Source organism: Microtus oregoni, unplaced genomic scaffold (genome assembly GCF_018167655.1).
Source record: "Microtus oregoni isolate MIOR12 unplaced genomic scaffold, Mior012 000012F_ref0000307, whole genome shotgun sequence".
Taxonomy (NCBI): domain Eukaryota; kingdom Metazoa; phylum Chordata; class Mammalia; order Rodentia; family Cricetidae; genus Microtus; species Microtus oregoni.
This window is the reverse complement of record NW_024543071.1, coordinates 52650358-52711305: the sequence shown is the minus strand read 5'-3', so window position 1 is coordinate 52711305 and position 60948 is coordinate 52650358. Positions and strand designations below refer to the sequence as shown.

Sequence of the window (60948 nt, the reverse complement as noted above, 5' to 3'; positions counted from 1 at the left end):
TTGTCACTGAGACCTCAGTTCCCATAATCCTGAACAGTGGCAATAAATGGTTTCCAGTTTGTTTGGTGGTCAGCTAATTCCTATCCCATAATCAACTTTAATGTCCCTGTTGAAGTCTCCATAATGACCGTTATGTACACGTTGGCCTCTTTCTTCCTGAACATCCATATATTCTGACCTCTGGGGACAGAAGTCTATGTCCTCTCTTGACTCCATTGCTTGAAGGAAGAGTGAGGTGGGTTTTTCTCATTTTGTTTGTAGTCCTGACTGGCCTGGAACTCCCTTGTTGAACAGGCTGGCTTTGAACTCTCACAAATTTGTCTGCCTCTGCCTCCCCCGAGTGCTGGGATTAAAGGTGTAGCAATCCAACACAAGTGACTGATTTTTTTAAAAAAGAAAATCATAACTACCCTGAATAACAGTTCGCAGTGAGCTATTCCAGAGAAGGCTAAATTCCAGTTTAACGGTAGAATCTCAGTCTTCAACAAAACTCCCGAATCCCTCTCCCCACTCATTTTACACCTGAGGAAAACCAAGGCCAGACAGACGCAGCTGTTCAGTGGTGGCTGGATTGGGTTTCACCTTGCAGATTTTTAAAAGTACATTTAACACAATGATTTCGTTTTGTGAAAAGCATACGTGTAGCTGTCTTAGTTATGCATACACTTCCGGAAAAAAACAAAATTGCTAAAATTTGGCTAACAATAAAGCCATTATTAAACCTTAAGTCCAATAATTCACTTAAAGAGCATTCTTTTTGTTGCCCTTACTTGTCCATTTCAGACATTTCCCAGGTTTGAAGGGGCCTACCTCTCCTCTGGAGTATATAACCCAAAGCCTCTGCAAAATCCATCCTGGTTTTTTTCGTGTTTTTTTTTTTGTGGTTTTTTTTTTTTTTCTTTTCCTCCTTCTGGTTCCTCCCTGAGCTTAGCTCTCCAATCTGGAAGAACAGTACTTTCAGAGCTGGAGTGGGGGTGGGAGTGTCACATGACATAACGCACTTTTAGCACCCACTGCGTGCACCCACTCTGTGCATTTGCTCTGATTTGGGCATATTTCCTTCCTCTCCTAAGCAGATAGCAGCTCACCTTGGTGAATGCCATTAAACCGTAGACCACTCCGCTGCTAATAAACCAAGAAGAAACCCGTGCCAGGCCTAGAAATGCCCATCCCTGCCCCCAACCCCCTTAAGACAGGGACTCGGGCAGAATTCTCCTGGTTGATAAATGAGAGGAGCTGAGGAGCCGCTGTGATGACGGTTCCGAGAATCTGATTTGTGAGAAGGCAAATCTCCAGGAGCACCATGGAGATGCTTTTGGAAAGCGGGCCAGCCTACCTGCCGGAAGGAGGACGAGAGAAAGGGGGCAAGGCAGAGAGAAACGCTTAAGCGAGATGGCCTGGAGGTGCCCAAAAAGGGACATTTGAAAAGGAAACGGAGGCCGCATCTCGGGGAAACCTCGGAGGTGAGTGACATTAAAAAGGGCTGTGCACCCTGGCAAAGGGGCATCAGAAACAAAGGTGCAATGTCCAAACTGGAAAGAATGAGCCCCGTTAACTGTGGGTGGTACCCAGACGCCCAAGGGCGTCGCGGGGTAGGCGAAGACCGGAAGGTGGGGGTCAAGCAGGGCATCCACGCGGAAGATCGTGGGGGGTCGGGAGCCGGCAGAGGAGCGGCCGTCCTGAATTTGCCCCGGGGAAGGTCAGCGACCCCCGGCCGGGGAACCACAGTAGGAACAGAGAGGGGCCGCGGTTGCCATGGCGCCGGGCGGGGAGGGGGTGCCTCGCGCCCCGCCCCAAGCCCCGCGGGGCCCGCGAGCTCCAGATGGTCCCGGGCCTCCCGCGGGAGCCGGCGGCCTGTGGCAGGGGGAGGCTATTGTCCTCCTTCCGCGGCGCCGCAGTCCCGCCGCTCGCGCCCGCGCGCAGCCGCCACGCGCCCCGCGGCCGCCGGCCCCGCGCGCCCCCCGCGCCGCTCGCGCCCTGTGACAGCGCCCGCCTGCCGTGCGCCCCGCCGCCGCCGCCGCCGCCCGTGACCGCCTGCAGCCACCCCTCGCGACCCGGCTGTGGGCGCGGCGCCGACCAGTGCGCCCCGGCCAGCCGCGCTCCCGCTACCCGGCAGGCGCTCTGCACCCAGGTAGGTGCCTCCGGCGCCCCGGCCCGCTTTGTCCCGGCCGGCAAGGAGGCGCGCTTTGTGCGACCGCATGTAGGCACTAGGGTCGGTCCTGGGAACCCCAGGAGGGAGGATGCGACGCCGAGTGCCCGGGTTCTTTGCGGGCCAGCCAGGTACCACTGAAGACAGTGGGGGTGGAGGCTTGGGGCACGCGGACATCTATTGAGCGCAGAGAAGAGTCTGGAAGAGTTGAGCTGACAGGCGCGCTGATGGATCGGGGTCGCCTGGGCTCGAAGCGCGTCTGGCAGCGCAGGCTTTTTCTGGTGCGGTGGTTCCTGCGGGGACCATCCAGCGCCGGTCGGGGGACTGGGGTCGTGCTCAGATTTGTCTGTCCGGGGCCTGTGAATACCCAGCTTCCTCCAGCTCCGCAGCTTGTTGGCAACTGGCTATGAGGCTTCGTGGGCTTCTCCTCACCTCTGTGGTAGCTAGCTCCATGCTGCCCTTTAGGTCTCGCATGGGTATGAGAGGTGGACACGGTTTGGTGGAGATGACTGTTGTTGCTAGAGGGGATGAAACCTTCAGGCCGTGAGGAAGCGTTGTGTAAGGTATTTCTGGGGCTCTACATTTACAGGGCAGTGAAGTCTGCCTATGGCAGCTGCCTGACTGGGGTTTCAGTTCCAGCTCCACCATCCGTTTATACCATCCACTCTGACTCCAGCCTACTGCACCCCAGAATCCTCATGACACTGCATGCTTGTCTGAGATGGAGGCTTGCCCCTGTTCTAACGTGATTCTCTGTGGGCTGTTTCTCAGCTGCTGTCCCCATTACAATTCCAGTCTTCAGAGCCTGGGTTTGTAGGCATTGCCGGTCGGTATCCACAACCCGGTTTCTCTTGAAGGTGAAGAGAGCAGAGCGAGTTCCAGATGTGTTTGTGTGTATCTCAGTTTGAGCGTGGGGTAACCTCTTGGCATGTTGAGAAAAGTAGGACGGGATCAGTGGTGAGGGAAGAGCTAAAATGGAGCATAGACTTTTCTGGTTAAGAAACTGATGTAAGCTCAAGCGTAGGAAAGGGGGTGGTAGGAGGGGAAATGAGTCTGAATAATTATGCCCGGGTGGAGGATTTTTTATTTATTTGGGTTTTAGGCCAGGTGATCTTCCTGCCAGTTTCTGGGTGCTGGGATTACAGGTGTGCAGCACCAAGCTCAGCCTAAACAGCAGATTCCAAAGGAGAAAATGAAAACATCCCCGCGTCTTCAGCCTGGCTCCCCATTCCCTCCTAGCAGAGCCCTGTTCATCAGGAACACTGCCTGGGAAAGATCAGGGTTTATTTTTCTTTCTTCTCTTCTCTTTCTTTCTCCTGCTTTCTTAAGCACCCCACATCTCACTGTGACTCTTTCCCCCTTTCTCTCCCTGCCAATCCACCCATTTATACTTTGAGTCAGATGAGATTTTTATTTCGCTCAAGTCCCTATCTGTCCTAATGTTCAGCCTCTGGTCATGTATTCGGCCACGGCTCCCCAAGGCTGTCCAGCCCTGCCCTCCTTCCTCTCGGAATCCGTTCAGTTTGATTAGTTCTAGAGCTCACTTCCGCTTTGCTTTTGCTCTGTCGCGGCTGGGGCCGGGGTTGCTGCCCTGAGAGGGAAGAGGTATTTTAGTTTAGCTCTGGATAAGACCTGCACGTACTTAGAAGTCATCCACAGTCATACTCACCCCCGGAACTCTGTGCTTTTCAGTCCTCGGAGCTGCCCGAAGGAGTTGCAGCTGCGGGCTTGGTCAGTGGCCCTCTGAGTGAGCACCTTTAGTCAGCATCTTTTGGGCCACCTGGGAATGAGTTAGATATGCAAAGTCCCAGCCCATTCCAGATCTGCCAAACCAGAAATAGGTATTGAGGGAGGCAGTGATCTGTTCCAGTGGCCCAGCACTCAGGTCATGTGATCTGTATTTATGACTCCTTAGTCCCATGCTAGTGCTTACCTTGAAAGTCCTCCAGCTAAGAAACAGGTCTTTTCTCCTCCCATCTCCATTCTTTGCATGAGTGTTTTCTTCATCCCTAAGAAAGACATTGATTCATTGGCCAAAATAGGAATTATGATGAATTCATGTGATGTCTCTTTAATACATATTCTGCTGGGCCCAGAGAGAAGTGAGAGACAGACAGACAGACACACACACACACACACACACACACACAGAGAAAGAGAGAGAGACCCCTGCTCTCAAGGAGTTAAAGAGGAACAAGCAGAGACACACACACAACTGACGTCGTGAATGTGATAAGCACTGTAATGTGTAATAGCTGTATCCACAGGGCTGAGTGAAGCGCAGAGGAGGAAGGATCACTAAGGGGGTAGAGAAGTAATCGGAGCAGGATGTGGAGAGAAGAGGAATCGGAGGACGAGGCAGGGCAGGAAATAGGGTTTCTAGCTTTTCAAACCAGTGCCAGTGGAGGAAAGTGAGAGGGGACCCCGCTGACTCGGGACCAGCCCACGGCTGAGCAGAGCCTGTGTCCTGCAGCGCTTGGGTGGGCACCAGCCCCTGGCTAAGCAGAGCCTGTGTTGTAGCAAAGCTCCAGCCTGAAGCTAATGGGAGGTACTGCTAGCCTGATGCTAACCACATAAGCCTCTTGGGCCTGGCTGAGGTCAGTGGCTAAGAATGAGGGAATGCAGAACTGTAATCTGGATTAATGGTGGCACCTTCCTTCCGCTGGAGTTCAGGAATCCTTGGAGAAGAAAATTGAGGATTCTCCACAGTCATGTGGCTGGAGGTTTGCTGGAAGACTGAGCACAGAGACCCAGGTCCTATGTAAGGGATGGTCTGGGTAGGGAAATCTCAGGCAGAAAACTTTAAGACCCTGGAGCTGGCAGCTGTTGGAGCTCAGAAAACATATTGTACAAGACGACGGGGGTCCAGAGCTAGAGAAACTGACTGTCAAGGCACAGGGATGGGGATTGTAGTGAGGTTTTTCCTATAAAAGGAAAATAGTATAATAAAATAATGAGGGGAAGCTGGGTGTCATATGGGGGTGCTTTTGCTGGGGTCTGTGGAGAGATTGTTTGGGTTCTAATGCCCTTCCTTCAGCTGAACTGACAAGGACTGCTGGTGAGGAGATTTTAACTCCACACACAGAGCAGGGCCAAGGCCAGTGCTTCTAGTCAGATTCTGTTTTCTTGTTCAGAAGCTAAAACTGTTAACTGACTGGCGCAGGTCGTGCCTGGCTTACAGTGTTCTTTGCTCAGTGTGACTCAACTCTGCCCTACAGTTTAGTTTCATATAAATATTTACAGAGCAAATCCAGTGGCTCTTGGTGGAAATGGTGGGAAAGGAGCCCTAGACCAGTGGAAATCAAACCCCTTGCTCATCTATAGGGTAAGGAACGACCAAATCTAGGGACTAGAGGCCTGAAAGTCCTCCACCTGAGAAACAGGTCTTCTCTCCTGTCTCCATTCTTTGCATGAGTGTTTTCTTCATCCCTAAGAAAGACATTGATTCAGTGGCCAAAATAGGAATTATGACGAATTCATATGATATCTCTTTATTGAATACCTATTCTTCTGGACCCAGAAAGGAGAGGGAGGGAGGGAGGGAGAGAGAAAGAGCGTGCGCTACCCCTGCTCTCAAGGAGTTAAAGAGGAACAAGCAGAGAGACACACATAACTGACGTCGTGAATGTGATAAGCACTGTAATGTGTAATAGCTGTATCCACAGGGCTGAGTGAAGTGCAGAGGAGGAAGGATCACTAAGGGATAGAGATGTAATCGGAGCAGGACGGGAGTCTTCACTGCTTGGCCTAGTCAGTTTAAACTGTCAGTGTGATAAAGCCTAGAGTCATCTGAGAGGAGAGTCTCCCTTAACAAGTTGTCTGGAGGAGATGGGCCTGTGGCCATGCCTGTGGGAAATGTCTGGATTGTTAGTTGATGTAAGAGGCTCCAGTCCACTGTGGGCAGCACCATTCCCTGAGCAGGGGGCCCTGGGGTGTATTAAAACAACAACAACAACAACAACAACTAAGCATGTTCCTAAAAGGAAGCCAGCTAGCAGGGCATCCCTCTGTGGTTTCTGCTTCTCCTGCTTCCATTGCTGCCCTGCCTTCCCTCGGTGATGGACTGCGACTGGAGAGTATAAGCCAAATAAATCCTCAGAAGATCTTAGGACAACAACTGAAAGGAAACTAGAACACACCTCCTTCGTGTCACTCCCAGAAAAGCCCTGGTGTGGGGCGCTACCCAACCCCGCCCTCGAGGAGGGCACGCTCAGTCCTTCGGGACCAGCTAACCATAGTAGCTCAGTTCTGCCTTTGTGTGCTCATGTGCACACACACTTCTACCCACCTAGAGCCTCGCCATCCAGCCTTCAAACCACAGAAGTTTTCCTCACCTCCTTCCTTCCCAGGTCAGGTATTTTTTTCTGAAACAGGGTTTCTCTGTATAATAGCGTTGACTGTCCTGGAACTCACTATGTAGACTGGACTGGCCTCGAACTCACAGAGATCCACCTGTCACAGCCTCCTGAGTGTAGCATGATTAATGAAAACTCAGAGACAGATATTGGGGTTCAACCTGAAGGTCAGAAAAGCAAAACAGCCAGCCACTGGCTCTTAGCTCTTGCTGAAAGAAATAGCGATCCTGCCTCCAGGAATCTCAGAATGAGACCGAGCCTGAGAGCTGTCTCCTCCCGTCTTATATTCCTCTCTAGCACTGGGATTAAAGGCATGTACCACTAACACCTGGTTTCTATGGCAAACTAGTGTGGCCACTGGGATTAAAGGTGTTTATCACCACTACCTGGTCTGTAAGGCTGATCAGGGCAACTGTTTTATTTATTTATTTGGTTTTTTTCAAGACAGGGTTTCTCTGGCTTTGGAGCCTGTCCTGGAACTAGCTCTGTAGACCAGGCTGGTCTCGAACTCACAGAGATCCGCCTGCCTCTGCCTCCCGAGTGCTGGGATTAAAGGCATGCGCCACCATCGCCTGGCTAGGGCAGCTGTTTCACTCTCTGATCTTCAGGCAGGCTTTATTAAAATACAAATGAAGCATCTCTATACCTGAGTGCTGGGATTAAAGGCATGGGCCACCACCACCAGATGAAGTAGTTCATGAGTTTTAACTGTCTTGTGGTGAAGAGGTATTAGGAAAATGAAAAATGTGGGATTTAAGAGTTCTGTTAAACTACCCCCCATTCCCTTGAGTGGCTAGTAAATGTTGTTTTACACCAGAACTTTGGACCTTACAGACTTTCAAAAAAAAAAAAATCCCCAGCAGCTAATCTGAAGCTCATTTGAGGACAGAGTGTGTTTGCTTAAGTTAAGGTCATAAATAGTACTGGCAAGTATACATGATCCAGATACCATAGCCTAGACCACTGAGGCTGGGTTGAGTGCTGATCCCTCAGGCCACTGCTAAAGGGCCCCAGGATGTCTGGGAGATGTTAATAATGTTCTCTGTACCAGATGCTGTGAAGAAGAGTTAGAGGGGCTGGAAAGATGGCTTACTGGTTAAAAGCAGTGGTGTTTTTTTCAGAGGACCCAGGTTCAATTCCCAGCACCCACATGGCACCCACATGGCGGTTTATAACTATCTGTAATTTCAATTCCGCATCCTTTTCTGGCCTCTCTGGGTACCAGCCAAACATCTGGTACACGAATTATATATATTATATATACATGCATCAAAACATCCATGCCATAAAACAAAATTTACAAAGTCTTTTTCAAGACAGGGTTTCTCCAAGTAGCTCTGGCTGTCCTGGAACTTGCTATGTAGAGCAAGCTGGCCTCAAACTCAGAGATCTGCCTGCCTCTGCCTCCTGAGTGCTGGCTTTATTTATTTATTTATTTATTGAGGGGAGCAAGATTCTCTTTTTTAAAAATTTAGGAAGAACCTTACTTCAAAACCTAGTACTTGCCTGGTGGTGGTAGCAGACACCTTTAATCCCAGCACTTGGGAGGCAGAGACAGGTAGATCTCCGAGTTTGAGGCCAGCCTGGTCTACAAAGCAAGTTCCAGGACAGCCAGTACTGTTATACAGAGAAACCCTGTCTGAAAAAAAAAAAAAAGAAGAAGAAGGAAAGAAGGAAGGAAGGAAGGAAAAAAAGAAAGAGAAGGGCAGGTGAGTGGCAGGCTCAGCATCCCCAGCGCTCTTCACAAGCCGCGTCTTCTTGTAGGAACAGGAAGCCACCCACCACCATGAGCAGCACTCTGTCACCCACAGACTTCGACAGCTTGGAGATCCAGGGCCAGTATAGTGACATCAACAACCGCTGGGACCTGCCCGACTCAGATTGGGACAATGACAGCAGTTCAGCCCGCCTCTTTGAGAGGTCCAGAATCAAGGCCCTGGCAGGTAAGGAAAGGCAGGGAGGGGCAGGGAGGTGATGAGATGGGTGGAGGTGGGTTTATGAGCTCGGAAGGGAGAATCTTCTGTCTTTATGGGATGACTGATTTCGTTTTCTAAGTTGCTGCTCAGAAGCAACAGATACGGACGCCTGGTCCCCAAGTCCAACCTCAAGGTCAAACTTCATGCACTGAACAGTATTGCTTAGCTCCCTTCTCCCCTAACTTGGAGATGCCACTCACATTAACCCTGGGAGTGCCCAGCTGCGTGGATGAGCTTCCTTTCATGACCTAAGCCCTGAGTCAGGTCTCTGTCCCCACAGTGCTTTGCTTTTTATTCTGCTTGTCATTCTGTCCCACCCACCTCTCCCTCACCTTCCCTCCCAATGTGCCTTCCCTTATTTCGACTGTCACTTCCCACACCTGTTCCCTGTCCGGGCCCCATTATCTTCCTGGCTCCCTCCCCACCTGTTCCTTCTACCTGCTGCCTGTCACTCCTATTTATTTACATGTTCCCTGGAGCAGTTCTCTCAGCTGCCACCCTCCCATTCTCCCAGGGTTTGCTCTCCGCCCACCCCACCTCAACCCCTGCCCTCCCTATGGCCAGAACTCTCCCCTTGGCTGTGCTGGGCACAAACAAACCTGTCTGACAGGCCTCCCTGCATTGAGGGTGGGGGGGTGGTCATGGCAACAAGAGTACAGCTGCCACCTGACACCACCAGCCAGTGGCTGTTTTGGGATTGAGTCACCCACACACCCTAAGGCCACCCACCCAATCTGCCTTCCATGTTCATCCCACCCTCTTCTTAGCTCCTGACCTGCCCGTGGCCCAGCCAGTTCCCATATGAGAGATTAATTCCACTTACGGGGTGATCTTCCGGCGGGGTGGCTCCCAGCAGAAGAGATTTGGAGGCCTTGATGATTTTTACAAGTGCAGGTTCTCAAGAAGGATGAACTTGAGAGCCTTTAGACAGAGGGTCCAGAACTTAGGGTTCTCAGAAGCTTTCCCAGGAAATCCTACTCTGCCCTCCCAGCGCCAGAAAATGGCTACAGCTTGTGGGGTTCATGGGTCACTCTCTCCTGGCATCTTCCTGACTGGGACTGAAAACTGATGAAACACTCATATGGGCACTTTAGTAGTTCAGGGAAGACAAGAAATGTGGGGTATGGGGAAGTGTGCCTGGCTCCCTGGTTGTAGATTTGTGTACCCTCTGGTACTATCATTGTGCACATACTACCCAAAACTCTCATGATATCTGCAATGATACATACCTTCCAGAACTGTCACTGTGTCTGTACAGGTCACACGTCAACTAATGTGGTCATTATATCTATGCGCACATGCTACATGCCACCTAGTAAAGTTTCCAAGTCTAGCTCATATGACAGCTGCCATTCAGAGCTCTCACCATGTCTGTAAGCATGCCACATGCCACCCAGTACTGCTACAATGCCTGAGCATTTAACACATACTTCCCAATATGGTCAAACTGTGCACACAAGACAGGCGCCAATCAGAACTGTCACCATATGCACACACACACACACCACTCGGTGCTCATGTGGAGTGTTTATCCCCCGCTCAAGGCTGGGCTCCTCTCAAGAGGCATCTCTGAATGGGCTCTGCTCTGCACAGTGCCACTCACTCAGTAGGTGCCAAATAAATCCTAAATGACTAGGCGGAACAAGTGTAGGCTGCCAGTGACAAAAGCAGAGGCCCAGGAAGAGGTAGGAAGGGCATCTGATAGATGTGCCCAGTGTTCGGTGTATGGGGGCTGGGATGTTGACTGAGGAGGCTGGTGGGCAAAGGAAAAGGGCTGACAGTGGAGGACAGTCACAATACTTACTCCCCAGAGGCCATAGAAGTCAACACCAGCACACCTGGCTCCTCTTCCAGGATCTCCTTGTTCCTGTGTTTCTCTGCTCTCTGGGGCTGAGATCAAAGTTCAGGCGTCCTGAAGCAAGCCCACCCAGCAATGTCCAGAGAGGTCTACCCATTGCAGACCTTCTGAAAACAGGGGTTTGCTGGGGCCCCCTCTGGCAGGTTTTCCCTAGTCTTGAGCAACTAGTGACCTGACGAGCAGGTCTCTGGGTGCTGGCAACTCCCCCCTCCGCCCCTGCAGGGCCTGGCCAAGCCCCAACTGGCTCCTCCTCCAGAGCAGCCTGCCCCTCCCCCGCCACTGTCCGACCTGTTTGTCTGGAGCTGCTCTGTCTCCTCTCCCCACAACCAGGTGTGCCCTACTGTCTCAGAAGCTCAGGCATCCCATAACTTTCCCCCACTCCTTGAAACTCCCGGCATCCTTGAAACAACTCCACCCCACCAGGTACGGAAGCCTTTTTCTGGACCCCACCAGCACAGGCTCAGGGGACACACTCTTGGCCCTGCCCTGGCAGGGGAGCATGGACTCTGGGCCACAGGCTGAGTAGGAGGCAGCAGGCACCATGAGTGCGAACGGAGTGGGCAGGGTACATGGAAACGGCCTGAACGGGGCTGACGAGTTTTACTATGAGGCTGTGGAGGGGTCCCAGAACCCTGGGGGCGTCCTGCTCTCGCCAGCTGCCTTCATCAATCCTGCTCTGTATGCCAGTGTGCTGGAAGGACGCTTCAAACAGCTTCAAGGTGAGTTTCCCTGGGCAGAGGGGAGCCTGCTGTGCCAAGGGGGACCTGGGATACGGAGAGCTAGCATGCCCAGAAACCCATGCCTAACGCTTTCGGTGACTCAGATGTTTGTGCTGAGCAACAACGTGGTGGAACTTAGAGGGAATCATCGCAGGTAGCCAGAGAATCCAGGCTCGTGGAGAACTGGAATCCCACTGAATGAGACTGGAGGATGGGGTGGGGTGGCACACGGGGTGTGACCTTGAGGTGCCCTGCTGGGTGCAAAGGTGATGAGGATGAAGGGAGCTTTTGGGTTCCTGTCATCCACTAGAGAGGCCATAACAGTCTCCCCTGGTGGCTCACCCTCATAGTTTTGCCATGCTGGAGAGAAGAGTGGTCTAGAGGCCTAGGACCTAGAACTTTTATGTGTTTTCCTGGGCTTCTGGATGGCTGTGGAGGGGAGATGTGGAGAAAATGGGGAGTGTGTCTAAGGAGAGGTTTGCACACAGGTCCCATAGATCTGAACAGAAATATTCATCTTGGCTCAGATAAGCTTATTTCACAGTATGTGTGTTTAGGGATGTTGTAGGTGTCTTGTGATGCTACACTTTGGTGCCTGGTTTTACCAGGTTTTCTAGGTACTATTTTCACTTTTAATCTACCTGTGTGCCTCACACCAGCATGCCCAGTGTCAGGGAAGTCTCCCTGGATTCTGCCCTCAACTATTCTAGGACCTGGGACCCTAAGAGGTCCAGAGTCACCATAGGCACCACAAGGGCTAGGGGTGTCCCATATGGTGATTAGGACCCTGTGTTTGGCATAGGCACAGGAATTGGAGGTGAGAAAGTCAGGAATAGACTTGGGTGTGCTGTGGGACAATGGTCTTTGGGAACTGAACGTCTGGGGGACCTGGTGGGACAGAAACCTCTGTCAACATGGGGGAGTGGCTGTTTTACGGAGGAGGTGCACAGGAATGTGAAATTGGCTTTCTGAGGCGCTGGATGTGACGTACACACTTAACACTGGGGCTGAGACCCACATGGGGCTTCCTATGGGCGACTGGCACAACTCCTGACCTCCAGAGTGGCTCACAGTGCAGAGCGTACTCTCTCCCTTTCTGTTTATGAAGCTTTTAATCATCAGTTTCCTGTGCAACTTGACAGCATCCCTTGTTAGGAGTCCCCTGGGGACCTGGGGACCTGGCCTCGCCTGCCTTCTTTTTTTTTTTTTGATTTTTCGAGACAGGGTTTCTCCGTAGCTTTTGGTTCCTGTCCTGGAACTAGCTCTTGTAGACCAGGCTGGCCTCGAACTCACAGAGATCCGCCTGCCTCTGCCTCCCGAGTGCTGGGATTAAAGGCGTGCGCCACCACCGCCCGGCTCGCCTGCCTTCTTGAAGGCTGGCGGCACTCAACTCCACCTGCCTTGCTCCTTTGAACTTGCAAGTTCTTATTTCTTTGTTTGTTTGTTTGTTTGTTTGTTTAATCCCAAGATTAAAGGCATGCACCACCATGCCCGACCTAAATTTTTATAAATTCTTCCTGAATCTTGGGGTATTGGTGTTCTAGGCCTGGATCCGCTACAGCCAACTGTGCAACCCTGCCTCTGGTTAGAGTCACCTACCTTTTCTGTACATGACCCGGAACAGGGAGCTGCTTTAAAAGACCCACACAATCCCTCCCTTGTCCACATCTGAAGGAGAAGGAGGGCTTGCCCTTAGCAAAGCTCCCCAGGAGGGAGCCACATAGCACTGGACACCCACTAGGTGTATCATCCCAGTACCTCATTTAGTTGCTATAGTGACTCAATAAAATAGGAAGTAATATGCTCATCCTACAAGTGGAGAAACTGAGGCACTGAGTAAGTTGTCCAGTATTTGTTCACTGTTACAGCATAAAGCCTAACCCCATCTCCTTCCTGGGCAGTTTCTTCTATCCTTTTTTTTTTAAGGCCTTTTTGTCTGTCTTGTTCTACACTCCCCACCCCCACCCAGTCCAGAGACAGGGTTTCTCCGTGTAGCCTTGGCTGTCCTGGAACTCTCTCCCTGTAGACTAGGCTGGTCTCCAACTCACAGAGATCCACCTGGCTTAAAGGTGTGCGCCACCACACCCAGCTCAAGCATTACTGTCCTTGAAGGACAGAAATGACGCCTTCTTGCCACTGCAGATGAACGCGAAGCCGTGCAGAAGAAAACCTTCACCAAGTGGGTGAACTCCCACCTGGCCCGGGTGACATGCCGGGTGGGAGACCTGTACAGCGACCTGCGGGACGGGCGCAACCTCCTGAGGCTCCTGGAGGTGCTCTCGGGAGAGACCCTGGTGAGCTGGGGTAACAGACAGAAGGGAACCTCAGAGACTGGCAAGGGAGCAAACCACAGAGAGAGCTGAGCAAATCCATAGCTCCTGTGCCTAGAGGATGGTCTCATTCCAAGAGGCTTTGCTGCATGAATTACATGGGAGCCATGCTTTGCAAAGACAGGAACAGTGGCCCCATTGAAAGCATTTCTTCTCCCACCCTCTCTGGGTGCAATTAATTCCCCTGGGAATCTTAATCTGCCAGGCCTCATCTGTAACCGTGCTTGGGCTCCATGGCCTCTGGCCTGGCCCTAGGAGATCATGGGAGGTATGGGGCAGGCTGCTGAGAAAGCTAGGAAGGAGGAGAACCATGGCCCCATGTCACTGTACCCTCCATCCACCCACAGCCAAAGCCCACAAAGGGCCGAATGCGGATCCACTGCCTGGAGAATGTGGATAAAGCACTGCAGTTCCTGAAGGAGCAGAAAGTACACTTGGAAAACATGGGCTCCCATGACATTGTGGATGGAAACCACCGTCTGACTCTGGGGCTGGTGTGGACCATCATCCTTCGATTCCAGGTATCCTCCAGGTGTTATCTAAGGTGTGAGCTGTGTACCAGCCAGCTTTATACCCCCACACTGTTACTGATGGTCCATGACAAGATAAATACAAAAATTAAGGGGCTGGAGAGATAGGCCAGGAATTCAAAGCACTGTAATGGCTGCTCTTCCAGAGGACCTGGGTTCAATTCCTAGCACCCATATGGCAGCTCACAACCACTTCTAACTCCAGTTCTAGGGGGTCTGATGCCCTCTTCTGGCCTCTGAAAGCACTGGATACACATATGATACACAGACAAACATACAGGCAAAATACCCCTATACATAAAAGTAAAATAATAATTAAATCTAAAAATTGAGCATATAGAACTTTCTGGAGCAGTTTGCCATTGAAGCACATCCATGCAGTCGCTTGCGGGGGGGGGGGGGGGGGCTTGTCACTTTCCATGCTACACGCTATCTCAGTGTCTCTCAACTCCTCTGACATTCCCTCTTTCCCCCAGAGCAGAGCTCTTTCAGCTCTGTCTTTGGAAACGAGCTCTCAGAAAACATCCATTCACCTGTTCATATTCTCCGCCTGGAAGAACCAGCGCCCTTCACTTGTGGGCACTTCCGCTGCACTGATATCCTGCTTCAAATCCCCTGGACCTGAAAGTGTGTGTCACTAGCCGAGAAAATAAGGGCCCAGGTTCTGTTCCATCACTCAGCGTTCCTAAAGATCAGTTTTCTGTGATTTTTCCCTGAGTGTCTTTGGTATCACCAAGACACCACTTGGGAAGTGAAAGTCCTGTTTGCTGCTTTCTCAGATCCAAGACATCAGTGTGGAGACAGAAGACAACAAAGAGAAGAAGTCAGCTAAGGACGCTCTGTTGCTGTGGTGCCAGATGAAGACCGCAGGGTGAGGAGGCCCAGGAGCATGGCCGTAGGGGTGGGCCACACTGAGATGGCCTCTCAGGTTCACAACCTGCCCAATGTCCTTATATCACAGACCAGGGCTCTGAAGCACTCACTGTTTTCTCTTTATAGGTATCCCAATGTCAATGTGCACAACTTTACCACCAGTTGGAGAGATGGGCTGGCATTTAATGCCATCGTGCATAAACACCGGTGAGAAGACAGGTTTAGTGAACACGTGGGTCAATGACCCAGGAGCACACAGCAGAGGCTGGGAGAGTGGCTGAGTTACAGCATAGCTATAGAGGGGGAAAATGAAGGGAAATCCCAGTCTTTTGGGGGCAGAAGCAGAATAGCAAATCCAAGGCCAGTCTGGTCTCAGAGTGAGTTCCAAGCCAGCCGAGGCTACCTAAGAAGAAACCCTGACTTAAAAAGAAGGAAGGCCAAAGAATGTGGGAGAGGAGTCAGGAAGTAGGATGGTATACCAGGAGTGGGCTTGGGGTATTTACATCTTTTTCTTTAGGCTCTGACATGCTTTTGGTGTGCTCTGTCCCCCCACCCCAACCCCAGGCCAGACCTACTGGATTTTGAGTCCCTGAAGAAATGTAATGCGCACTACAACCTGCAGAATGCTTTCAACCTGGCGGAAAAGGAACTCGGTCTGACCAAGCTCCTGGATCCTGAAGGTGGGTCAGCGCTCTGCAGTCAGGTGTGGGAAGACAGGGGCAAATTGGAGGCTGCCGGGGAGGACCAGCCAATGTTCTGGAATTAGGCAGTAGCAATGACTGTCACAACCTTGTGGTATGAAAGTTGTGTCTTTAAAAAAAAAAGAAAGTTGTGTCTTGAAAAAAGAAAGTACCTGTATGTTAGCTCATGTCTGCAATCCCAGTACTCAGCAGCCAAAGGGAGAAGGGTTAAGAATTTAAGGCCAGCCTTCCTTAAATTTGAGGACAACCTGGACTACATGAGACTCTATCTCAAAACAAACAAAGTTTGTATGAATAAAGGAAGCCCCAACTCAGAGAGAGCTCTGGGCTGTAGGTTCTGTCTCAGCTCAGAGCGCTAGTATGATTTAAAGTCATTTAGCCTGGTTTAGTTTCCTCATCTCCAAAATGAGAAGACCAGAGCGGGGAATGAAACTCAGAGGTAGAGTGGTCTTTGTGCACACTCTAGCACCACAAAAATAAAAATTTAAAAAATAAGATGAGAGAACTATGGTTCCTATGATCTCTGAATTATTCTAAAATTCTAGGGTTTTGGTTAAGCTGTACAACCTTTGGTTCTCACTAAGAAGTGGCCCGTGGTCAATTGTCCCTGAGGTGCAATGGCCTGTTACGGCCACTTACCTTACTTGTCCTAACGACAGCCCTCTGCCATTATCCTCCTCAGTTTACAGAAGAGGTGGAGCCTTTAAAGGTCAGGTCATTGACCTGGTAAAGCTGAGATTCAGGTTCAAACCAGCCCTAGAGCCCGTTTCCTCGCTGCTCCTGCAGGGCGCAGGGCAGAGCGATCTGAGTGCAGCCAGAAAAGGGAGGAGAGCCAACTGCGAGCCCCTGTTGGAAGCTTTCCTTCTTAGCTCTTCTGGCTGGTTAGATTCTTTCTCCCTGATTTCACCCACCCATAGCTCTCTTGGTTCAGAATCACAAGCATGTCATCCAGCTGTCATTCAGAGTATCTTGGTTACTTAGAGACAGAAGCAGACTAAATGCAAAGTTCTTTGGAGAACATTTGCAAAGCATGGCTGATCTGCAGGACAAGGAGTAAAGGGAAGGCCCTCGTGACTTGACTGACGTGACTTTAGGAGTTCCAGCTTGCGTGGGTGTGTCCTGAAGGCTGTGAAGGGCTTCCAGTCTCCTCGTCTGGCCTTTGAGAGGAGTAATGTGGCCCAAGTCAGATGGCACAGGGATCCCATGTCATCGTCAGCTTTGGTTGTGTGGAGGGAATGCTTGGTCTGAAAGGATATTTACCTCCTTGGGAATCCCCATGGCTGAACCTGGGAACCAGACTGGGAACAACAGCAGTGACCATGCCCCAAGATGAAACTAAAAGAGGCTTAGCTTATAGTTCTTGCCCCACTGTCTCTCAGTCAGGAATGCTTGCTTTAATGTACATCACATGCACTGTGTAGAAAGTTTCCTGGGCCTCTGGATTTCTCCCCTCTGCTTCTCAGGCCCTTCCCATATCGAAGAGAAAGTTGGAATAATTGACTAGGCTCTAAAGCAGTGGTTCTCGACCTGTGGGTTGTGTGTCCTGTGGGGAGTGGGTCCTGTGGGGAGTGTATCCTGTGGGGAGTGTGTCCCGTGGGGAGTGTGTCCTGTGGGGAGTGTGTCCTGTGGGTTGTGTGTCCTGTGGGGAGTGTATCCTGTGGGGAGTGTGTCCTGTGGGGAGTGTGTCCTGTGGGGAGTGGGGCCTGTGGGGAGTGGGGCCTGTGGGGAGTGTATCCTGTGGGGAGTGGGGCCTGTGGGGAGTGGGGCCTGTGGGGAGTGGGTCCTGTGGGGAGTGTATCCTGTGGGGAGTGGGGCCTGTGGGGAGTGGGGCCTGTGGGGAGTGGGGCCTGTGGGGAGTGGGGCCTGTGGGGAGTGGGGCCTGTGGGGAGTGGGGCCTGTGGGGAGTGGGGCCTGTGGGGAGTGGGGCCTGTGGGGAGTGGGGCCTGTGGGGAGTGGGGCCTGTGGGGAGTGGGGCCTGTGGGGAGTGGGTCCTGTGAGGAGTGGGTTCTGTGAGGAGTGGGTCAGATAACCCTTTCACTGGGGCTACATAGCAGATATTTACAGCATGATTCACAACAGCAAAATTACAGTTATGAAGTAGCAACGAAACTAACTTTATGGTTGGCAGTCACCAGAGCACGAGGAACCGTGTGAAAGGATCACAGCATTGGGCGGGTTGAGAGTCCCTGATCTGAAGGGATCTGAAAAGATGTGCTAGCCTTGGAGGGCTGGGGGCCCTAGCATGAGGTGGGTCAGTCAGGTTTTAGGTCTGCTTCTGGAAGAAAGGCAGGTTTCTGATGTCTACCTCACCTAGATGGTCCTTTTCCTCAGATGTGAATGTGGATCAGCCTGATGAGAAATCAATCATCACCTACGTGGCCACTTACTACCACTACTTCTCTAAGATGAAGGCCCTGGCTGTGGAAGGCAAAAGAATTGGCAAGGTACTCTCACTGTGAGACACTAGGTTTAAGGGTCAGAGGAGGCCTGCTGTCTGTCTTATTCCCGTAAAAGGGGGCAGGGTAGAGCCATAGCACTGGGCGAGACACGCACTTACCTGTCTCCTGTCCCACAGGTCCTGGACCATGCCATGGAGGCAGAACACCTGGTGGAGAAATATGAGTCCCTGGCCTCTGAACTGCTGCAGTGGATTGAACAAACTATTGTAACCCTCAATGACCGGCAGCTGGCCAACTCCCTGAGTGGAGTCCAGAACCAGCTGCAGTCTTTCAACTCCTATCGCACTGTGGAGAAGCCACCTAAGTACGTGTCCTCTGGGCCCCACCCTGCCAGAGCATGCCTGCCCAGAGCTGTGCTCTCTTGAGAGAAAGCCTAAATGAGGGTGGTCTTTTGGGAGGGACATTTAGCAGTACAGAAATGCAGCCAAGGCTCGTTTCCCTTAGCTCAAAGTGCTGGAAGCATCCAAACAGCAGAGCTGTTCCAAAACACATTTTCCAATGACTAGCCATTTTTAAAACGCATGCCATGGAAGAATGATTGCCATGGCATGTCAAGTCGGTGCAGTCCATCAGATAAAATGACTGGTTGCCAGCCAGCTGTGGTGGCTCACACCTGCAAATCCCAGCACTTGGGAGTCTGAGGCAGGAAGACTGCTGTGAGTTCTAAGACCAGCCATATTGAGTTCCAGCCTGGGCATGAAGTAAGACCTGCCTGAGAAAAGAAAAAAATACTGGTTGTGGTCACACTGTAGTCTCAGTGTAAGAGCAGACAGAACTGGACCTGACAGGTCAGCCTGCATGATGGTGTGGCCAGTGGCATGAGCATCACAAAGGTATTTCGCATTCATTTCTTCACATGTAGGATCACCATTAGCAATTCCATTAGCACAGTTTGGGAATTCCATTAGCACAGTTTGGGGAGGAAGGGAGGAAGGGAGGGAGGGAGGATAATCATAATCATCAGGCTCTTTTGGAGTTAATATGTTAGCTCCAAACCTAACACTCATCTAGGAAACAACTCTTCTGTACAGCCGAGGGAATGGTTTGAGGTGCCCTTTGCCTGGAAAATCCTTTTCTTGGCATTCCAACAAAGATGTAAGCTCAAGGACACTCCTCAACATGACCTTTGTAAAATAATAATAATAATTCATGAAGCAACCGCTGAAAATAGTATCCCCCCAAATGAATTTTGACATGAAAAAATTGCCATAGTTGAAGAAGTGGGCTACAAGGGTCTTCATAAGCCACAGCAAACAAAGTGGTAAGCACCCAAGTTTAAAGTACCTGGTTCAAATCCTGGCTCTGCCACTCAGCAGCTCTATTGGACAATTTATATAGCTTGTTGAGTGTTCTTATCTGGAAAACAAGGATGAGGGGGATGTAGACAGCGCTGAGAAGGTACCGTGCGCCACATGCTGAGAAGCGTCCAGAGCCAAGGTCTTGGTCACAGCTGTTGAGTTGTTCATCACTGAGCTCTGGTTATACTGGTTCGTCACTGCTTAAGGAAGAAACCAGCACTTCATGGGTAGCAACATTTTTGTGGAGATTTTGGTTTCTGCTGGGCCTGGAGTTGCAGGTGTATAATCCAGGCTGTTCAAGAAGCTGTGACAGGGTGGGTGATCAGAAGCTCAAGTTCAAAGCTAGCCTGGGTAACTTGGTGAGACCCGTCTTTTTCTTTTTTTCATTTTTGAGACAGGGTTTCTCTGTAGCCCTGACTGTCCTAGAGCTTGCTCTGTAGACCAAGCTGGCCTGGAACTCACAGAGATCCATCTGCCTTCCAAGTGCTGAGATTAAAGGCGTGCACTACCACTGCTTGGCAGAAAGTTTTCTTAAAGAGATGAAGATGTACTTAAGTGGTAGAGGCTTTGCTTAGCATGTATGAAGGCCTGGATCCCACCCCCAGTGCTATAGTCAGTAAATAAATAAATAGAAAAATAAATAAATGATGTTCTTGGGCCAAGCATACACACCTGTAACCCCAGGTCTCTTAAGCTGAGGCAGGAGGATTATGAGTTCAAGGCTAGCTACACAGCAAGACCCAGTATCAAAAAAAAAAAAAAAAAAGAAGGAGGAGGAGGAGGAGGAAGGTAGGAAAGGAAAGAAAGAGAAGCATCAGGCGTGGTGGTGAACACTTTTAATCGCAGCTGCCAGAGGCAGAGACAAGCAGATCTGTGAGTTCAAGGCTAGCCCAGTCAACATACTGAGTGTCTCCCCCCCCCCAAAAAAAAGGAAGAAGAAAACCAAAGTCCATTCTTTTGGCTTACTTGCTAGTGATTTTTGGCTTTCACACATACAAAAAGTATTACTCTTGTGAGAAGAAAAGCAGCATGAGTGTTCTGTGGTGTAAAGTAAAGGCTTTGAGTCCCTTGTGGTCTTTACCTCTGATCTGGACTTGGTCTCTGCTTCAGATTCACAGAGAAAGGGAATCTGGAGGTGCTGCTCTTCACTGTCCAGAGCAAGCTGCGGGCCAACAATCAGAAGGTCTACACACCACGTGAAGGCCGGCTCATCTCTGACATCAACAAGGTCCTTTAACATCCCCACATAGCCATCCTTGGTCGTCTCTGACCTAGGCACCTTCCATGCCTTTTGTGACTCGGGGCCTTCTTGACCTCCACCAGTCCCTGATAGCCACTTCCCACACCCTCAGACATGACTCTGGTGTCCTCTCATGATTGTGGGCTCTTTGCCCACTCACTCTCCATCAGAGCCAGTAAATAAATCAGACCTCAAGTCTTTTGTTTTGTTCAGCATGTCCCCATTTCACTATCTCTACCACTTTATGTTTTTCACAAAGAGAATTGTAAGACTAATTCAGTTAAACTAAGGTTCACCCCGAGTCCCACCACTGCAGACAAATCTGGTATTTTCCATAGATGACCTCATATCTCATCCAGATGCAAACAGTTATTATGTGGGTTCACAGTGTACCTGGCACCTCTCCCTTTTTCTCATATTTTCAGGCACAGTGCCTCACTGATCCCATTCCATGAATCCACTAGACCAAGCTTCTGTGGTACTCACCTGAGCCCCAGCCCGGCTGACCTCTACCCTGGTCCCATTGTAACAATCCAGTCTCTACCTCACAGGCCTGGGAGCGGCTAGAGAAAGCTGAACACGAGCGAGAGCTGGCCCTGCGCACAGAGCTGATCCGCCAGGAGAAGCTGGAGCAACTGGCTGCTCGCTTCGACCGCAAGGCTGCCATGCGGGAAACCTGGCTCAGTGAGAACCAGCGCCTCGTGTCCCAGGTAAGACTCATGTTATGGGCACATCCAGGCTGGTGGGGAGAGATGTGAGAAAGACCGTACTGGTAAGGTTCCTCCAGGGCGGGAAGATGATAAAACACGGTATCTGTCATGCAGGAAACTCAGGATCTGGGGGTCCAAGGCTTGCCTGGGAGAAGAGACAGGCAGAATGAGGTGGTACAGAGGGGACAGACAGAGCAAGCGGAGGTACTGCCCCTGGGTTCCCAACCTTGCCCTCCCTGCCTCTGCCACAGGACAACTTTGGGCTGGAGCTGGCGGCAGTGGAGGCTGCGGTACGGAAGCATGAAGCCATTGAGACAGACATTGTGGCCTACAGTGGCCGGGTGCAGGCAGTGGACGCTGTGGCTGCAGAGCTGGCTGCTGAGCACTACCATGACATTAAGCGCATCGCAGCACGGCAGCAAAATGTGGCCCGGCTCTGGGACTTCTTACGGCAGATGGTGGCTGCCCGCCGTGAGCGACTCCTTCTAAACCTGGAGCTGCAGAAAGTGTTTCAGGACCTGCTCTACCTCATGGACTGGATGGCAGAGATGAAGGTAATAGCCACTTGTGGCATGACTCACCTGGGCAGGAGGCCCGAGGTGTGGCTGTCTACCCCACTCAGCCCATCTCTTCCTAGCATGTGCTAATTCAGAGCCAGCCCCTCCTAGTTGTGAGGAGCAAAGCTGACAGATTGTCCCTGTGGGGCTCCCAGCCTAGGGAAAAAGAAGCTGATAAAAACCATAGACACGTGGTTCTAAGGCCTGGGGCCACTGGAGCAGGTGATTGGGCAAGAATTGGCCCTTCTGAAAGAAGGTCATTTGAACTGAGGCAAGGAGGCAGCCCAGAGCACTCTGATGAGAGCAGCTTCTGGGCAGAAGGAATAACGAGGCTACCACCCTGGGCTGTGCAAGTGGGGCCCATGGGGACTGCAAGAGTAGATGAAAGAGGAGCTGTGGTGACTCCCTTAGAGCCTTGCAGGCTTGTCAAGGAATTTGGATTTTACTCAAACAGAATAAAGTGTTTAAAGGGTTTCAAAGAAAGGAAGAGGTGTGATTTCACCTCATACTTTAAAAAAAGGTCCTTTGGACTTGGGTGTGAAGAAGGTCTGTGGGCAGCAAGACTGGGAGCAGAGAAACAGGCTGCCATCTCCTAGGCGAGAGGTGTGCTTGAGGGTGGGTCTGGGAGAAGACACTGAAGGGGGCTGGAACGGAACAGTGACAGTAGTGGGCATCTATGATTCTGGAGCTGAGATGACTCAGAATAAAAATTCCAGAGCAGAACTCTTCCATGAGAGTGCAATTGAGGATAAAGAACCAACTGCAAGAACAGAACTGGTGTGTGTGTGTGTGTGTGTGTGTGTGTGTGTGTGTGTGTGTGTAGGTATGCTCACCTGGGTGTAACGTGGAGCCATCCAAAGAGAGTGGAAGGAAGATGCACTGCAGTGAGCTTGGCAGGCTGGTAGGCTGCTAGGCCGTTCTCAGACAGGCACTGGCATGCCATGTGTGTGTGGCAGGGCCGGCTGCAATCTCAGGACCTGGGCAAGCACCTGGCTGGAGTGGAAGACTTACTGCAGCTGCACGAGCTGGTGGAAGCAGACATCGCAGTGCAGGCTGAGAGGGTGCGAGCAGTCAGCGCCTCTGCCCTGCGCTTCTGTGATCCAGGGAAAGGTGAAAACTGGGGGGAGGGTGAGTTGGAAATGAAAGGACTGGGAAACACGAAACAAGCTTGTCACTCGGGAACATTTGGGGGCAGGATCACCGATGGGCAGGTAATGGTGATAGCTAGACCCAGAAGGGAGACCTACCAGAGTGACCATGACAAGGGGAGGGGGTGCAACTGACGCTCTGGACCTCTGGCTTGCTTTTTTCTTTTCAGAGTATAGACCATGTGACCCACAGCTGGTGTCAGAGAGGGTGGCCACTCTGGAGCAGAGCTATGAGGCCCTGTGTGAGTTGGCAGCAACTCGAAGGGCCCGTCTGGAAGAGTCACGTCGTCTCTGGAGGTTCCTCTGGGAAGTGGGTGAGGCTGAGGCCTGGGTGCGGGAGCAGCAGCACCTCCTGGCCTCAGCTGAAACAGGCAGGGACCTGACCGGTGTCCTCCGTCTGCTCAACAAGCACACAGCCCTACGGGGTGAGATGAGTGGTCGTCTGGGGCCCCTGAAGCTTACCCTGGAACAAGGCCAGCAGTTGGTGGCTGAGGGCCACCCTGGAGCCAACCAAGCCTCAACCCGTGCAGCCGAGCTCCAGGCCCAGTGGGAGCGGCTGGAGGCCCTGGCCGAGGAGCGAGCCCAGCGGCTAGCACAGGCTGCCAGCCTCTACCAGTTCCAAGCAGATGCAAATGATATGGAGGCCTGGTTGGTGGATGCACTACGCCTGGTGTCCAGCCCTGAGGTAGGGCATGATGAGTTCTCCACACAGGCCCTCGCCAGGCAGCATCGGGCCCTCGAGGAGGAGATCCGAGCCCACCGGCCCACACTGGATGCCTTGAGGGAGCAGGCTACAGCCCTACCACCTGCACTGAGCCATACACCTGAAGTTCAGGGCAGAGTGCCCACTCTGGAGCAGCATTATGAGGAGCTGCAGGCCCGGGCGGGTGAGCGTGCACGAGCCCTGGAGGCAGCCCTGGCACTCTATACCATGCTCAGCGAGGCTGGGGCCTGTGGGCTCTGGGTAGAGGAGAAGGAGCAGTGGCTCAACGGGCTGGCCCTACCTGAGCGCCTGGAGGATCTGGAGGTGGTACAGCAGAGGTAAGGACTGCGTTTTCTTTGAGATGCATCACCTGTGAGCTGAGGGTCTGATACAGGGATGCAAGCGCCATTATAAACTGCCAGCAACATCCCTCTGAGCCTTAACTGTATTGAGTCATAACTACCATCTTTTTATAGGGTTCTATTGTTGTTTCTCTTTTAGTTTTAGTATGTGTATTTTTAAAGATGTATGTTATGTCTGTGCACCCCTGTGTGCCTGGTGCCTGCAGAAGTCAGAAGAGAAGCTGAAACTAGAGTTACTCGTCCCTGCTCTTTGCTTCCTTCTCTGGCAGTTCCTAGCATCTGTGGTCTGCTCTGACCTCTTCTTCCTTTTATGACGTTGCTTCTCTCAGTGTATCCTCTGAAACTGGAGTTACTGATGGTGGCATGTGGGTACTGGGAACCAAACCTGTGTCCTCCACAAGAGCAACCATTGCTCTTACTCAGTGAGCCCTCAGGATCTCCTCTTCTGATTTTAGTACACGGAGACCAGGCCTTGCTCTAGAGCCTAGGCTTGGTGAACATGTAGCAGCCCCCTCCTGTCTTAGCTTCCCGAGGGCCATGATTACAAACATGTGCCACCACGCCCAGCCTTTTAGAGTTTTAATGAAAACATTGAGCGTACTCAAAGCATGTCACAACTAGACCCCGTGTGTCCAGATCCCTTTATTGTCAATAATGTTGCTCTTTTTTATTGATTTCCCTTTTAAAAAGCAAGTCTCTGGTATGATTCTTCAAGACAGCCCCTTTAGGAAAGATGAGGAGGTATCCTTATATATAATAATAATACTTTTAAATTATGTGTGGACTTAAAATAGCACCTTTGGAAGCTAGATACGGAGTATGCCTATGATGCCAACATCCAGGAGGTCATGGCAGTCTCTATAAGTCTGAGACTGGTGGGCGCTGTATAGGAAGTTCCAGGGGCAGCCTGGGCTACATAGTAAGATCCTGACTTAAAACAAGTTTAAAAAACAAAATAGCTGGTCTGGAGGGATGGCTCAGTGGTTAAGAGCAATGCTTTTACTGAGTTTGCTTCCCAAAACACATATCAGGTGTCTCACAGTTGCCTGTGAATCCAGTTCCAGGGGCCTGACACTATCTTGTCTTGCTTCTGCTGGTACACACACACACACACACACACACACACACACACACCAAATAAAAAAAACCTGAGTTGTATCCAAAGAACAGTAAACCTTACAGTTATTTAGAAAAGGCATCGTTTTTTCTCTCTCTTTTTATATTCATTTATTTATTTATTTTGAGAAAGATTTTCATTATGTAGCCCATGCTGTCCTGAAACTTTCTAGGTAAGCCAGGCTTCCCTTGAATCACAGAGCTTCGTCTTCCTCTACCTCCTCATTCCTGGGATTAAAGTTGTATGCTACCATGACCATCTGAAAGGACATCTTTATTGAACTTCAATACCACTATCACATAAAAAGTAACTCTTAGATATTACTCACTGTCAATCTATAATCAAATTTCCTGGCAGGTTTTGAAATATAAGTAAAAATTGTTTTGAAGTTTTTAAGATCTCCTATTACAGTGTGGATTTGGCAAACTATAGGGCTAAATCCAGCCTGTGGCCTGAGTTGGGTTTTATTTTGTTTTGTAAATAAAGTTTTATTGGAGCAGAGCCATGCCCTCTCATTTATGATCTTTGTGGCTGTGTTCACCCCTCCTAGTTGAGTTGGGGACTGTGGCTCAGACTGTGACTCACAGAGCCAAAATTATTAAGTATTTACTCACCTGGCCGTTTACAGAAATGTCAGGGGTTCCTCTCCCCCAAAGACATTGTCGTTCATATCTTGATGCTTGGACATTTGTTTTTGGTTGTCTTTTTAGCTCATAGTAGCAGGATGGGGCATGGGTAGGTGGTTACAGAATAAGAGCCGTAATAGGAACACTGAGGTTCTGATGAAGGTAGGGACCCCTCTGTGCCACAATTGAATTTGACTTGCTATACATGTATTCCTGACTTTAGGCCTTTACTATATCTTTGAGTACCCTACAGTAGATAGTTTTTCTCCTGGTTTTGAGGGAGTTGGGGGCTCTCTAGGCTAAGAGGCACAGTAATGCTGGAACAGAAGCCTCATGGTTAAGTGTAGTGAGTCTCTGTCCCATCAGCCAGCTCCCAAATTATGACATGGAGACTTATTATTCATTACAAAAGCTCAGCCTTAGCTGAGGCTTGCTCATAACTAGTTTTTATAACTTAAATTAACCCATATCTTTAATCTACATTCTTTTTTAAAAAATATTTATTTATTTATGTGTTATGTATACAATATTCTGTCTATGTATATGCCTGCAGGCCAGAAGAGGGCACCAGACCTCATTACAGATGGTTGTGAGCCACCATGTGGTTGCTGGGAATTGAACTCAGGACATTTGGAATAGCAGGCAATGCTCTTAACCTCTGAGCCATCTCTCCAGCCCTAATCTACATTCTTTTATGTGGCTCAGTTACCTTTACTCTTTACTCCCCATGCTGCTTCCTCCCTGTCCCCTGGCATCTTAGCCCTTCTTCTTCCCAGGGTCTTCTGTGCTTGGAAATCCTGCCTAGCTGTTGACTGTTCAGCACATTTTCACAGTATACAAAAAAGATTATTCCACAATATTTAAGGGACAGTGTTTCTGTGGGCATTTGAGGGCAGCTACCTGGTGGCCTTGCTGCCTCACACCATGCGGGACCTACTCTTCCCTTGCCTCAGGTTTGAGACCTTGGAGCCTGAAATGAATGCCCTGGCTGCACGGGTTACTGCTGTAAATGACATTGCTGAGCAGTTGCTGAAGGCCAATCCGCCAGGCAAGGACCGCATCATCGGCACCCAGCAGCAGCTCAACCACAGGTGGGCTTGAGGTGGGGAGGCAGCACAAAGATTAATCTGAAGAGAAAAAAAAACAGATTTACTTACTAGGTAATGCAGATGGCAGTTGAAGGAAGACTGGTAGGGCCTAGAAGGGTGGCTGAAAAGGAGGAGAGAAACTTGGCTAGAATATGTTGAGAGAAGTCATAAAAGGAATAGAAGAGACCAGGGCAGTCCAGAGAGGCTGGGAGCTATCAGAAAAGGAAGCAAAGAGCAGGGATGAGTAACCCTTATGAGAGTAGAAGCAGGAGTTGTATGCAAAGAGCAGTAGGAAGAGGTTTCCAGGTACCTGGCCAGGGCAAGGAAGCTAAGCCCATTCCACATGTAGACCTTTCCCCTACTCACAGGTGGCAACAGTTTCGGTCCCTGGCAGATGGCAAGAAGGCAGCTCTGACATCAGCCCTGAGCATCCAGAATTACCACCTAGAGTGCACAGAGACCCAGGCATGGATGAGAGAGAAGACCAAGGTCATTGAGTCCACCCAGGGCCTGGGCAATGATCTGGCTGGTGTGCTGGCCCTGCAGCGGAAACTGGCAGGCACTGAGAGAGATCTGGAAGCCATCTCTGCCCGGGTGGGTGAGCTGACCCAAGAGGCAAATGCCTTGGCTGCTGGCCACCCAGCCCAAGCCCCTGCCATCAACACCCGGCTTGGAGAGGTGCAAGCTGGCTGGGAGGATCTTCGGGCCACCATGCGGCGCCGAGAAGAGTCCCTGGGTGAGGCGCGAAGGCTGCAAGACTTCCTGCGCAGCTTGGATGACTTCCAGGCCTGGCTAGGCCGCACACAGACTGCTGTAGCCTCTGAAGAAGGGCCAGCCACCCTGCCTGAGGCAGAAGCCCTCTTAGCCCAGCATGCAGCCCTTCGGGGAGAGGTGGAGCGAGCCCAGAGCGAGTACAGCCGCCTCAGGACCTTAGGCGAGGAGGTGACCAGAGACCAGGCTGATCCCCAATGCCTCTTCCTCAGACAGAGGCTGGAAGCTCTTGGAACCGGCTGGGAGGAATTGGGCCGCATGTGGGAGAGTCGGCAAGGCCGCTTGGCTCAGGCCCATGGCTTCCAGGGATTTTTGAGAGATGCTCGCCAGGCTGAGGGCGTGCTTAGCAGCCAGGTAAGAGCCCAGGGAATTTACTCCCAACTAGAAAGACGAGGAAAATAGGGATTAGGGGAAGGGGTAGGCAGTACTATTGGGTGGAGTAGTTGAGCAAGCAATATAAGCAGGAAGAACATATTAGAAATAGTTTTTTTTTTTTTTTTTTTTTTTTTTTTTGATTTTTCAAGACAGGGTTTCTCTGTAGCTTTGGAGCCTGTCCTGGAACTAGCTCTTGTAGACCAGACTGGTCTCAAACTCACAGAGATCCGCCTGCCTCTGCCTCCCAAGTGCTGGGATTAAAGGCATGTGCCACCACTGCCTGGTAAAATGTTTGCTTTTTTTAAATTATTTATTTATTATGTGTTGTCAGGATTTCTGTCCTTCCCAGTTCCCGCAGTCATTAAGTCCCAAAGAAATCACACAGAGGTCTACATCAATCATAAACTGATTGGCCCATTAGCTCAGGCTTCTCATTAATTCTTATAACTTACATTAACCCATTCTTATCTGTGTTAGCCACATGGCTCAGTACCTTTTTCAGCGGTGTAGTCACATCTTGCTTCTTCTGTGTCTGGACAAGACTGCAGAGGAATGGGCTTCCTTCTTCCCAGAATTCTTCTGTTCTCATTGACCTGCCTCTACTTCCTGTCTGGTTGTCCTGTCTATACTTCCTGCCTGGCTACTGGCCAATCAGCGTTTGTTTAAAATATAATTGACAGAATATAGACCATTCTCTCATACCAATTATGTATACAATGTTCTGTCTTCATGTGTCCCTACAAGCCAGAAGAGGGCACAAGATTTCATTACAGATGGTTGTGAACCACCATGTGGTTGCTGAGAATTGAACTCAGGACCTCTCTCTGGAAGAGCACTCTGTGCTCCAGCCCCTAGAAATATGTTATATGTTATTACAGTTACTTTTAACCTTCCTAATGCTGGAACCCTTTGATATAATTCCTTGTGTTGTGGTGACCCCAACCATAAAATCATTTCATTGCTACTTCATAGCTGAAATTTTGTTACTGTTATGAATCATAATGTAAATAGCTTATATGCAAGATATCTGATGTATGACCCACAAAAGGTCACAACACACAGGTTGAAAAATGCTTTGTTATTAGAATATAATAATTCTAACAAAATTTAAATGTAAATATAACCACGATGACTTTTGAAAAAATGAAAAGGCTGGCTAGTCCTGTAACTATTAAATAAATCAATAGATACCAATAAGGTGGAACAGGATTTGGAATGGTGAAAGTCCTCCAGCCCAGTTGCCTTGCAGTGTTGTAAGATCCCCATATCAGTGGCCCCTGCCCTGTCTACAGAGCCATCTGGACACCTGTTCCTCACCAGGCTGATTTCTGTGTACCTCTGGGCAAGTCTTCTCAGAGGGAGAATCTGCATGCTATGACTGTCTCTCCCACACAGGAATATGTTTTGTCTCACACGGAGATGCCAGGGACACTCCAGGCTGCAGACGTGGCCATTAAAAAGCTGGAAGACTTCATGAGCACCATGGACGCCAATGGAGAGCGCATCCGTGGACTCCTGGAGGCTGGGCGCCAGCTGGTGTCCAAAGGCAACATCCATGCTGAGAAGATCCAAGAGAAGGCAGACTCCATCGAGAAGAGGTGTGATGAGGATGGTGGGACAAATGAGGAACTTGACAGAAAATAGTGGGAAAGGATGACCTAAAGCTTAAGACATGGAGCACTCAGTACATCTATGAACTGACAGAGGGCAGGGAGCTGGAGGCAGAAGACCAAATAAAGGAAGGTCAGAGTGGTTGGACAGGCTGGATCAGGATCCATGAGGGTCTTGCCACATTGAACCAAATTGAAGCCTACTAGCATGGCAGACCTAGAAATCAGATTCCTTGGGTGTCTTTTGGGACCCCTAGAGGTCATTATTCACATAAGAGGAAGACTGGACCTTCTAGGTGAGTTAAGGGTCCTGGTTTCATTCTGGGCTGTCATTGCAGGCACAGAAAGAACCAGGAGGCAGTACAGCAGCTTTTGGGCCGCCTTCGGGACAACCGAGAGCAGCAGCACTTCTTACAAGACTGTCAGGAGGTGAGGCTCCCAGTTCCCTGGCATCCCTGTAGCATCTCCTAGCTATCCATCCCTTTCACACACATACACACACCCTTTATGGCTTCCTCTGGAATCCTTTGCCTCTCCTGGCTCATCTGCCACAGCACTCCTCCCCTCTAAAAAAAATCTCCTTCATGCCTACTTTATACTTGCACTAGCTGAAACTCTGGATTGATGAGAAGATGCTGACAGCTCAGGATGTTTCCTATGATGAGGCCCGCAACCTGCACACCAAGTGGCAAAAGCACCAGGCATTCATGGCTGAGCTGGCAGCCAACAAGGACTGGCTGGACAAAGTGGACAAGGTAACTAATGTAGCCAGAGGCACAAGATGATGATCCTTTAGAGCTGCTTCTGGGCAGATCCTGGACACAGTATAGGCTGAAGGGGCCTAACCCCAGAACATGTTTTTTCCAGATGCGCACATTACCAAAGTGTAAAGTTAGGGCTTGGGGATGAAGTTCAAGAAAATACAGTATATTAGAGAGCCGAATTGTGACTTGGGTTCAATGTCATAACTGTTTCTAGACCTGCAGCACCACAGCCTCTTCTGCTGTGACGTCTGAAAAGATCTATAAAGGGCTGACAGGAAATACTTCATGCTTTCTAGGCCATATAGCTTGTGTTGCAGCTCCTCGTCTCTGCTGTCACAGCACAAAAGCAGTCATAGAAACTAACAAGCATGGCTGTCCTCCAATAAAACTTTATGAAAACAGGCAGGGGGCAGATTTTGTCCATCTGCCTTGGTCTGACAACCCTTGTTTCCGAATCTTGTTCTTAGTACTTTGTCTCCCACACAGCTGTGCCTCAGTCACTGAGGACAAGTGAATATTTACTTCTCCTCAGCAAATACTCCTAGAGGTGGTAATACAAACTAGGTGTGGCTAGGTGGTGTGTGGCACATGAAAAGACATTTTCCCTTTCTCAAGAGCATACAACTGGGGAGCGGAAAGCAGTTTTCTGTATTTGCATTTGCTCCGCAGATATATACTTAACACTATATGCAAAGTACTGAGAGAGAAAGGAGGTGATGCTAACACTGGTTCAGACTTCAAGAAAACACTATAGCCAGGATGTGAGGTATATGTAGACAGCTAAATCAGATGCAGAGCAGAAGGCTGTCTGGTGGCACAGGACCTGTAATACTAGTTCTAGCTACTTGGGAAGCTGAGATGGGAAGATCCCAAGTTCAAGGCTGTCCTGGACAACTTAGTGAGACTCTCTCTCAAAATGAAAAGTAAGAAAGGGCTGGAGCTGGAGCTTTGACTAGTATGTACAAGGTCTTTTGTTCAATGCCCAGAATTGCAAAACTAAGTGAAAAGACCCAGAGCAGAATGCAGTCTGCCAAAAGGTAGAGTCCATAAAGGCTGACACTAAGCAGGTTAGAGATGAGGGAATACATCAGGGCCACCTGTGGAAGGAAAGGAGAATCGTAAGCAAGCAGAAATATTAGGTTCTAGGCAAAGTGGATGATAAGCAGGAAACCAGAAGTGTGAGGAGGAAGTCAGCCTGTCAGGAGCATAGAATGTGTACAAAGCCCCTGGAAGGTAGAAAAAGGGTCCTAGGCAAGGTCAGGAAAAGCCTGGATCACTATGCAAAGAGTGTGCTAAAGGCTGGGAAGCCACACAAGCCAAGCTGGCCATGGCCCCTCTTCATCCCGACAGCCCTATAAAGGGCCTGAAAGCATCTGACTTTATGGTCTCAGAAGCAGACCCTAAAACCTGAATTTTGGAGCAGCCCGACTTCAGGAGAGGTGATGCCGTGACAGAAGAGTCGTCTAGATAGGATATGTTGAGGTAGAGATGCAGCTCAGGAGTAGAACATGTGCTTGGCATATGTGGGCTCAACCCAGGTTCTATCCCCAGTACCACAAAGGAGGATGAGAAGAATACCATCATGCCAGGCTTGCCAGCAGGTTTTGGGGCACCCTGGAGACAACACAGAACCTGAAGCAGTGTTACCCCACCTACAGCATGAGGTTGCTGATTAGTCATTCATCCCCTCCCTGGCTGCCATTGGGTGAGGCCATTTCTAGCTCACCACACATGCTTCCTGTACTTCCAGAGAAACAAGGCTTCAAGCTGAAAGGCTAAAAATGGGGAGACCATGTGAGATTCGCTTGCTGTAAGAAACGCGAAATGACAGCAGTCCGTGTGCAATGCAACACTAGAAGCTATGAGCAGTAGGGACCCCAAAATAAGAAATTATTGCAGGTGGCTTTTAAGAGAATTTTTTTAGGCAGGATCTTGCCATGTAGACCAGGCTGGCATTAAACTCACAGCAACCTTGCTGTCTCAGACTCCCAACTGCCAAAATTCCAGGCCCGGCTCACAATGGCTTAATAAGTGAGTAAGGAGTAGAGTATGATCAACAATGAAGAGGAGTCTAAAGGCTTTAAAAACCTCTGGGAAGGGTCTACTAATAAGACCACCTTACACGGGAAATTAGAACTATTTGGTACACTTCAGTTCTCTGCTGTTCAGATCTCTAGCCTGTGATCAATCTGCAACATTCAGTGGTATCTAACTTTGGCACTTACACCTCCTTTGTCCTGTCACCTAGGAAGGGCGGGAGTTGACTCTTGAAAAGCCAGAACTCAAAGTCCTAGTGTCAGAGAAGCTGGAAGACCTACACAGGCGCTGGGATGAACTGGAGACCACCACCCAAGCCAAGGCCCGCAGCCTTTTTGATGCCAATCGGGCAGAGCTATTTGCCCAAAGCTGTTCTGCTCTGGAGAGCTGGCTGGAGAGCCTGCAGGCCCAGCTGCACTCAGATGACTATGGCAAGGACCTCACCAGTGTCAACATCCTACTAAAAAAGCAACAGGTATGCAAGGGACCTTTGGGGAGAGTGAGCAGCAGGAGAATGGAAGAGAGTGCCTGGTACATGACATCTTTTAGAATCTTGAACAGATTTCTGGCTTATTTGTTTTGTTTTTCAAGACAGAATTTCTCTGTAGCTTTGGAGTCTGTCCTGGAACTAGCTCTGGTAGACCAGGCTGGCCTCGAACTCACAAAGATCCACCTGCTTCTGCCTCCTCAGTGCTGAGATTAAAAGCATGCACCACCAGCACCACCCAGCCATTTGTTTATTTTTTAAAGTTGGTTCTGGTTTGTAGTTCTGGAGGTCCAAGGACTATCTGCTCCGTTCTGATGAGAGCCTTGTACTGTGTGGTAAGGTGACAGAACAGGATGGAAATTAGCGTGTGTGAAAGAGAGGGAACACAGGAGGATGCCTCACTTTACAACCTCTTGTAACTAATCCAGTCCCATGGGAACTACATAAATTCCTTTAATATGATACTCACCTCTTAAAGGCCCTCTACTGTCTTTCAACACTTTGTCTTGAGGACCAGATTTCAGCATAAGTTGTAGAGGAAACAAATCACATCTAAGCTTAGCACATCTTAAAAAGAATTCTGCCACAATTGTCAGAAGACCTTTTCTCTTTAAAGAGACAGTAGGGCCAGCAATAGCTCTGTGGGTAAAAATGCTCATCACCAAGCGTAACTGTTTGAGTTCATCCCTAGAACCTACATGGTGGAAGTAGAGAGATTGAACTATACACCCACAAATAAATAAAATGTAACAACAACAACAACAAAAACAAAAAGCAAACATTGTCAACAGAGCCACGTGATAAATATTTTGCATTTTGTAGGTCATATGATTTCTATCACAGCAATTCAACTTTTGTCTTTACCATGTTAAAAGAAAAAGCCATAGATGCAATACATAAGAGGAATGGAGCTCCAATACACTTTATTTACAAAGTAAGCTGTATTTGCTGATTTCCTGACCTGAAGAATCCTGGAATAGCAAATAATAGAGCCCTGGCCCTGAAGGGAAAAGAGCTACCAGATCCCTTTTCTGTGGGCAGTTTTTGAAGCCCAAGGAAAAGCAAAGCATGTGGTCTCCAGTGCAATGTGTATGCCTCTTGCGCCCTCTTCTGACAAGGCTGGCACTGTAACAATTGGCAAAAATAGAAAATGCACTCACTGGTCTAGTTAGCATCTCAAAATAAGGCAGAAGTGGATTTGGGATTGAGAGACAATGAATTCATAATATGCATAATCGTCACATAGTCCTGGAATGTGTGTGTGTATAATATTATATATTGCCGGGCGGTGGTGCCGCACGCCTTTAATCTCAGCACTCGGGAGGCAGAGGCAGGCGGATCTCTGAGTTCGCAGCCAGCCTGGTCTACAAGAGCTAGTTCTAGGACAGGCTCCAAAGCTACAGAGAAACCCAGTCTCAAAAAACATATATATGTTGTGTGTGTGTGTGTGTGTGTGTGTGTGTGTATGTGTGTATGTGTGTGTGTGTGTGTGTATATATATATATATATATATATATATTTAGGACTGACCTATCTAGGCCGTGGGCTCAAGAGTCATTACTGACTGCATCTTCTGAGTTTGAAGGTAGATATGTGGCACTGGCATCTCTTTTCTCCTCTGTTTGCAGATGCTGGAACGAGAGATGGCTGTGAGAGAAAAGGAGGTGGAGGCCATCCAGGCCCAGGCAAAGGCCCTGGCCCAGGAAGATCAGAGTGCAGGGGAGGTAGAAAGAACCTCGAGGGCTGTGGAGGAGAAGTTCAGGGCCCTGTGTCAACCCATGAAGGAACGCTGCCAGCGCCTGCAAGCCTCCCGAGAGCAGCACCAATTCCACCGGGATGTGGAGGATGAGATCGTAAGTCACCAGGCTGGGCATGGAATGGCAAGCTACCCCCAGCCACGTGGCTCTCTAGTCTCTTTCGGACACTGGAGAGATGCCCACAGTGCTCCGTTCCCTCTTCTCTTACATGTTGAGAGTGTCTCCTCTAAGGATGTTCTGCAGGGCCCTCTACTCTAGAATGAGATGGCTGCTCCTTATATACACAACTGTAGCCATAAGCAGCTCCTCTTCGCACCCCAATTAACTTTTCCTTTCTCTCCAGTTGTGGGTAACTGAGCGGCTACCCATGGCCAGCTCTATGGAACATGGCAAGGACCTGCCCAGCGTTCAGCTTCTCATGAAGAAAAACCAGGTGAGGCAGAGGGCAGGGGTGAAAACAAAGTTCCCAACAGCCTCTTCAGAGCTTTGTTTTCTCCTTTTTGGGGAGTGATGATGTCAGATGGAGGATGGGTGCAGTGGTTTTGAGACAAGGTCTTACTATGTATCCTTGTGTGGCCTTGAACTCACAGAGACCTGCTTGTTCCTTCTGGGATTACAGATATATGTGTGCTGCCATGTCCAGCTCCTGTGTTTTCACCTATGATAGGGTTTCTGTGGCATTATCTTGTTGTTATGTAGCCCTAGACCCGGCGATTTAACTTTCCCTAGCTCAGGAGGGGGCCTCTGTTGGTAGGAAAGCATGAGGATTGAAGGGATATCACACTGTATCCCTAAGCCTGGAAAAAGTCCACAAGAGAATTCAGGAAGGAAAATAATATAGGGTGGGGCTCCAGGTAGAGCAGGTCTAAGGGGATATAGGCTGGGGGTTCCTTTTGCAAGCCTTTCAGTGTATCTTCTGTGACTGGAACAGACCCTGCAGAAGGAGATCCAGGGTCATGAGCCCCGGATTGCAGACCTCAAAGAGAGGCAGCGTGCTCTGGGAGCAGCAGCAGCAGGTCCAGAGCTGGCTGAGCTCCAGGAAATGTGGAAACGCCTGAGCCATGAGCTAGAGCTTCGGGGTAAGCGACTGGAAGACGCCCTTCGAGCCCAGCAATTCTATCGTGATGCTGCAGAGGCTGAGGCTTGGATGGGTGAGCAGGAGTTACACATGATGGGCCAGGAGAAAGCCAAGGTGAGAGCCAGAGTAATAGCTGTTTGTGGCCAGTTCTTCCTGCTTCGGCCCCTGCTGTCTGATGTCCCCCTTTCCCTCTCCCAGGATGAGCTGAGTGCCCAGGCAGAAGTGAAGAAGCATCAGGTATTGGAACAAGCCCTTGCCGACTATGCCCAGACCATCAAACAGCTAGCAGCCAGCAGCCAAGATATGATTGACCATGACCACCCAGAGAGGTGAGTGTGTGAGTATCAAAGGGCCTAGACTCTGGAGGAGAGGAGGGCTGACTCTGGGAAAGTATAGGAATTATGGCATCTTTTGAACCATGTGCATATAGAATAGACTAGAAAGTTAGGAGAAGGGCTGGAGAGATGGCTCAGCGGTTAAGAGCATTGCCTGCTCTTCCAAAGGTCCTGAGTTCAATTCCCAGCAACCACATGGTAGCTCACAACCATCTGTAAAGAGGTCTGGCGCCCTCCTCTGGCATGTGGGCATACATGGAGGCAGAATGTTGTATACATAATAAATAAATATTAAAAAAAAAAAAGAAAGTTAGGAGAAGCAAGGGACTTGGCAGGCAGTTAGGGACCTAAGAGACAAAGCTCCATGGAATAAGCCATTCTCTTTACCCCTGCAGCACGAGGCTAACAATCCGCCAAGCCCAGGTAGACAAGTTGTACGCCAGCCTGAAGGAGCTGGCAGGAGAGCGGCGTGAGCGCCTGCAGGAGCACCTCCGGCTGTGCCAGCTCCGCAGAGAGCTGGATGACCTGGAACAGTGGATACAGGAGCGTGAAGTTGTGGCAGCCTCCCATGAGTTGGGCCAGGACTATGAGCATGTGACTGTGAGTGCCACACAGATCTGCACCAGGGAGGATCAGGGCCCACAGGGAGACCAAAGCTTTGGCCCAGGCAGAATGCTAAGGATGGGGACACAGAGCCAGACAGAGAAGGCACTGTTCTTTTGAGTTTCAAGTTATATAAACTGAACAATTTTCAGAAAGAAGGGTGTAGGGTGACCATAGGTAAGGATAAAAATGAAATTGCTATACTTTTTCAACAGACCTCAACAAAACAGGGTGAGCTTCAGATTCTTTGCTGTGGTTGAAGGTTTGGGCCCTCTGGTACAGAAATCTGGACTATAGTTACCGTGTCCTTGTTAAGGGCTAAAGGGTCCAAGTGTCTCTAGGTACCTTTAGGATGTCAGGCACTGTATAGAACTGTGATATTATGTCACCCTAGCCATCTTGGTTCACATATGCACCCTGGTGAAATTCCCCAGTAACACATTTCTCAGGATGTGTTCTCACTATTAAGCAACATAGAAGTGTAAATTTTTAAAAACTGCTCACTGACCAGCGGGTTCTCAGTTTTGGGGAGAGAAATGACTGCTTCATGAGACAGGGACCCCACACACTAGGTCTCATCCCTGTCTCTACAAATGCTTCCTTCATCAGATGCTCCGGGACAAATTCCGAGAGTTCTCCCGGGACACCAGCACCATTGGCCAGGAACGTGTAGACAGTGTCAATGCACTGGCCAATGGGCTCATTTCTGGGGGCCATGCTGCACGGGCCACTGTGGCTGAGTGGAAAGATAGTCTCAACGAGGCCTGGGCTGACCTGCTGGAGCTGCTAGATACAAGAGGTCAGGTGCTGGCTGCTGCTTACGAGTTGCAGCGTTTCCTGCATGGGGCCCGTCAAGCCCTGGCACGGGTACAGCACAAGCAGCAGCAGCTTCCAGATGGGACTGGCCGTGACCTCAATGCCGCTGAGGCCCTGCAGCGCCGGCACTGTGCCTATGAGCATGACATCCAAGCCCTCAGTACCCAGGTCTGACCCTAGCTGAACAGGTGGGGAAGGGAAGGCTGAGAGGAAACTGTTTGGTGGGGAATTGGAGAGGGGTTTCATGCGCTAGAAAGATCTCTGAGAGGCTGGGAGGATGCCTCCATGGAGGGGTGGGCATTTGGAGATAAGGTTCCATCAGCTACCACATTCAGGCTTGTTTTATAAGGTGTGTGCACACACATGCATCAGAGCACACAGACCTTAATGTATGTATGGGGATTAGGGACAACTTTACGTTCCAGTAGTCAGGCTTGGAGGTATTGCTGGCTAAGTTCACACTTGTAATGAAGACCCATGACTTTTTCTAGTGGTCCTAATGGCCACAAGATCCCTCATGCTGTGCCCAAACCCACGTGTTGATACCACTCAGGCCAGAATTCTGGATTTACGAGATTAACACAGATATTCCTTCAACCCCATATGACCAGTCAGTCCCTAACCTAAATCTATTCTGCAGGCCGCACCTCTCCTTCTAGTTATCCTGGATAGGATAGCTCAACTTGATTTTAGAACTCCCCTGGGGTAGGGCTGGCCCCAGATGAAGCCCAGTAGGACAGAGGTGGTAGGTAGGCTCGGAACCTCGATTCTTCCTACCATCTTTTGGCTGGTGGAACAAACAGGAGGTAGAAAGCAGTACAAGGATGAGGGAGGCTTCAACTCCTCTGTCTCCCAGCTCTGCCTGACTCAGACCTGGGTTCCCATAGGTCCAGCAGGTTCAGGACGATGGTCACAGGCTACAGAAGGCCTATGCTGGAGACAAGGCCGAGGAGATTGGCCGTCACATGCAGGCAGTTGCTGAGGCCTGGGCCCAGCTCCAGGGAAGTTCTGCTGCCCGTCGTCAATTGTTACTGGACACCACGGATAAGTTCCGATTCTTCAAGGCTGTCCGGGAGTTGATGCTTTGGATGGATGGGATTAACTTGCAGATGGATGCCCAGGAGCGGCCCCGGTGAGAACCACAGTGCCTGGTATCCTCCACAGGTTATATTATACTACTGGTGGCTGGAGCGACTGGTAATACCATCTTTATATTGTCCTAGGGATGTGTCCTCTGCAGATTTAGTCATCAAGAACCAACAAGGCATCAAAGCAGAGATAGAGGCCAGAGCAGACCGGTTCTCCTCCTGCATTGACATGGGGCAGGAGCTGCTGGCCCGGAGCCACTATGCTGCTGAGGAGGTGGGTGAGATCTAGAGAGAACCTGGCCAGCCACACTGAGCACGGATTATTCCTGAAATTTCTCTTTCTGTTAATTTTATTTGTTTGTTTGGTTGGTTTTGTTTGTGGATTTGTTTGTTTGGTTGTTTGTTTGTTTTGGAGACAGGGTATTACCATGTCATTCAGGTGGCCACAAATGCTCTTGCTGAATCCTCCCAAGTGCTGGGCTATAGGTGTGTACTAGCACGCCGAGCTTTGATTTTTTTTCCTGTCTTCTGCTTCTTGTCATTCTTTCTTAGCAGGAATTCTTTCACTGTCCTCTCAATGCTGTCCAGAGACACTTCTCCTCTCACAACTATTTTCCTCTCTTGACATTAGAAATCATTGTTGTACTTCAGTGGTTCCCAGAGACCTTGGAAAGTCTTAAGTCATGCCTCCTTTCCCTACCCCCAGATCTCAGAGAAGCTGTCTCAGCTACAGTCCCGGCGCCAGGAGACAGCTGACAAGTGGCAGGAGAAGATGGACTGGCTGCAGCTTGGTAAGCCACTGTGGGAATGTCAGCAAGAGGGAGGGAGCTGATGAGAAAGGCCTGTGAGCATTGCCTATTTGTGGTTGTCACAGTGCATGATACCAGGAACCCTGGGTGTGGAATTCCAGGATCCTATACTTGGTACCTCCTGACAGTGCTCTGGGACAATGATGGTCTCTGACCCTGTACTTGAGGTTACCACTGCTACAATCCCCTGCCTCTACATACTCTAATTTTCCATCTCTCTATGACCCCCTCCCAAATCATGGCAGTTTTGGAGGTGCTTGTGTTTGGGAGAGATGCAGGGATGGCAGAGGCCTGGCTGTGTAGCCAGGAGCCAATAGTCCGAAGTGCAGAGCTGGGTTGCACCGTGGATGAAGTAGAGAGTCTCATCAAGCGGCATGAAGCCTTCCAGAAGTCAGCAGTGGCCTGGGAGGAGCGTTTCAGTGCGCTGGAGAAGCTCACTGCGGTGAGGACTGTTGGACCTCAGAGGTGCCCAACCCTATAGCAGCCCCAGCCCTGTTCTTGATACTGTTCAGAGAAGCCATTTCTTTTCTTCCTACTGCTTCACTGCATGTGAGCCCAGAGTGCTTTTCTGTTAGATGACCACAGATGTCAGTTAGCCTTGGTGCTACTGAGATTGCCCTGCTTCTTACCCTACCTTCTTTTAGATTCTCTTCTTCATCTGTCCTGTTTCATTGGGCTAGAGCTGAGAGGCATTTCAGCTTTTCTCCTCACCATGATTCTTGCTGACCCCAGCATTTCTTGACAGCTGGAAGAGCGGGAGAAGGAGCAGAAGAGAAAGAAAGAGGAGGAGGAACGGAGGAAACAGCCCTCTACTCCAGAGCCCATGGCTAGTCGGCCAGAAGGGAGTCTGGTAGACGGCCAGACAGCTCCTGACACGGTCTGGGATGGGTAAGAGCTGAATGCCTGGGCCAAGAGTCTGAGGTCGAGCCTAAGCAAGCTACAGATTAATTATTCTGTGTCACATTTGGTCATTCTAGAACCCAGTCACAATTGCCACCATCCACACAAGCACCCAGTGTTAATGGGGTCTGCACAGACACAGAGTCCTCCCAGGTAAGCTCATGTCCGTGAACATCCCTGTCAATCCTCCCAGTCCCCACATCCTCACAGCTTCTTATCTTTGCAGCCCCTGTACGAACAGCAAAGACTTGAACAGAGCAGTGTCCCAGAAGGGCCTGTGAGTCTCTCTGGAGGGGTGGATGTTGGTACTTGGGGGATAAAGGGACAAAAGAAGTGGGTAGGGATCCTGGGTATTAAGCTCAAAAGAAGCTTGGGCTGGGAGACCAGCTCTTGGCTATAGAACTTCCTGACTCCAAGGCAAGGTACCATACAAATCACCTATTAGCAGTGACATTGCTTTCCCCCCACAGGGATCTGGCACAGGGGATGAGTCCAATGGGCCCCGGGGAGAGAGGCAGACCCGGCCACGGGGCCCTGCCCCTTCTCCAATGCCCCAGAGCAGATCATCTGAATCAGCCCACGGATCCACCTTGCCTACACGAGGCCCTGAGCTCTCTGCTCAGGAACAGATGGAAGGGATGCTGTGCCGCAAACAGGAGATGGAAGCCTTCAACAAAAAAGCCGCCAACAGGTATCGGGCCTGGCTGTGCAGAGCCTGTAGCCTCTCAGGCTCCTGCTTCTAAGGAGGGTTTCCTAGAAGCTTCCTAGACAGAGAGTGGAGCACTTTATAGGAGTTTGTCCTTTTGGAAAGAGCTGGAACTAAGGACTCTCATAGGCTCAGAGGAGGGCCACAAGTGACCTAAGGACTGTATTGTTAAAGGTCCCACAAAATCCACCTATCTACCAGGTTTCTGACCCCACCATGTCTCCCCAGGTCCTGGCAGAATGTGTACTGTGTTCTTCGGCGTGGGAGCCTCGGCTTTTACAAGGATGCCAGGGCAGCTAGTGCAGGAGTGCCATACCATGGAGAAGTGCCTGTCAGTCTGGCCAGAGCCCAGGGCAGTGTGGCCTTCGACTATAGGAAACGCAAACACGTCTTCAAGCTGGGGTAGGAACCAGGGCTGCTCTCAGGTTGGGATGGACGGAGTCAGAAAGCAAGCAAAGTGGATGAATTGGGGATAGGGTTCAGAGGGAAGGAAGTGACCTGAGGAGAGCTCACGAATAGGAGCTGCTCTTCTAAGTGCTTGGGTACATTTGTAAGTAGAAGAGAGTAGAAATTCTGGGTCCTGAATCATATTAGAATGGCGGAGCTAAATAAAACACAGGCTGAAAAGTTATCTTGGATAGGAAATGTGAGGTCAGGATGCTAACTCACCCCGGCTTCCAGGGGCCTGCCCACTGCCAGCAAGAGCCTGTGTGGCCTTGGATGGAAATGAGCTTAACATTGCCCTCTGCGCTCTATCAGAAATAATCTGCATGTGCACATCTGCAAAATCCAGAAACTATGAAGATGTGTAAAATGTGATCTGGCCTCGAAGACTATGCCTTCCCAGTCAATCCAATCCTTGGAAAATACTGAGCTCTCAAAAGCAGGCACGCCAAATACAGTTTCTTAGCTCCGCCCTGTGCCTTCTTTCCCAACAGGTTACAGGATGGCAAAGAGTATTTATTCCAGGCCAAGGATGAGGTGAGCCTTCCCCTGCCCTGCTGTGTTCTCTCTGCCAGCATGTTGTTTTATGAGACAGGGTCTCATTCTGTAGGCTTGATTCCTATTCCAGAGTGGCCTCGCACTCATAGCAACCCTCCTAGCTCAGCATCCTAAGCCTGGGTTCACGGGTATATTGCCACCACGACAAGCTGAAGCTCCCTATCATAAAGGAGTCCTTTTTTTCCTTCTAAAATGAAAAAGTCAATCTTTTTTCTACTTATTCCTATTACATTTTCCTTCTGTCTGCTACATGCGGCCCCAGGTCAAAGTCCTTGAGTATGAGCTGACGTCTCTCTGTCCCTCACAGGCAGAGATGAGTTCATGGCTGAGAGTGGTGAATGCAGCCATTGCCACTGCATCCTCTGCCTCTGGAGAGCCAGAAGAGCCAGTGGTGCCCAGTGCCAGCCGAGGTCTGACCCGGGCCATGACCATGCCCCCGGTGTCACAACCTGAGGGCTCCATCATGCTTCGCAGCAAGGATGGCAGAGAAAGAGAGCGAGAAAAACGATTCAGCTTCTTTAAGAAAAACAAGTAGTTGGGGGCAAGACTCCTAGGCCAGCTCCCTCCCTCCGTTAAGGAAACTGCCAGGGACTATCGACAGAGACCGCCCTCTTGTCAGGACAACTGCCTGCTGCTAGGGTCTGCTGCTAAGGTCAGCCCATCACCAGGAACTTTCACTGAGGACAAACAAGTGTTCCCACAAACAACCTTCTTTTCTGCTATTTAATTCAACTGGTGGTGGGACCCAGGCAACCCCTAATATCACTCTTCCCCACCTTGTCACCTCTTCCCAAGCCTTATGCCTCCACCCCCACCATGGTGCAGATAGTGTCACCCTCAAAGTGGGCTATGTGGGAACCACTGTCCCTGCCTCAGGGACATTGTGCCACCACAGCTAGGGTGTACCATCCACCATCCAGTTCTTCGCCTCTGGGATCAGCCAGGACCCTCTCAGAGCTGAAGCAGGACCCAAGGGCAGGAACACCAGATGGAGCCGGAGGCACTGAAGCCTTCCCTGCCCATCCTGCCTCACCCTCTGACTCAAGTTGCTGCTCCTCCAGCCGCTCGAGGTGGCTCCCAAGTGTGAGTTGTTCAGGAGTAGCCACGTCCTTGAGTCTATCCAAGGAGGTGATTAAACAGCTCAGCTTCTCTCACTGCCTCTTGGTGTTGTTACTTTCTGACTGTAGCCTCTCTGGTTCTGGTCTCCGGTGTGTCAGATAGCCACTCTGCCCCCACCTTCTGAGCCTCAGACTCCTGTGATCCTGAGAGTCTCCCTATCTCAGTCTCCCCATGACAGTGATCTGTTTCACCGGGTTGACCTATGCTAAGCCTCTGTTTAGACCAAAGACATCCACTGAAGTTTGGGTTGATGTTAATTAACAGTATTCATGTTAAAAGGCAGCAAGTCACTCTCCCTGGTGCACACTTTTCTTTTTCCTTTAAAAAAAGTTGTTTTAATTTCTTGCATTGCTAGGGATGGAACCCTGGGCCTCATGCATGCCAGGCAAACACTCTACCACTGAACTACACTCCTGGTCCCTACACTGTTACTCACTCGCAAGTCTCTCAATTGTTTTCAGTAAGGGGTAGTGAAGAATGTTACCACAACCTAGTGTCAGCTTCTGCTCTGCTCAGCCAGCAGTGAAAAGGTGAGCACCCTACTTTCTGTACTTACCATAGATTCAAGGGTGCTCACGCAGAATCAGAAGAATGCCAGGTTCCCACTTCCTGAACTCTAGAAGAATGTCACCCTAGGAATCCATAAGGTACATCCTGAGCATGTAAATAAACACACAATATATTCTAGAGATTGAGAGAAGTATTTTTCTTAAAGTTTGTAGTGTTTAAAAAGGAGATATTAAAGTTGGAAGTTTTGGGTCTGTTTGCCTTCAGCATAACTGGTCAAGGGCCCCGGGCAGCTCTGACTGACGACTACCAGTCAAAACAGTGAGAAGCAGTATGCAGGGTAGGAACTAGCACCACACAGCTCCAGAATGGGCTCCATGCATCAGATCTGGCAGAACAGATCATTCACAGGGTAATCATCCTTTCTCTTAAGATAAGTGGATTCAGTCCCCCACAGCAAACATGCATAAATACAGCAGTAATAGCCCATCCACTTTGCCCATGATTCAAGTACAGTTGTGATACCTCCTGTTAGATATGGGAGAATCCTTGTGGACGGTGCAGATTATGTGGCTTGGGGGAAAACTAACTGAAAAGTTTAAAAGCAAATGTAGTATGTGTGAGAGAGAGGTTAATGGAAAAATGATTACTGATGTGTTACTGCAGAAAAGTCATGTGACTGAAAAGGAAAGACAGGAATTAGGTGAGAATTATGTACACATGTGGCTGCTGAAGCTGCTTCCTAGTATGATTCCATATGGGCAGAAAGGAGAAACTTTTGAATGTTGGTGGAAGAGAGGAAAGATGGTAGATGGAATGGGGCCCAAGGGGTACGAGAAAGGTTAGGGCACAAAAGCAGCATTAGTGTTGGTCCTGCACACTGGTGGGGAGCAGGAACAAACAGAGGTGGATAGGGTATGTAGGAATGAGCTTGTCTGCATTTTGACTGAACACCACTGACAAGGGTGGATTCAACTTGTGTTGGCCCGCTGTCCACATGGGTCTACAGAGTACCCAAAGTGTGACAAATCTAAACTTTGGTGTACTGAATGTATGAAATAACAGATTTCCAGGACTTTAGAGGGAATTCTAATATCTCAGTTTTATATTGAATATATGTTGAAATGTCAAAATTATTAAAAATAGATTTCAAATTTTTATAGTTTGATGTTTCTTGGAAATTTGTGTTTAATTTACTTATTTACTGTGGTGCTAGGAATGACACCCAGGGCCTTGTGCATGCTAGATAAATGGTTCACCATTGAGTTACACCCATTTGACCATTTTCCTAGTTCTTTTTGAATTATTAATATGGCTCATTATAACCCCATTAGCTAGCATTGTTCAAAATGGACCGCAGACATAAATGTGAAAAGCAATGGAAATGGAAGAGAACAAGACTATATGATTTGTGGTAGGAGAACATAAAAGAACAAGCTTTATGAAAGAATAATTAATTAATTGTTACATTTTATAAATGATTTACATCCTGTCTCAAAAAAAAAAAAACCAAAATTTACTTCCAGAGACAAAGATAATAGTGGAAAGACAGATCTTTGAAGTCAGTAAGAAATATCCACAATTGTAGCAAAGTCCTACAGCTCAACACAAAGCCTGCAACCTGAAATATAGGTAGAAGATAGGGGCAGGAAATTATTATGAGCACAAGCTCCAAGACTTTAAGAATAAGAAGGTATTTTCAAAATCCTTAGTTATGGGACAAAAACAAATCAAAGAAAGTTGGGAATAATACCTTCCAGCTCTTTGACAAAAATCAGGAAACAAATGTCAACCTTGGTAAAGATGGAAAAACAGTACCCCTTACATGTTACAAGAAAGAGGGAGGATATGCTAGCAGAGCTTTTCTGGGAACTTGGTTCTACTTAGATGACCTGGAATGGGTGTGGGTTCACGTGGGTCTGTAGAAAGTAGGCAGTGGCACTCCAAGGATGATTTTAGCCTTTCTAGCTGTAGGGGGCTCAGCCTCTTCTCGGACTGAGATGTTTTCCCTTAGCAAAGGGCTTCTTTATTATTCTCCAATTTATACCTTAGCAAGTTGGTTTCCGTATCCCCAAAACATCTTAAGTTTTTCAAAGGGACAATGCCAAATGCAAATTCTGTAGTTTTCCAAGTTTTTCCACACCAAATTTTGCATAGGCTTTGTACCTTTGGAAAACTCGGACACGGTTCACATGTTTAAATAGAAGGTGCTGAAGACAAAGAGCAGAATGAAGGCTACCTGCCAACATTCAGGAGCCAGGTGCAGCTATGTAGGAGCTGTCCCCTATACTTCGACATGTTCGTTTTCTGGGTCTACATTCCCCACAGCCTAATGTCTACATTAGAGCACAGAGGTTGCTAATCATAGCCCAGTTTATGGTGCTGAGGGGCTAAAGCAATTCCAGCGTCTTCTCACCTACACAAGGGAGATGGAAGCATGACCGAAGCAAGGCTATAGCAGGGATTAGACTTAACACATCATGTAGTGGGGCCATTTCTATGATTTAGGTGAACATACAGTGGGTGAACCTTGTTTAGGTTCAGCAAAGAAGTGAACTATAAAATGGAATTTGTGACAATCTAGGGAAAGTTTGAGCACAAATATTAGATGATACTGACATAACACACGTGGTGGCAGTATAGTTCAGAGAAGATCCCGGGCTCAGTCCCCAGTACTACGAATAATAATGATGCAGGTAAAATTACATTGTGTGTATAAAAGGCTGGGAGAAATGTTGAAGCCAGACAAAAGGTCCAGAGGAATTAGTCACCAGTCTACATTTGGGGGTTTGTTTTTGGCTTTGTCTTGTTTTGAAAATTTCCACGATGAAAAGTTTTTAATGGATTGAAAAAAATAGATGCATTAAAAGGAGTTGGAGAGACGGCTCAGCAGTTCAAACAATTGCTGCTCTTGTAGAGGACCCAAAAATGGTCGCCAACACTCACGTTGTGCAGCTCACAGACACCTATACCTCACGCTCCAGGGGATCTGACAGCTGCTGGCCTCTGTGGACACTTGCACACGCATTGCATACATTCACACAGACACAAACATACATGTAACGTTTCTTTTTCTCAACAAGGTTTCTCTGTGTACCTCTAGCTGTCCTGGAATTCTGTAGACTAGGTTGACCTCAAACTGTAAGTGCTGGGATTAAAGGTGTGCACCCCACTCAATGTTTTTCAATGTATTTAAAAAAAAAAAAGAAAGAAAGAAAAAAACCAGAGAATAGAAATAGTGGTGCACACCTGTAATTCCCAGCACTTGGGGGGTGGAGGTAGGAGAATTGTGAATTCAAGGCTGTTCTGGGTTACATGGCCAGTTCTTGGCCATCTCAAAATGGGGGGGAGGGGAGAAGAGGGCGTAAATGAAAATGTTAGAGACAGGAGGTAACTGTAAGCAGAACATTAATTGTAGAGAACTCGGGGAATTTGGGAAGGACAGAACCCAAAATGCAAAGTTGTGTGGTAGCAGACCCGGAACAAATTCCAGGACAGCCGAGGCTACACAGAGAAACTGTTTTACAAAACAAAAACGAGACATTTTAATTTTAAGCATCTGTGTCTGTTATTATAATTGGAAAGAGGATGGCTTCTGGAATTACTGGGAAAGATGGATTTTGGGGTTTTTTGTTTGTTGTTTGTTTGTTTTTTGGTTTTTTCGAGACAGGATTTCTCTGGGGGTTTTTTTTGGAGCCTGTCCTGGAACTAGCTCTTGTAGACCAGGCTGGTCTCGAACTCAGAGATCCGCCTGCCTCTGCCTCCCAAGTGCTGGGATTAAAGGCGTGTGCCACCACCGCCCGGCGAAAGATGGATTTTGTGAAAGAAATGTTTCCAAGTAGTTTGGGGACCTGGTCCTTATAGTATTGGAGGCTGACGTTGGAACTACCACAATGGGGAAAGCTGTTTAACCCCCATCCTAGGACCTCTACTAAGAGATAAACTCAATCCATCCATCTCCCTAAACGACTACGCTTTGCTTTGTTGAATGGGATAGTGAGCAATCCACGGAGCCAGTGCCCTGCTGCCACCAGGAGGTGCCCTTGGACCGCAGCTGAAAGTCAGGAGCCTGACAAGTGCCCGTGCCTTTGGCAGCTTAGATATGGAGCCCCTTGTCACCCTCACAGTCCCAAACCGAGAATCTCTCTGGATTTCTTCACCACGTGTATTTTGGGAGTGCTCATTTCAGGAACCATGACAGATTTACGAGAGAGGGAAAGCCCAGCCCACGTATATTCATGAATAAACATAACAAAGTAAAGTTCGGATAGAGAAATATCTTCCTCAGTGTAACGAATTACAGATCATTACACTCAGACCTAACCCAGCTCTGTCAGCGATCATCTTTCCGCCCCTCGACTCTCAGTCTCAACTTCCTCGCCAATAAACAACACGATTGCGGTGAGAATTAAGTTGTTCTAAGGGAGTTCTCGCTCCTTTCCACCCAAACGAGGCAGAGACTGGGTTAAGATGGGGTGCCTAGACTTCTGAAGTGCCGCTCTCAGCCGCCACAGGAGAAAACCCCCTTCTAGCGGGCCCAATGAGACAGCCCTTTGTCATCGGCCTCCCTCGACAGTGGACTAATAGCACGCTCCATTGTGATGGTGAGGCTCCCCCTGGGCTTACGGTTTCGCCGAGGCAGTGGTTGCTTCCTGAGCCCTTTTGACGCGCCAGCCGAGACCCTCTCCCAGGGTGGTGATTGGCTAGCCGGGGCTGGGGGCGGGCTGACCTCCTCTCCGCAGTGCCGTCACCGTATGACCCCGCCCCCACACGGGGGGCGGCCATTTGTGTGCGGCCGCAGGATTGGTCGCCCCGCTCCTACCAGGGGGAGGGGAGGCAGGCAGCGCGCACTCGCGCGTGCGTGAGCTGGCGCGCGAGAAAGCGCTCGGTCGCGCCGAGGCTCGAGCGGCCGTCGCCATTTTGTAGGGTTCTCTCTGACGCGGGACCCGCTGCCACTGCCGGCACCACCCGGAGGTAGGAGAGATGTTGTGGGTGTGTGGGGAGCCCGGGAGCGGGCCTGGCCAGACCAGCGGAGGGCCGGGTAGCCCCGGCATTGGGGCCGCTCGTCTTCTGAGGACCGTCCCGGGAAGACAACGAAAGGAGGCGGGGCCGGGTCTCCGGAGGGGGCGGGGCAGGGGTCGGGACGAGTCTTTGTTGGGCAGTGGGAGCTGGAGGTTGGGCCGCTGAGGACAGGGGTTCAGGTGTGGGGCAAAGGAGGGCTTTTCAGAGTATTGTGGGAGGTGATACCGCGCTGTGGAGAGGCACACAGATTTCCCTCCAAAATCTTGTAACTAGGGACGTTCAGATGTTTCTTGCTTTCCGCTTGGCGCTTTCTTCCTTGTGCTAAACCTTGAAGCTGCTAACCTTGTAGATTAGATGTGCCTGACCTCACGGAGATGTTGGAACGTGTTGTGCTTTATGACCTCCTATCTTCTGTTAGAATTGTCACACACAGCTAGCACTACTTAGGAAAAAACTGCTGTTCCGCTCTCAAAAGGAATAATTGTGACGGTTGCGAAGATATTAATTGAGCCATTAAACGGAAAAGCTGCATTGCTATGCAATGTCTCAACTTCACGCCTGACTTTTGAAATCTTGTTTGTAATCTGCCAGGCTCTTGTCAGTCAGGATGGTGAAGCTGTTCATTGGAAATCTACCCCGGGAGGCCACAGAGCAAGAGATCCGCTCACTCTTCGAGCAGTATGGAAAAGTGCTCGAATGTGACATCATTAAGAACTATGGCTTTGTGCACATAGAGGACAAGACGGCCGCTGAGGATGCCATACGCAACCTGCATCACTACAAACTGCACGGAGTGAACATCAATGTGGAAGCCAGCAAGAATAAGAGCAAAGCTTCAACCAAGTTACATGTGGGCAACATCAGTCCCACTTGTACCAACCAAGAGCTTCGGGCCAAGTTTGAGGAGTATGGCCCAGTCATTGAATGTGACATCGTGAAAGATTATGCCTTTGTACACATGGAGCGGGCAGAGGATGCAGTGGAGGCCATCAGAGGCCTTGACAACACAGAGTTTCAAGGTGAACTGTTCTGGGGCTTGGGTGGCAGAGCTTCGTGGGGTCTAGCTTAAGGCAGAAGCAAGAACATTAAGACCATGGGGCTGTGAGAGCGGCTCTTTTCATTCTCTTTTCATTGACATGGATAGATTATGTTTACTATGCTTAAGTATAATTTACTTTTAGGGAAGTAAACATTTCCCATTATTTTGCTAAGGTGTTTCTCCACAATTGTGGGTTACTTTCTTTGGTCTTCATTTACTTGAGTGCTGCTAGGCTGCTAAGCTGCCTAGGCAGGGAGTGTGAAAACAAGAGCTAAAGGTCATAACTTGGTTACTGCTTTTGTTGTGACCCAGAAGCTTTGAATGATGGATGATAGTAGCGAAGAGAAAAATGGTAATCTAGAGGAAGCACTATATGAGAAATCTGTGGTGAGTCTGGTTGGGGGATATGGGTATCTTTGGGGTGTCCAAATTTGTTGAGTCTGTGGACTATAAGCAAAACCAGGAAATGTGTCATAGGTTCTTCTGCTCCACTTATTACTTACCTCTAGCAGGATAAAAAAAAATTTTCTTTAGAAGTTCAAGCTTGAACAGGAATGTGGTCTGGATAAATTCCAGTGAAGACATCATAGAGCTTACTGTATTGCTTATATTGACAACACGTATTATGTATTATGTATTATCATTAATACCACAGGAATTACCTTGTCTGAAAACCCTGGAATTGTGTTACTATAGTAGCCAATATCTATATGTGGCTAGTAAATTTCACTTAATTGAAGTTTCAAAATTGATTTTTCCAGTGTGGGCATATTTCAAGAATACAGGAGCCACGGGGAAATGATTACTATATTAGGAAACATAGCAGACCCACATTGCAGGAAGTTCATAGTTTACCACAGTTCTACAATGCTTTGAGTGTCATCCTGGACTGCATATTCAAGGCTACTTTTCTAGTTTTTACCTCAACACCCTTTTTGCCCTAAACACCAACTAAAAAAGTTAAATATACAAAGGTCCTCTGCTAAACCTAGGAAACAATGAGATCATGGGGAAAAGGGAAAGTTAATCAGGAAAGTCTAAGTATGCAAATAGTGAAGCTCACTGGAGGCTCACTGTCATGTGTTTCCACCTTCATCACTGATGCCCTGGCCTTTAGCTACTGAAAGCCTAGGGCACAAGTTGCAGTTAATCCCTGCACATTGACAAGTGTGCCCCTGTGCTTTTCCCCATTATAAAATAATGATCTCTGATGTGGCTCCCTCATCAAAGAATGGTAGTGAAATTAGAATGAGGTAATAAATGTATATTGGCAGCAAAAACAATATATAATGAAAGATGAGCACTATTTGCAACTATGATTTTCTTCTACTTGGGTTAGAAAATATTTAAAATCTGATAACTTAACCCCGCCCCCCAAGACAAGGCTTCTCTGTATAAGTCCTGAAACTCACTTTGAAGACCAGGCTGAAATCCAACTCACAGAGTTTAAGCCACCACCACCTACCTGCCTTAGACCTTTTTGTTAAATTTGTATTTTTATTTTGGAACAATACTAGCACACTTCAATTTGAAAATGTTGTTAATCACATTCTTAATCATTTTCACTTGCTGTGGAAGGTGATAATGGACCGACGGGAAAGTAAGGAAGGAGTTTTGTTGCCCCACCCCCTCTTGGTTCTGGCATCATCTGGAGGCCCCACAAATGCTGGGCTAATACTCTACTACTAGCCTATATGTTCCCATCCCCGAAGGGTTTGCTTATCAGGTACAAACAAAATGGAAAAAAAACTTAAAATAGTGTACTCATTTTGCAGATAAATTCCCATAGTATAATAGTAAATGCCCTTTTAATTTTTTTAAAAATATTTATTTACTTATTTATTATGTATACAATATTATGTCTGTGTGTATGTCTGCAGGCCAGAAGAGGGCACCAGACCCCGTTACAGATGGTTGTGAGCAACCATGTGGTTGCTGGGAATTGAACTCAGGACCTTTGGAAGAGCAGGCAATGCTCTTAACCTCTGAGCCATCTCTCCAGCCCCCTGCCCTTTTAATTTTTAAAGGAAATGGGGAGATAGAAGTTAGCTTAGAAGGATTGAGTAATGTGATTTTTTTGTTTGGTTGTAGGGTGCTGAACATTGACCCCCTCAGGGTCTTGAGTATGCTATGTACACAGTACCCCTGAACTATGCTCCTTGACCCTTATATTTGTGTAATTAACAAATATAATTACATAGGAAACAGGGATCTAAATAATGCCATGAAAGTATTTTTATTATACATGTACATATATAATATAAATAATCACTTCCATAGAATAAACTGAGTTGAAAAGAAGAATCATTTATTTGGTTTCACATTCTCTTTCTGGCTCTTCTAGAGATACTACTGGTTTACTCCCAAGTTATACATGCAGATGTTTTTGTAATGAACTATTTTTTTTCCAAGTGGCAATAGAAAATTTAGTATTAGGTAATGAATTTTGTTGAGACAGGGTCTTGACGTATAGCTTAGGCTGGCTCTTAAACTCAAAATCCTCCTGCTTCAGACTTCTGAGTACTGGGGTTATATGTATAATTCCTTCACATATCTTACAGAAACTACAACGGATACAGTGGAGATGCCAATTTGGCATTTTGTTCAATTTAAAGCCTTTTTGGGCACCTTTTAGTGCCACGTTGCGCATCTTTTGAACTTTTACTTCTGTGTATTAATGATTGTCTAAAACGTATGTCTCTGCATTATATAACTTCTAAAGATAGAATCTGAGTTTACCTGGGTCTTTCAAGATGTTCCCTCTCCACAGGCAGCAATGAATGCAGTTTGAATTGGAAATCATAACAAAGCTGCTCCCAAGTAACCATCCGGGCAGCTGAATTGGGAAGGATATGTAAGAATTTAGGGGTGTCGTCTCAGCATTAAATCAGTGGGTCATTATTATGTCAGCTACATCTCCAAGTCTTTTTTGGACTCTGACCCAAGATAAAATTTCAGAAATTAGAATTGAGTTTCCCACCTTCCCAAGGCAGAGTTTCAGAAATTAAGAGTTTCCCAGCTTCTGGCATTTTAATACTCTCTTTTGTTGCAGCTTTGAAGATAAAACACTTTTTAGTGAGCTGGTTTTCTGGAAAATACTGGCAGATTTCAGTAACTTGGAGGTTTGAGAAACCTTAAGAGCTCCAGCCGTCCGCATCTAGTAGAGAGATGAAACTACTTGAATCTGAATTTAAATTAAAAGCCCCAGTAACCTTTGGAAAGAATCTAAAACAATGCAGCCACCTATCATTTATATTACAGGTGTTTCTAGCTCCAGCTCAAAAAAAAAAATTACTAGCCTCCTTTTTACAACTACAGAAGATTTTGCCACAAATGTTGATGAAGCACTCCCTTAAGTTAAAAAGTAGGATAGGGCTGAGACAATTAGGTAAAAATCACAGTATTTTATTTCTTTTTTTTTTTTAAAAAAAAATGGACTCAATCTATGAAAGGCAAATTCAATCGAATTTTTTCCCTGTTCCTAAGAGGCTTTGTCTAATCCTGAGGGGGAAAAACTGGGGTGGAATTGAAATCTATAGAGGTTCTTTTTAATTCCCTCAAGTACAGGTGAAGCCTATAAGCCAAGTATGATCTGGATATCCAACACAACACCTGCACACATTCCTGGATGAAACATGGTGGACAGAAGACAGCTGTTGAACTGGGATTGTTTGTAGGGTTTGGGGGTGATGCAGTGCTGAGGTTGAGGCCAGGGTATCGTACATGCTAGCAGGCATATGCTTTTTCCATTGAGCTCAGAACTAACATGAATTGTTTAGAGGTGGAAAAGATGCCTTCTAAACCTACCGATAAGTGAGGTTTTGATTTGGAAGTAGTAAAACCAGCGGTCTTTGCATGGGGGAAGGAAATAGATAGTGGAGATGGAAGTAGAGGAGAGTCTGATATGCTACTGGCATTAAACAGTAATTGGTCTCTTAAGAACTCCAATATCTAGCTCTCACCTCTGGTGAACCTTACTTTTTTCGAAAGGGATTGCTGAATGAAGTGGGGTAACAGGAATGTGTATGTATTATATATATTTTATGTTTACTTTTATTTGGGTGAGGGAAAAGAAAGTTAATGAGTAACAATAATTTTAATCTGTTTCTTCAAGGCAAACGAATGCACGTGCAGTTGTCCACCAGCCGACTTAGGACTGCGCCTGGGATGGGAGACCAGAGCGGCTGCTATCGGTGTGGGAAAGAGGGGCACTGGTCCAAAGAGTGCCCAGTAGACCGTACAGGGCGCGTGGCAGACTTTACTGAACAGTACAATGAACAATATGGAGCAGTGCGCACGCCCTATACCATGGGTTATGGGGAATCTATGTATTACAACGATGCGTATGGAGCACTTGACTACTATAAGCGCTACCGGGTCCGATCTTACGAAGCTGTGGCAGCAGCGGCAGCAGCTTCTGCATACAATTATGCAGAGCAGACTATGTCTCATCTTCCTCAAGTCCAGAGCTCAGCTGTACCCAGTCACCTCAACTCCACTTCTGTTGATCCCTATGACAGACACCTATTGCAGAACTCCGGCTCAGCTGCCACCTCAGCAGCCATGGCTGCTGCTGCCCCTTCCTCCTATTATGGAAGAGACAGGAGCCCACTACGTCGGAATGCAGCTGTGCTCCCTGCAGTTGGAGAGGGCTACGGTTATGGGCCAGAGAGTGAGATGTCTCAGGCTTCAGCAGCAACACGGAATTCTCTGTATGACATGGCCCGGTATGAGCGGGAGCAGTATGTGGACCGAGCACGGTACTCAGCCTTTTAAAAACTGGAGGTGAGAGTGGGGTGGATGTGGTTGAAATTTACATTTAGTTCCTTACAAGAGACCTTTGCTTCACTGAGGAGCCAGAGGACCAAACCACCATACCCAAAAGGCACAAATTACATGCTTTCAGTATTTCCTATAGTTTAGGCAACAGGTTTATTTGGCCTGTTGAGGAATTAGTATGATTCCAATGTGTTACTTCTGAAATAGGAACAAGCCCGGTTACCGAGAATATTATTTAAAAAGTTGTATACAAGCCAGGCAGTGGTGGCACATGCCTTTAATCCTGGTACTGCGGAGACAGAGGCAGGTAGATCTCTGAGTTCAAGGCCAGCCTGGTCTACATAGTGAGTTCCAGGACAGCCAGGGCTACACAGAGAAACCCTGTCTCGAAAAAACAAAAAAGGGGAAAAAAAGGTTGTAAGCCAGTATGGGGGGAGGGGAGCTAACATATACTGGCCCTTTGTTGTATAGATAGCGATTTCCTCACCAGGAAAGAACTAAGTCTTAGAGTGTATCAGCACTTCGCCTGTGATAATCTGGTAAATGAGAGGTAGAGCCAAAATTCAAACTGGAACCTCTTAAATTCATTCTTTCCAGGCAGGCAGTATTGGCACATGCCTTTACTCCCAGCATTTGGAAGGCAGAGAGCTCTAAGTTTATAGCCAGCCTGGTCTACAGAGAGAAACCCTGCCTTGAAAAACCGAAATAAATAATAAAATCATAGTATCGGCACTACTAAGCTGCTGTGGTGTAAAGGGTATGTTAGGGAGCTAGAAATGGATGGCACAGTGAGAATCTTGAATCTTCAGGGGTTTCCAGTTTGCTAATAAAGCACTTCTTGGAGTAGCACACAGTGGTGCATACGTGTAATCTCTGTACGAGGATGAAGCCAAAGGATTATGGTAAGCGAACAGCCTAAATTTCAGCAAGTTCTAGCAAAGTCTAGAAAATATAGGAGACTCCTGTCTCAAAAAAAAAAAAAACTATTTCTTGGGTTATTAGCCTATAAATGATGCTCTTTGGTGTGTTACTTTAAGTCGGATAAAGACCTAATGTTTTAAGACACTTCAGTTTTCAATGTTTTCATGATATGTTCCAGCCCAGACCATGTTTGATGTCAGCACTTAAGCCCTATTTCTTTGTAGCCTATGACAGAATTCCTGTTTATTTTAGCAAGTTTCATTTTCTTAAGGGAACACTCAAGGACTTAGATAAATTGATCATTTCTGATGTGTAAAAATATTGTAGGTGGTGACATTGGAAACTTGTTTCCCAGTTTCAGAAAATGTGCTAAGAGTGTTGGAATGATAAGAATTGGGGATACTCAGAGACAAGTAAAGTTCATTAGAATGGAAATAGCGTTTACAATGCACAATTCTCTCATAGTTTTCCTTGTACTTTCAAGTAGAGCGTCACTTGAGTTAGAGCCCCAGCCATGCGGTTAAATAAGTTACCGCTGAGACACCAGTGTTCCCAACTTATCCCCTGATTTGGTATATGTGTTAAGAAAACAATGCCATGTTTGTTAAGTTATATGCTGTACAGTTGTATTAGTAAGACTCGGGATTTCTTAAGGCCATCATTTAGTCGTCATTCAGCATGTAAATGTAGTTTGATATTAATTTCTACAGCTGGATCTACTCTGAGATACCTCTGATAAAGTTAGTATTAATCTGTTAGATGACTTTGTTTCTCAAGTATGTTTCAAAGTTAAATATTAAATTAGTATAGCCTTTAAGGGTATAGTTAGGACATTTTGAAAATGAATTTAACTTCAATCAGTAGCTGTTCAACTAACCTCTTTTTAGTGATGACTTTTAAAGAAACTTACCTTCCAGGTGTGAACCTCAAATGGACTGAATAACCCTGAGTTGGTTGCAGTCCCAGGAGCCTGATGTTAATGAGGCTGCCAGGATGAAATACTCCACAACTGTTGGGGATCCAAATTCGGGTCTCACCCTAACAGAACTGATCCAAGAACATCACAGCTTTTGAAGTCGATTGGCACAGATCAAGACCAAGATTTGGCCCTGTGTCTGTATTAAGTAGAGGAGCTTGGTGTGAGTTAACTTTTTTTTTCCCCCAGCCATTGGTGTCTGGAGCTCCCATCATCAATGGAGGAATTAGACAGTCCTAGCAGTGGTTTCTTCTTTTGTCAAGGGATATTTGGTCAATTAGGAAACTACTGCATCTATAGTTCTGAACTGACAGTGTGACAAGTAGAAACTTTAAAGGGTGAATGACCAACTGTTCTTTGAGACGCTAGTCTTTGTGACTATGTTTTTTTGAATGTTTTCTTTGGAACATTTGTAATAGTAAAATTGGGCTGGGCATGGGTGGTGGATGCCTGTAGTCCCATCTACTCACGACTGCTTTAGAACAAGAAGTTCATGGTCATCTTGAGCAACATAATTAAATCCCATCTCTTAAGGAAAAAAAAAATTGACTATACCTCATTCTTAGCATCTTTTCCTGGACAATAGTCTTACAAAATTAATCTGTAGTTACTGAAAAATTCATACCTTCTTTGAAGCAGTGGTAGCCTTCTACTAAAGGGGTTGGGTTACCTAAGTTAAAAGCAAGCTGAGTTTAGCACTATCAGTAGTTTTGCATCTTGTGCAGCATACAGCTCTAAGTAGATTCCTAGATGTAGCTATTAGGCTCCTGGGTGATTTTGTGGGATATACATTCAACCCAGTCTGACTTGATTTTGTTTTGTTCTTTGTTTCTCCCCCTTCTCCCCCCCCCCCCCCCCCCCCCAGAATACAGGACGGGACCAGGGCCCTGTACTTGGAACCAGGCTGCTTGCTCTCCAGGCATTGTGTAAGCCTCTTGTGTTGTGCTTTCTTTCAGGTAGGATAATTGCGGACTGAACCCTCGGGCTGCGATCATATATGAGAACTTGGTCCTCGTGGTCCCCTTTGCCGGGATGTTTCCATTGCTTCATGTTTCAGTAAACAAAGGAATTTGTGACCAACTATGTTTTCTTTCTTAATTTAATTCTAAGTTGACTTTTCTTTCCTTGATACTAGTTGTCTGTAGCCTTTCACTCTGTTCCGTATATTCTCAGCCTCTGAACAGCCCTAGGTAAGGATTATGCTGGCATACCCTTCTTTCCTATACAGTGGAACCCCTCTTAATCTTGCTTTCCCTAGGATTTGAGCCCTTCTCCCTGCCTTCCTACAGCATCTCCTCTCCCTTTAAAACGACCATGTAGTGGCAAGCAGCCTTTAACTTGTGTTAGCTCTGGACTCTAACACTGAAGCTAATCATCTGAAGTTGCTAGGACCATTGGGGTTTTGTTGTTTTGGTTTGTTTTTTTTGTTTTTGTTTTCCCAGTTTTGTCCGACCTGTGATCGTGGTATATAGCATTAGCTGAAATTTAACCTTGTTTTACTCCACTCCTCCCATTTTTTTTTTTTTGGACAAATAAATGTTTCTAACACTTAATCTTTTCCTAGTTGAGTGACTGTTATTTACTACTAGTGTCTTCTGATTCTTTCCCAGTTGTGTTTGAGCTACAAAATTCAAATGAGTGAGTGTCTAAAATGTAGAAGGAAAAGTTGAGTAGAACAGTATGGTTTCAGAAACAGACAGCTGAAGATGACTAGAGTCTTGAGACACTGGTCACTATAATCAGAGCTGTTTTAGAGTTGAAAGGCTGGAAACCCAGCGCACTCACGATAGAAGCCCAGTGGTGCTGGTGGCTTCCAACCATCTCTATATAACTCCGATGCCCTCTTCTGACCTCATCAGGCCTCAAGCACAGTACTACACATACATGCATACATACATGCATACACGAAAAAATTTTTTCTTTTTTTTTAAATATTTATTTATTTATTATGTATATAATATTCTGTCTACATGTATGCCTGCAGGCCAGAAGAGGGCACCAGACCTCATTACAGATGGTTGTGAGCCACCATGTGGTTGCTGGGAATTGAACTCAGGACCTTTGTAAGAACAGGCAATACTCTTAACCACTGAGCCATCTCTCCAGCTCCACGAAAAAATTTTTTTAGAGAACAAAAATTTTAGGCTTTAACATCCTCCCTTGTAGGCTTAATAGACACCCCCACCCTGCTGCTCTCTCTTGCTCACTTTCCCTTGCTCTCCCTTTCACCACTCCCAACAAACTTTCTATGTAGGTCTGGCTGCTCTGGAACATGCCATACAGAGCAGACCAGTCTCATACTAGTGTTGATCCTCCTGCCTCTGCCTCTCAAAATCTTGGGATTAGACATAAGCCATCATTCCTGAATGCTTAGTCTTTGTTTATTTGAGCAGGGGGGGTGTCTGGAAAGATGGCTCAGCAACAAGAGAGGACCTGGGTTCAACTCGCAACACCCACATTGGTGTCTTACAACTGTCTGTAACTTCAGTTCAAGGGAGTCTTACGTCCTCTTCTACCTCCAAGGATACTGCATGCATGTGGTAAAGCATCCATATACATAAAATAAAAATCTCAAAAACTAATAAAGATTTTTTTTAAAAAGGAGGCTAGGCATATAGCTACATGGTAAAGCACAAAGCCATAGGTCAATTTCCTATTTCTCCCCACCAAAAAAAAGGGGGAGGAAGTTTTTCATGTAAATTCACTTAGGAACTCTTAAAAATGATTTTTTTTTCTCAAGGTGTTAATTTTTTTTAACTGATATTCTTTTCCATTTATTTATTTATTTATTGATTGATTGATTTTCGAGACAGGGTTTCTCCGTAGCTTTTTGGTTCCTGTCCTGCAACTAGCTCTTGTAGACCAGGCTGGCCTCGAACTCACAGAGATCCGCCTGCCTCTGCCTCCCGAGTGCTGGGATTAAAGGCATGCACCATCTGCCTGCAGGCCAGAAGAGGGCACCAGATTTCATCATAGATGGTTATGAGCCACTATGTGGTTGCTGGTAATTGAACTCGGGACCTCTGGAAGAGCAGCCAGTGCTCTTAAGCTCTGAGCAATCCCTTCAGCCCAAGTGTTAGTATTTCTGCTAGGACTAGTCTTTAGCTAAAATGTGTGCAAGATTTGGGGAGGGAGTATGGAAGGGTTAGCTTTTATGCCAGGATTTGTCTTGAAATCACCATGTAGCTGAAACTTTCCTTGAACTTCGAATTCTACCCCTTTAACCTCGATTACAAGTGTGCATCACTACATCTGAGGGTAAGACCCGCTGGATCAGAAAAACTAATAGAAGTAAATAGGCTGAGGCCATGGCATACACCTGTGAATTACTCAAGATAAGCACTCAAGAGTTAGTATTATCAGGAGCTAGAGGTCATCCTTAATTATACAGCAAATGAACCTAGCCTGGACAATGAGACCAAATCTCAGAAAAACCAAACCATCTCTCCATCCCCTCTTAAATTTTTTTACCCCGAGACAGGATTTCTCTATGTAACAGCCCCTGGCTGTCCTGAAACTTGCTTTGTAGACCAGGCTGCCTTTGAACTGACAGAGATCTGCCTGCCTCTGCCTCCCAAGTACTGGGATTAAAGATGTGTGCCACCATTGCCCAGTCAATTTTTTTAAGGTTTTTTAAATTAATTAGTGTGTGTGTGTGTGTGTGTGAGAGAAAGAGAGAGAGAGAGAGAGAGAGAGAGATTGATTGATTATGTGGGTGTTTAAGTGTCCGTGCACCTCACTGCCCCATCTAAAAAAAATTTTTTTAATTTTTAACTTGCAAAAAAAAAGCAAAGTCGGGCAAAAAGCAGGTGCATCTGAGTTCAAGGCTAGCCTGGTCCTCAAAGTGAATTCCAGGACAGACAAGAAATATACACAGCGAAAAAAAATTTTTTTTTTTTTGGTTGAAGGATATGTCTACATATGTATGCACTGTACATGGGCTGAACTAAGAGGTCAATACAGGCTATTTAGCTAAATTAGGTGGTCAACCAGTCCTAGGATCCTCTTGTCTCCCCTTCCTACATCTTCCAACTCTGGTGTTCACCTAAGCATCCCATTTTTCTAAGAGTCCTAAGAATCTGATCTCTGGTATTATGGCTGAACAATAAGCATTTTAGTTTTTGAGATAATCACGTAAGTCTAGCCTGGTCTCAGGCTCACTGTGTAGCTGAAGAGGACACCTTCATCTGATCATCCTGCCTCCCCAGTGCTGGGATTGAAGGTGTGCATCACCACTACCCGGCCCAAGGAAATTTTTAATCAACACTATGAATCTTTAGCTCCTGTATATTAAAACTGAATGGTGGCATAAATCTAACTTATGCTTCACTCTCTCCTTTATGGGAAGTCGTAGTATGAACATTCTGACTATAAAATTTTCCTCATTTGGATGAGGGAATTAGAGATCAAATACAGAAACTTGTACATGCCAAATGTACTTGCCCCTAATTAACCCTACCCCACCCATTTTACTCTTTAAAGAGATTTTATTTTTTGTGGATGGTTGTTTTGCCTGCATGTATGTGTCTGGTGTCTGTGGGGCCAGAAGAGGATTCTGGATCACCTAGAACAGGCATTACAGACAGTTCTACCATATAGGTGCTGGGAATTAAACCCAAATCGTCTGCAAGATATAGCCAATGCTCCT

At 48.0% G+C, this 60948-nt stretch overlaps 1 protein-coding gene and 1 pseudogene across 2 annotated transcripts; both read left to right on the top strand.

Annotated features, from left to right (window-relative positions):
- The first annotated feature begins 1021 nt into the window (after positions 1–1021).
- Positions 1022–44721, top strand: Sptbn2 (spectrin beta, non-erythrocytic 2). 2 transcript variants are annotated; one of them, XM_041662032.1, is made up of 37 exons: positions 1022–1463; positions 8269–8447; positions 13200–13351; positions 13735–13908; positions 14697–14788; positions 14917–14997; positions 15355–15470; positions 17823–17935; positions 18067–18254; positions 20359–20476; positions 21040–21198; positions 21450–21752; positions 22712–22865; positions 23074–23944; positions 26665–26802; positions 27168–27924; positions 29341–29543; positions 29894–29984; positions 30164–30310; positions 32568–32831; positions 34472–34696; positions 34944–35033; positions 35532–35792; positions 35877–36007; positions 36409–36613; positions 37226–37600; positions 38320–38564; positions 38656–38794; positions 39227–39311; positions 39575–39771; positions 40075–40217; positions 40307–40382; positions 40456–40506; positions 40700–40920; positions 41164–41337; positions 41874–41916; positions 42245–44721. In XM_041662032.1, the coding sequence occupies exons 2-37, from the start codon at positions 8291–8293 to the stop codon at positions 42470–42472; spliced, it is 7167 nt and encodes a 2388-aa protein (XP_041517966.1). In that variant the 5' UTR covers positions 1022–1463; positions 8269–8290; the 3' UTR covers positions 42473–44721. The 2 variants fall into 2 exon arrangements, with proteins under 2 accessions (XP_041517966.1, XP_041517967.1); XM_041662033.1 differs by lacking the exon at positions 1022–1463 and adding an exon at positions 1996–2131.
- A 3698-nt stretch (positions 44722–48419) lies between these two features.
- Positions 48420–57941, top strand: LOC121454490 (annotated as a pseudogene).
- Positions 57942–60948: the final 3007 nt, after the last annotated feature.

What these genes read in the sequence shown, in the direction of transcription:
- Sptbn2 (XM_041662032.1), top strand. Translation starts at nt 8,291, where the DNA reads ATGAGCAGCACTCTGTCACCCACAGACTTCGACAGCTTGGAGATCCAG. An exon ending in AGGGCGTGCTTAGCAGCCAG is followed by an intron (nt 27,925 to 29,340) that starts GTAAGAGCCCAG and finishes TCTCCCACACAG; the next exon opens with GAATATGTTTTGTCTCACAC. An exon ending in GGCTGGACAAAGTGGACAAG is followed by an intron (nt 30,311 to 32,567) that starts GTAACTAATGTA and finishes CCTGTCACCTAG; the next exon opens with GAAGGGCGGGAGTTGACTCT.